The sequence below is a fragment of the Odontesthes bonariensis genome, chromosome 10 (genome assembly GCF_027942865.1).
Source record: "Odontesthes bonariensis isolate fOdoBon6 chromosome 10, fOdoBon6.hap1, whole genome shotgun sequence".
Taxonomy (NCBI): Eukaryota; Metazoa; Chordata; class Actinopteri; order Atheriniformes; family Atherinopsidae; genus Odontesthes; species Odontesthes bonariensis.
In genome coordinates, this window is record NC_134515.1 from 38143697 (window position 1) to 38215785 (window position 72089).

The 72089-nt window shown below is 45.0% G+C and overlaps 2 protein-coding genes across 4 annotated transcripts in view; one reads left to right on the forward strand and one right to left on the reverse strand.

The window, feature by feature from the left end:
* Positions 1-5701: 5701 nt before the first annotated feature.
* On the forward strand, positions 5702-32649 carry asxl1 (ASXL transcriptional regulator 1). Its single transcript, XM_075475413.1, has 13 exons — positions 5702-6036; positions 8261-8343; positions 8463-8465; positions 10283-10400; positions 10741-10942; positions 15398-15558; positions 16001-16085; positions 26121-26287; positions 26616-26712; positions 28039-28144; positions 28366-29323; positions 29414-29765; positions 29949-32649. Exons 1-13 carry the CDS (start codon positions 5980-5982, stop codon positions 32213-32215), a joined length of 4656 nt encoding a protein of 1551 aa, XP_075331528.1. The 5' UTR covers positions 5702-5979; the 3' UTR covers positions 32216-32649.
* A 24407-nt stretch (positions 32650-57056) lies between these two features.
* myt1a (myelin transcription factor 1a) overlaps positions 57057-72089 on the reverse strand; it is a 45940-nt gene continuing 30907 nt past the window's right edge. For all 3 annotated transcript variants that reach the window (XM_075475418.1, XM_075475414.1, XM_075475415.1), the window contains 6 exons: positions 68069-68152; positions 67506-67727; positions 64300-64391; positions 62187-62290; positions 59916-60059; positions 57057-58147 (listed from right to left, as the gene is read on the reverse strand). In XM_075475418.1, the coding sequence (XP_075331533.1) occupies positions 58004-58147; positions 59916-60059; positions 62187-62290; positions 64300-64391; positions 67506-67727; positions 68069-68152 (790 nt within the window). In that variant the 3' untranslated portion in view covers positions 57057-58003. The remainder of the gene's footprint in view (positions 58148-59915; positions 60060-62186; positions 62291-64299; positions 64392-67505; positions 67728-68068; positions 68153-72089) is intronic.

Sequence of the window (72089 nt, forward strand, 5' to 3'; positions counted from 1 at the left end):
GTGGCTGTTTACATTCCACCCTCAGCTGTTGCCGACACTGCATGTGATGTCATCAGTTCCGTTGTTGCTAAGATACAGACACAACACCCCAATTATTTTGTGGCAATATCTGGTGATTTTAATCATGCCTCACTCTCTGCTACACTGCCAACTTTTCAACAGTTTCTCAGCTGCTCTACCAGAGAAAACAAGACATTGGATTTGTTTTACACAAATGTCAAGGATTCATACATTTCCAAATCAAGACCTCCCCTGTGTAAATCAGATCACAACCTTGTTTTTCTCTGTTCAGCATATAAACCCCTTGTCCAGAGACTACCTGTCACAAAAAAGACTGTTAGAAAGTGGTCACAGGAAGCTGAAGAAGCCTTACAGGGTTGTTTTGATGCAACCGATTGGATTTCTCTTTGTAAGCCACATGGAGAGGACATTAATGCCATGACTGAGTGTGTGACTGACTATATAAACTTCTGTGTGGACAACACCATCCCCACCAGAACAGTGATGCTTCCCTAATAACAAACCCTGGATCACCAGTGAGCTAAAGGAACTATTGAACAAGAAAAAAAGAGCCTTTAGGGAGCGAGACAGGGAGTTACTGAGGAGTATACAGAAGCAGCTCAAAGTCAAGATCAGAGAGAGCAAGGAGGTGTATAGAAAGAAGCTTGAGAGTAAACTGCAGAGGAACAATATCAGAGATGTGTGGTCAGGAATGAAGAAGATCACAGGCCTCAAGCAGAGGGAGGATCGGATGGATGGAAGTCTGGACAGAGCAAATGAGCTGAACACATTCTTCAACAGGTTCAGTTCAGGAACAAGCTCACCATCCTCCCCTCCTGTTCCCAGCCAAAGAGACATCCCACCCTCCTCTGACTCACAGCTTTCCTGTAACATCTCCACCTCCACCTCAGTCATGGATTCTTCTACTTCCACTAGTTTGTCTTCAACCCAATCAGGAGATGCTGCTGTCCCCTTTGCCTCCCCCTCCCACTTTTCTGTTTCTAGAAAGTCAGGTGAAGAGGCAGTTGGAGAGACTGAACCGGAACAAGGCTGCAGGTCCAGATGGTGTCAGCCCCCGAGTCCTGAAGGCCTGTGCAGAGCAGCTCTGTGGGATTCTGCAACACCTTTTCAACCTTAGCTTGACCCAAGAGAAGGTACCACTGTTGTGGAAGACATCCTGTCTGGTTCCGGTACCAAAAAAAACTCATCCTTCAGACATCAATGACTACAGACCTGTTGCCCTGACATCCCACATCATGAAGGTCCTGGAGAGATTCCTGTTGACCCACCTGTGTAAGCAAACCAGCACATATCAGGACCCCCTGCAGTTTGCTTATCGCCATGGAGTTGGAGTTGAAGACGCTATCATACACCTGCTTCAAAAAACCCACTGTCATCTGGACAAAGCAGGCAGCACTGTGAGGATCATGTTCTTTGATTTCTCCAGTGCATTTAACACAATCCAGCCTGATCTGCTTCGTCTGAAACTCCAGAAGACTCAGGTGGAGGCCTCAACAATCACCTGGATTAATGACTACCTGACAAACAGACCACAGTTTGTCAGACTGAAGAATTGTGTGTCTAACCAGGTGATCAGCAGCACAGGAGCACCACAGGGGACTGTACTCTCACCATTCCTTTTCACTCTGTACACTTCAGACTTCCAGTACAAGTCAGACTCCTGTCATCTACAGAAATATTCAGATGACTCTGCAGTTGTCGGGTGTATCAGAGATGGACAAGAAGCTGAGTACAGAGAGCTGGTGGACCGCTTTGTGGCATGGTGTGGGAACAATCATCTCATCTTGAATGTTAACAAAACAAAGGAGATGATTGTAGATTTCAGGAGAAACAGGGTCAGATCAAACCCTGTTTCCATCATGGGAGAAGAAGTGGAGGTGGTTGAGGAATATAAATACCTTGGTGTTCATGTGGACAACAGACTGGACTGGAGACACAACAGTGAAGCCATCTACAAGAAAGGACAGAGCAGACTGTACTTCTTGAGAAAGCTAAGGTCCTTCAAGGTTTGCAACAAGATGTTGCAGATCTTCTACAAGTCTGTTGTTGAGAGCGTCATTTCCTCTTGCGTCATCTGTTGGGGCAGCAGCATCAGAACCAGGGACCTAAAAAGACTCAACAACCTGATAAGGAAGGCTGGTTCTGTTCTGGGGACGACTGTGGAACCTCTGGAGACAATAATGCAAAGAAGGATTTTGCATAAAATCAAGAGAATTATGGACAACCCTGAACATCCTCTCCATGAGACTGTTATCGGAAAACAGAGTCTCTTCAGTCAAAGGCTTCTTCAGTTTGGATGCAAAACGGTCCGCTACAGGAAATCATTCCTGCCCACAGCCATCAGCATCTATAATAACTCCTTGATTTAATTGAGCTACATCAACATTTAATTTCCCTCTGGGATAAATAAAGTATTTTTGAATTGAATTTTGAATTGAATTATAATGAATTGAACTCCAATTGGCTTGAATTGGACTATATTATTTAAGTGCCTTGAGATGACATTTGTTGTAATTTGGCGCTATATAAATAAAACTGAATTGAATTGAGTGAACTTAGAATTACTGAAACTAAAAAAATACTATGTTTTTGCTATTTTACTTGTTATAACTTAAGCATACTTGTAAGTTTGTTTAGCATATAGCTTGTAGGATACTATTTATGTTTATGCATTTGGCAGACGCTTTTATCCAAAGCACTTACACTGGTTGGTGGGTAGGTTAAGGGGTCTTGCCTCAGAACCCCTACTGGATTTGAACCCAGGTCACCCACTTGAAAGGCAATCTTACCACTGCACTATCCACTCCCATATTTATATACTTGAAATATACTCCTTAAAATATTCTTAAAGTTGACTCGTACTATACTGCCATATACTTGTAAAATATAAGATACCATACAGTGTATGTACAAATATCTGCTTAAATCATTAAAGATGTGCAATTCAAAAACAGAGAGCCTCTATGAAATCAAGTCCTTCTTTGCTGAGTCAACGTCTTGACCTTATTCTGTACTTGGATCAAGATAAACTAAGTACGGTATTAGTACTTTGTGGCAGAAAGAAGTAAACAGTATACGAAAGTACAAGCATAAGCTTTAGTATTAAAGTACAAGTGTAATCCTTAGTATTAATGTACTTAGCCTTAGACTTTTCTTTATACTTTTCAGGATAAGCCAAGTATACTTCACTATACTATTCTTAAGTCTATAAAATATAATATATAAAAAGTAAACTTCAAGTATACTGTCTCAGTTTTAATATAAAAGAAGTATACTCGTAATAAACTACTTTTTGCTAAGGGTAGCCATCTACCTCTCTGCTTGTTTGAGGCGGGATAACAGGAAGAAAGGAAAAGGAAAGATGGGGAAGAAAAGCAAAACAAGAAACACTTCAGAGCACTAACTGAAGGACAGAGACATGTAGCTCCAGAGGCAGATGTGAGAAACAGCCTGTCTTCTGAAAAATGCTCCTCCTCTTTCCTCCAGAAAGATTCACACAGGGTCTCAACCACTGACGCTACATTCCCTCCCTGAGAGAGCTAACTCCCAAGTTGAATTTTCAGAGTTCCAAGTATAAATAAATTAACTGGAACGCAATCTGAAATCCCGGACATTTCTAATTCGAATAGTGGGCGAGACCTCACATATCCTGACTGCAAAATCCAACAAGGCAGCTCTGTGCATCAACAGTAAGTGAGTACCATTCTGTTCATTACAACACCTACTTATTGGGTCTCTAAAATAGTCATACACACAGTGTTTTCCAACTTCTAATGATGACAGCATTGCAATAGTGTTTGCATGTGCAAAATAACATTAAATGCAGTGTTTTCCCTACCATGAAAAAGAAAAACCCTGGTTAATACTTCAAGACTATAACAGGCTAGATAGAAAAAAGTGTTTTTAATGTTTCGCATCTAAACCATTTCTTTTCATATGTTTCAGATGAACACAAGTACAATATATACGTTGTAACAGAGTATGTCCTCCAGAAGTTTCTTCTAAGGAACTTATTGTTGTGTAAAGTAGAGCCTAGAACTTGAAACTGTTTCCATGTAAATAGGTTAATAGATAAATAATCAACAAATAAAGAAAAAAAAAAGTTTTGTGCAATTGCCCTGCTTCGCTCCTCATTCCTTTCTATATTTCTTAGAAAAAAGAAATACTTGCACAATATATCAAAACACATGTCAAACATGAATATAATCCAGAATCTGAGGCAGAACCAGAGTTAGTTCAGTTCTGAGCAGCTTTAAAGTGAATATCTGCAGATGTTTCCATGGTAACAGCTGCAGAGATTCACTGAAACATGTTCCAACATGAACATAAACCCAGAATCTGAGGCAGAACCAGAGTTAGTTCAGTTCTGAGCAGCTTTAAAGTGAATATCTGCAGATGTTTCCATGGTAACAGCTGCAGAGATTCACTGAAACATGTTCCAACATGAATATAAACCCAGAATCTGAGTCAGAACCAGAGTTAGTTCAGTTCTGAGCAGCTTTAAAGTGAATATCTGCAGATGTTTCCATGGTAACAGCTGCAGAGATTCACTGAAACATGTTCCAACATGAACATAAACCCAGAATCTGAGGCAGAACCAGAGTTAGTTCAGTTCTGAGCAGCTTTAAAGTGAATATCTGCAGATGTTTCCATGGTAACAGCTGCAGAGATTCACTGAAACATGTTCCAACATGAACATAAACCCAGAATCTGAGGCAGAACCAGAGTTAGTTCAGTTCTGAGCAGCTTTAAAGTGAATATCTGCAGATGTTTCCATGGTAACAGCTGCAGAGATTCACTGAAACATGTTCCAACATGAACATAAACCCAGAATCTGAGGCAGAACCAGAGTTAGTTCAGTTCTGAGCAGCTTTAAAGTGAATATCTGCTCTGAGCTCCTTTCTCCTCCAGCACAGCCTGAACCCTCTCAGACGAACTTTCTGTCCTTTCTTTAAGGAGTCTTCAGGAATAGTTCTCCAGGCTTCTTGAAGGACATCCCAAAGCTCTTCTTTGGATGTGGGCTGCCTTTTGTTCCGTTCTCTGCCAACATGATCCCACACTGCTTCAGTAATGTTGAGGTCCGGAGAACACACTGCACACCATGCTGGGATATAACAGCTAATAGCTCCTTGTTTGAACAAAAATACTATTTTCTGTCTGTCAAACTGTGTTAGCTTTGGTGTTTCTTTGTATTTAGAAGAAAAACAACAAAGAAATAAGATCTTTCATGCAAGAAATAAATGTGAATTATCAAACTACTTACAATGTTATAGAGAAAAAAAAACATTCTAAATGTTGAGGCATTTAGATGTTTTTATTGTATTACTGTTATAATTTGTATGTATGTATTGAATTATTTGTTCTATTTTTTGTTATGGGAGCTTCAGATGTAGAAACAGATTCAGTATTTGAAAAAGAAACACGGTCAAACCGATGTGGTAGCAGTTGATTTTTCGGTTCTCACTAGAGTAAATCCCTCTGTTGTGTGATGAACACACTGTATCATTTCTGTACGGCGAAATGGGAACATCTCTATTAACTGATACGTTGTGTAATCATACATTATTTACACGCAACATCTGTTCAGAAGAACTATTTGCAGGCGGAAGGGTTGAGTGGCCTAGTTGCATTCCTGCGGAGGGTTTGACCTCTGACCTGGTTGTTGCATTCCAGAGTGGCTCGTCCTGCAGCAGCACCACAGCTAGCCCTGCTCCCAGAGAGACGATATGTGTGTACAGCTCCTTTAGTTTCTGCAGCACACACACCGGCGACAACTGTAAGGAACACAATAGCGTTATATAGCGTTATCCAGGGCTAAAAGGAACGCCTGGTTTTAGGTCTACATAGCTAACTTAAAACATAGTTAGCCATTTTGCTCGGCAGCTAAAGCGCCATCGTATTGGGCTTGCTTTGTAGACACACAGCAGCAGACTATCCGCAGACAGCAGCGCAGAGGAAATGAAGGACAAACAAAAGAGAAAGAAGGAGCGGACTTGGGCTGAGGCGGCTCGCATGGTAAGCATTTATTTCTGCTGTGAATTAGCTGCACGCAAATCTTGTATGACTTGATGTGAAGTGACTGGTCCAAATGTGTTAGTGTGTTTTGACATTCTCCTCACGACCACAAACTGGGTTCTGCTCTCATATTAGCTAGCTATCAGCAGCTCAACGATATGAAAAGGACGGCGAACCGAGCTAACGGACAGATTTAGTTGGATGTAAATTTAGCTGAGAGGGTACATTTTACAACTACAACATATCTTTTCCGCATAATACGCGTCGTAATGTAACACGCTGACGCTTGCTAGCGTGATAGCCACTGATGCTGTTTTGAGCTCTTTGTTTGCTAGGCAGCTAGCTGCTAGCTAGCTTAACGCCTATTACAATCAGATCGACCTGAGTAACCCAAACGATGCAACAGATTTGACCGGATGGTGTAAGAACCCATGAGTGTACATGAGCCTCGTAAACGTGGAACATGGATGTAACGCCTGTCTTGGTTGGAATGGTTGAAATGTAGAAGATTTGTGATGCACATTACCGTAAGCAACGCTAACAGCTAGGTTAACCTGTAACTGAGAAGGAGACGAGAGGTTAACGCCGTGTTTACCTTCATTAAACCCAACAACCGACCAGAAACAAGGTTTCACAAGACAGAAGCGGGATCGTACCATACCATACCAACTTTTTTTATAAAGCACTTTATACACCCACAGGACCAACGTGCTATACACAAATCATAAAATACAATACAATCGTAAAATAGAAGGGTCAAATATAAAAGCAGTACTAAAGTAATTAGTTAGGATCGTGAGAAAGTGCTGTCAACGGTACCAAGCTGCAGTTAGTTTGTGAAAAGTTTGTGATGCATCTGAGCTGCAGGCTGCAGGCAGACATGGACCTGATGGCGCTGAGCTGGCCTCAGGTTAGGACCATGGTGTCAAAGAGTGTTGGGCTCAGGAGCTACATGGTCGGACCTTTGAGTTGACACACATGGGGAAAGCACAGTGAAAGAAATGTGTTGCAGAAATGGAAAAGACAGCTGTGTTTTCTTTCTGATTTAAAAGGAGTCCCAGCTAATGAATAGGCCATAACATGTACTCATGATCTTCTCTGACTGATGAAATATTTCAGTCATTTTAAAATCCTGAAAGTTTAGCACGTCTTTTGCTCCAGTGCCTACCGTTACTTTCCATGTGCAATGCTTTGTGGTTACTGATGCCATTGGGCCACACCACACAGTTCACCTGTCAGACATCTTCCAGCTTTGACCCGGCAGAAGGAAAGACAGCAGTCTGGTACCATGTGTTCTGCTTTCAGGAAAACCAACAGCTGTGCTTTCATCACAGCTTCCCGGGTCCATACCTTTGTCAACTGGAAACTGTAATAATAGTTGTACTGAAATGTTGCCCCACTATTTCTAAGTAATGTTGACTGATTGATTGATTTAAGTGAAACAAGCAGGATGTCTTGGTAGTGTAATACAGTTATTATTCTAGTCTTTTTGGCTTGCAGTGTACAAAGAACCTGGTCTAATTCTCTGAATCCTATTGGACACAGCCGTATCCACTGCATCCTATAAAGATGACGTCCATGTTAACATTCCCAGAGGCACATCAGTGAGCACAGCGCTGTTGCTCAGTGGGGACTTCTGAGTTCTATTGGCGCACGTGAAGCAAGACCATTTAGCCTGTTTCAGACTCTCAGTAGAATCGGTGTCGGATCAACTTCAATCCTCCATCCTTTAATTTCAAACATGACTTGATGTATAAAGAAGTCGCAGCAAAAATTTGAGGGCGCTTCCACACCAGAGCTGCTTTTAACGGAGCAGAGTTGGTTGGGAAAGCTCATCCAAACTCTGGTGTTGACCAAACAAGCGAACTCTGCTCCGCCTGAAAACTGCGTGCAAGTGAACCCTGGTACGGCTCGCTTCCAGTGGGAAACGCAAAGGGGACTGCCCAGCAAACCAAAGGGAGGAAGTGACGTAGAGCGCAGTGCAGTAACCCAAGAAGCAAAGGCGGACAAAGAAAGGGTTGGAAAATGTGGAGGCCTTTATATATGGCAGTTGCTTGTGGCTGGGGTTATTGCCAAATGAAGGTGTGAAACTTTTCAGCGTTCCCCGCCAGAGTCCCTTGGACTATCCTGGTGGGAAAGAGCCCCAAGTCTACATAAAGAATCATTTGTTGTTCATTCAGGGGTTTTGTGTTTGACTTTATGCTTCAAACATGGTGTTTTTCAGGTTTTGGAGAACTTCTCTGATGCACCCATGACTCCCAAACAAATCCTCCATGTCATCCAGACCAAGGGGCTGAAGGAAATGCGGTGAGACACACGCCTGCAATCAGAACACTGATGCATCAGATAAAGCTGTCTGTCAATGCGTTCATGGCTAATGTCTTTTTTCTTCTCCATGAACGACTCGACTCGCTGCCGACTAACAGAAGGTAGGTGCACAGACTTCTTTTCTCCACATGAATCTATCAGGTTTGCTAGACAGTTCACCCAAATCCTTTGGAGTTCACTGTTGTCATAGTAACTGTAAATTGATAGTCAAACAAAATGCTAGATTAATTTTCAGTAAAAAATGATAGACTTGATGCCCTTTTGCCGTGGCTGGTTTGACTTAAAAGTGGCCCTTCATACAGAGATGTAACACAACTGGTCTTAATGCAGATATTGGTGCACATAGTAAAGCTTGAGTGAGGAGTCGTGAATTAGATTGGTTTTCTCAGACTGAACAGAGCACTTGTTAAGCTTGGCGGATGTAGAGGTGATCTCAAAGAAGATGGGCTGATTAACACTGACCATCAACACTGGTCAACAGCACAAAATAAGTGGAAGAAATAGTCAACAGTTCCTTAACTCAGGTCTTTTTTTCAGGAGGGAAAAGTGTCTTGAAGCTGCACAGTACAGTTGTCATGAAAATAAATGACAATTTCCATGGGACAGAGCAATGAAACCATCTCAAAGTTGGATCTAAATTAAATTCATGACAATTCTGGCCATTACGTGACGAAAATTAGGCTTATGATCCAAGGAATTGGCTAAATTCTTGACAGTTTGATGAACATGTTTTATTTTTGTGTCGTTTATTTGAAGTCAGCCTAGTGTGATAAATTACCTCCACGATGATCCATACAACTACTGAGGCTTCCTGGCTTCTTTTTCAGCTTCAGAGTCGAACAAACTGACAAACTGCTGGTTAAAAATTTCTCCCCTCACATTGTCTTAACTTGGGGAATGGTTTTGGATTTGTATTCCAGTGCTGGGCATTTCCACAATTCCCAAGTCTGTAATCAGGCATCATATGGTAAATGGCTGAGGATATTGTTGTTACTGTTACCAAAGTGCCCTCCATCCTCCTCAGTGTCTACCACTTTTCAAAAAAATAACTAAAGGTCCTTGCTGGATTACCTGTTAATGTAATTCTTCGTTTAAAAAAATCTAAATGTATTTTGTATGGATGAACATAGTTCTCTGTTGGTGCCTCACAAACGCATATCAGCATGTCCTAGCTTTTTGCTGCCACTTTGGCACGCTTTCAGATATATATGTAACAACCTTAGCCAGGGGCTCTTGGTCTGATGTCTTGCTGTTGTTGGTCCTTTAGCTCTACTCTGCTGTGTCAAAGACAGAAGTGAAAGACCTGCAGTATGCTGAAGTGAAGCTAAGGCTTAAATAATGAAGATTGTCATGTGCAGGTGTTGTCTGAGTCTTCTTACTTGTGCTGCTTTACTCTTTATGGTTTTTGCACTTTGACATTGTTGCTATGTAATTCTTAGTTGTCAGCCCCTCTTGGCTCAAGCTAACATTCTGCCAGTTAGCATTTGATCAAGACATATTGTAATTAAATGTTGCAGGACTGCACATCTGTGCATCTTTATCCAGCCAATTATCTCCACCATGAAAGAATAAAACAGCTCTCGGATTTATTGACCTGGTTTGTTCTCTCCAGACTGCTGAGATTCTCAGATTTTGCCCTGATAACTGTTTCCAGATCACAGTTTGTGACAAAAGGATATTGGGATTTCTGTTGGAGCTCCCATCTTTTGGAACTCTTTCTTTAAAATGACTCGCCTGATCCCTTCTTGTAACATTGTTCAGAAAAGTGCTATACTTTTACCATCATCATTATTATTGTCCTACCATTCCTCCACCAAATCAAGCTTGATAGATGGGTGTATGCCCTTTGGGCTTTGTTTCTCACCCCGTTGTTGGTTGCACGAGCTGTAATTCTGTGTGTTTGTGTGTGTTTGTACAGTGGTACAGCTCCTTTGGCCTGCCTGGTCACCATGCTTCACTCCCAAGTGAGGGGAGACCGAGTCAAGAACAGTATCTTCTTTAAGCTCCCTGGACGAATGAGCCTTTTCACTCTAAAGGTACTAAAGTCAGAAACGCTGACCAAATTACTGAGGTTGCATGGTGAATATTTTTTCAGAAAATCTTGGCTCCTGCCTGCATTTTTTAAGTAGCAGTGCATTGGTTTTCAGTACATTACGACCTTAGAGTTCAGTTATTCTGCAATGCTAAGCATGTCCACAGAGGCATATCTGTGGATGAAGACCAAAGATGACCAGCAAGTGGTGGCTGAAATTATATGTCCACCTAAGTGTAACAATGACTTTTCCATACAGATGTGCATCACATCTCCAAAGAATACTGTTTTTAGAGAAGGGCTATCTCAACTCTGTTCTTTTTTTCCAATTTTTCTTTTTGTAGAAGAATGCCCTCCAGTGGACAAAGGCAACCTCAGAGCCAGAGGCACCATCAGAGCCAGCCGGAAGTGGTGCACTTTCAACCTCAAGCAGCAGCACCCAAGCTGCTGAGTCAGCTGTGGCCCCAGTGGACTCCAATGAAACCAATGAGCAGGAGAGCTGCGACTCCACTGAGACCATCGTAGCTGCGATCATAGACAATGATGGTAACACTGCACCATGCATTAGTGATCTCTCACAACCAACAGTATAGGTCAGTCCAGCAGTGTTGAACCTAACCTCTGGGCACACACTGTCACATGTGAGTTAGAAAAAAGCAGGCCACACTTCTAGTAGGGGTTTGACCGTCACCATTGCCACCACTGGACCTTTAATTTAGCATCTGATAAAAAGTTTGCTAAGCCACATGCATTATAACCACTGTTTTTACTGTTACTGGTTCAAATATCCTACAGTAGTGTAAGGTGGGAGGTGATCTGTGCTGCGGTTTTACACCGTTCACCTCCAAAGTAAACTGGATTGGATAAACAGCTTGACCTGTGAGATGTTGTTTGTCCCTGCTGAGGAGACTGCGGTCCTTTGCTATGTGCAGGACGCTGGTACAAATTCTTTAGGACGCTGGTACAAATTCTTTAGGACACTGTGGTGGCACCGGCACTGTTCTACACAGAAGTCTGCGGGGGCTGCCAAACCTGGGATGGACAAAAAAAAGGGAAACAAGCTGCTTAAGAGGGCCAGCTCTCCTCAGAGTTAGAAGAGGATGTTTGCTTCTGCCAATCACGAAGCTCTCATCTCCTGAATCAGAGTGGTGGTGCTTTAGGTGTCTCCTTCAGCTGCAGAATGCTTCATCCTCAGCTGTCACTCTGAAACAAGAACATCCGTTCATGTAGTGCTGCTTTGATGATGATGTCCCTTATTATAACCATCAAGATAGATCAGCAAGACCTTGTGACTTGCCTGAGTTCTAGACCGCCTGAACTAAGACGAGGCACAGTTTTCTAGTTTGAGACCATTTTCATTGATGCAGACCATATTCTCAGATCATTTTGTCCATTTCAAGTCACAGATGGGCAAGGAGATGGGAAGCCAGGACCAGGTCCAGTGATATCCTTTCAATGTTATTCCCCTACAAGCAGATATGGCTGTTGGCAGAGACTTGTGCGTTGTGTTTTAAATCAAGGAAATGAGCCCATTTGCAGCTGCAGTGAGCCGGACTCAGCTTCGATAAGCCATGGCTCCTTTCACGCTGCTCTGCTTTCTATTATGCTATCGGTGAATGAATGAAGCAGCCCTCTGTTGGTGACATTACTTGGTTAAACCCAGGAACATATATAGGTTAACTTCCTGTATGCATCTTTAAGTTTGAATGGCTGCAGTGGCGTTATGGGGCACAGTTAGTTTGACAGCTTTTACCTCCAGTCATTAGCTGCAGCGCAGGCCCTTTTTTTCTTTTCTTAGCAGCTCTTTCTGAGCCGAATGAATGGGAGACGTGTTTGAGCTTCAGCCACTTTCAGCAGCTCTCATCCACCTTGATTCACTGCTCCGTGTTTGTTAGCTTGACATGAATTTTTAAAGTAAAATGAAAACTCTGGAGTCTAGTTGGTGGTGGAGAAGGTGTTGCAAAGCTCCCTTCTTTCTCCAGTCGATTCACTGTTACTGTAGGACAGTTGAACCCTCACAGTGGAACACTGACTATTCATTAAGCCTGATAATTCAGAGAAGGCAGACTGTCAGCTGCCTCCTTCCATCCATCTCTGTTTCACACAACCACTGCTCACAAATATAAGTTGTCATGGTTACAGGACAAGTTTTCAGTAAATTGTGACTCCATAAAAACTATTTTATTATTAGCCATTAATGTTACAGATCTCCTGTGGAAAGGTCTTTAGTCATGGTATGTATGAGGCAGTGCAGGCTCTCTCAGCTTGGTTTAATCAGCATTATCTGGTCATTGGTCATTTCTAACGTAGACCAGCTTCTAACGGCCGTGTTCCTCTGCACAAACAAATGTACCAACAGCCAATGGGTCTGACCATCATGTAGAAAATACACACTCATTTATTACAGGAAAGCTTGTTTGACCTAAACAATAGGTAAAAGTTGCTCTGTCCTCCCAAACATTTGAGACTTAAGGTATTATCAAATATCTCCCTCTATACACAGGTGTGCACTGAATAAGCTTATTGAGATACACTGTTGCTACCTTAATGTTTCTGTTGCAACATTTGAGCCTTTTGAATGAGATCTTAAAAGGGCACCGAGCAAAAGATCCAACAGCTTCAGGCTTCACATCCCTGCTGCAGGCAGAGACAAGGGAGAGCTCACTCCAAATATGGATATGGAGAAAAATGGAGCAAATTTGACCAAGTATAATGGGCTTAACTGCAGTCTCTGGAATGAATGCCGCAGCCTGGCAGCTGATTAGGATGTGAGTGAGACAGGAAGTATGAAGACATTGGGCCTCATGCAAGAACCGTTCATACCCACAGATTTGTTCTTAAGTCGTCCATACGAGTGATTTAAGAGAATTTGCGCATTCACCAATCTTTTCGTATTTTACGTTTTCTTTCAGGTACGACGTAGGAGTTTCCTAAAATAGTCCGCTGTTATTCCAATCAAGTGTGCTTGACTAATGGATTGTATATTTCATTACTTTGAAGCAGTCATAAATAGATATAAACAGACAATACTGACAATATTCTGTTTGACTTAAATTATGCACTAATTGAAGGTTCATTTGAATCTGTATATAACAAGGTCAAGGACTTGCTACTTTTGGATGCCTTAGCGCATCAGGCTCTTGGAAGAGAGCGTGTGTTCCGAGACGTGTAGATGTCCTAGAGACAGACGATTGGCTGACATCGCGATTAAGATTGCCAAGGACTGCTCTATAACCCAGAGAAGGCATGCCAGATTTGCACAATATTGCCATGAACGAGGGTCTCCACCTGAACCAGCCCAGGCAGACCAGAAGGTGTGGTGCCAGAAGACCCCCCCTCATGGACCACCCCATCAAAGTGCTATCATGATGAGGGAACAACTGATTGCACGGCTTTAGTTGCAGTCATCGAGCGCCTGGCCATGGCGAGACAGGTTTTTTTTTTAAAGCCATTTTCATATCAAACCATTTCTTTTTTTATTTCGGTGACATTACGAACCACAGGTTACATGGTATTAACAGCACTCGTAATAACTTCCCATTTCTTCGCTTTAGCAGGTCCCGTAATTCCACTGCTGACAGATTTTCCTTTCTGGATCTCTGAAAGCAGAACTTCAGTCTCAGAGCCCCTAAAGTTGTTCTTTTTGCTCCTTGATGCCATTCTCATGACTCAACACTTCCTGGCACAGGAGAGAGGAAGCACAGCTCCTAATATGGTATCATTTTGGGCGTGGAGTATGCAAATTTACTATCCTCGTGCACGTGCACTTAAATACGCACAGGTGGCATTCATCATTTACGCAGGTCGTTTACACACTTTTTCCGAAGTTAAGAGCGCTTGTTGAATCTGACGTGGCGTGTTCGTACGAGACCTTCGTACGAAAAAAGTGAGAGAAATTTAGAATAAAAATACGAAAATGTTCTTGCATGAGGCCCAGTGTGTTGCTCATGAAAGCATGTGTAATGTAAATATAAACTGTAAAACATATACCTAAAACATATCTGGTTACATATGCAAAGCATAAACAAATGCTATAACGTGATCAAGATGGATCAATAATGAAATCATATTGTCCAGCTGGGATCTCACCCAGGCTAGTAAAGCATGTCAAGCATATCATGTCTCTGTGGTTGTAGCTCACGTTGAATAACCATTTGCATTAATTGGCAAATAAAGATTGATAGACCACGCCCACATGCAGCAATCAATATGTTTCTTCAGATTTATTCCGGTGAGCTTGACAGAACTTGTAAGTAATTAGAAATGAGGGTTTCTTGATGTGATGGTGCAGCATCACCCATAAACAGAAATCTTCTTCGTTTGTGACGGGTGTGAATATCTTTGGGAAGAGAGCACTAATGACAGCGATACAGAGCTCAGCTCCCATTAGCAGAGAAACAAAGGTTAATAGAATAAATAAATATGCTCATGTATGCCTTAGTCACAAACACAGTATGTGATCCATGGACAAAAATGAAATGATATATCAGGTGATGAATATTGTAATAGTATGCTGGACTTTCAAGTTACTTTATGAAAGTGTGTCACTGTGTTTGCTGAAGAGATGTTGTTGGTGTCCACAAGGAATGATCTTCTCTGACCAATCAGAGCCTCGCAGTTCTTCAGCTTTATTTTACAAAATCGGTTTGGCCTGGTTGGAAACTAACACAGGTGTCAGTGGTACTACATTCAGTAGAAATTAAAAAAAAAAAAAAGCAAGCCGTACTGAACCGCAGCATGTCATAGAGAAGTTCCTTAACAGTGAGCAGAGGTGGCTGCAGAGGTAGCTGCAAAGTGTGGAAGTTCCCCCAGGAGAGTCCAACTGAGGTGGGGAGCATCTCAGACACAGAGGTGTCCTCTCACAGTGGAAATGTTTTATTTTGTCACTTAATGCTACTACCATCAGAAAGTGCTCACCACTGTTCACCTCCTTTGCAAATGTTGACATTTTTTCCGCCGTTTGAAACTTTGCATGACTATATTTTTTTCCTTGCCTAATAGCATCAGTGGATGAGAGTTCATCGAGTGCCTCCTGCTCTACGGAGCTGCAGCCCCCCAGCAGCCAGCCTCAGACCCGCCTAAGCAGGGCAGCAGGACAGCAGGGACGCACAGACACACAGCAGACCCAACACACCCAGACCAGACTGAGCCGCTCCAGACAGGTCAGCATCACCCATGGAGCTGAAATGATGTGTTCTAGAGTTAAGGGTTTTACAATAATTCAGCACAATTATTGTTTTGGGGTTAAATGTAAAATGTTTAACTCCTTGTGTTGTTTTGTCCCTTGTTTTTTGGAGTCACACCTGAATATTGTTGGGTACAGGAGAGAGGAGAAGAAAGTAGTATCAAATTAACATCTTAATGGACCTTGAATATGCCAAAATTCTATTTTGCCTTTGTACACAAGGTGATTTGGATTTTCTGGGGTTTCATAAAATGTTGCCTGGTATGTTTAAGGTTGTGTTACAGACAAACTGCAAATAACACAATAAAATGAAAATGAAGTGTATGAAAAGCTTTGAAACAGCTGCATGTACTGTTACATGTGTAGGAAGAGCAGTTTCTGTGTGCACCTACCCATACCTCTATTTTCTGTCTCCACAGTCAGGAAGACAGAGGAAGAAAGCTGTCATGATGCCTCGTGTTGTCCTCACTCCTCTCAAAGTAAATGGAGAGCATGTCCCTTCAGGTAAAAATGACCCACCAGATAACTCCACTTTCTCACCATCCTGTACGTGTGTAACCGAGTCTGGTTACAGTAAGGCTTTGGAACAGTCTCACTGGCAGATATCGATCTCTATAAAAACTAATGTTTTCCTCATAGAGCTGGGTGATATGGGAAAAAGTCACGATATATTTTTTTTATGTCAGTTGACATTGACATATATCACGATATAAAACAAATCACTATTTTGTGAATTTTAAATTACATTACATTACGGTCATTTCGCAGACGCTTTTATCCAAAGCGACTTACAATAAGTGGGTTCCACATCGGTAGGCAAAGGAACTTCAGGTCACAAGAAATCATAAGTGCATTTCCTTCCAAAACCAAACAGCTGAGAACATAACTAGTGCTAGAGTAAGTGCAGTAAGTTAGGTACCGAGACCAATGGGAAGACAATTTAGAAAACAAAGACAATTTAGGAAACAAATAAGTGCGTAAGGAGTTAGGACGAAGCAGGTGATGTCCTAAGAGGGCGGATCAGGGTAGTGTTTCCTGCAGAGATGGTTTTCAGCCTGCGGCGAAAGATGGGCAGCGACTCAGCTGTCCTGATATCAGTCGGGAGATCCTTCCACCATCGGGGTCCCAGAACAGAGAAAAGCCGTGACCGTGTGGATCGTGCGCAGGGACCCCTGAGTGACGGGGCAGCCAGGCGCCTGGTGGCCGCAGAGCGAAGTGGTCGGGCGGGGGTGTAGGGCTGGACCATAGTCTGGAGGTATGAAGGAGCTGTTCCTTCCACTGCCCTGTAGGCCAGCACCAGAGTCTGAAACTGGATGCTGCAGCTACAGGGAGCCAGTGTAGAGAGCGGAGAAGGGGAGTGGTGTGGGAGAACTTGGGGAGGTTGAACACCAGACGAGCAGCAGCTTTCTGAACCAGCTCCAGAGGTCTGATGGCAGAAGCCGGGGCGCCAGCAAGGAGCGAGTTGCAGTAGTCCAGGCGGGAGATGACCAGAGCCTGGATGAGCACCTGTGCTGCCTTGTCGGTGAAGAAGGGGCGAATCCTCCGGATGTTGTAGAGGAGGAATCGGTAGGAACGGGTCACTGATGCGATGTTTGGCGAGAACGACAGTTGGTCGTCCAGGGTCACACCCAGATTCCTCGCGGTCCGAGTTGGTGTCACCATGGAGTCATCCATGGTGATGGCCAGTTCTCAGAACGGGCAGCCCTTCCCCGGGAGAAACACCAGCTCAGTCTTGTCCAGGTTGAGCTTAAGGTGGTGCATCGACATCCACCCCGAGATGTCTGCCAGGCACGCAGCAATGCCTCAACTTGGGTTTCAGAAGGGGGAAAAGACAGAATCAGCTGGGTGTCGTCTGCATAGCAGTGGTAGGAAAAGTTATGGGAGTGGATGACAGAACCAAGAGATGTTGTGTAGAGGGAGAAAAGAAGAGGACCCAAGACCAAACCTTGGGGAACCCCAGTGGTGAGCCTACGTGGCTTCGACACAGACCCTCTCAGTGTTACCTGGTAGGAGCGGTCTGTCAGGTAGGATGAGAACACGGAGAGTGCAGAGCCAGACACCCCCATTCCCTCCCTGTTACTCTTAATTGAGATTTGAAGATATCAGAAGGTTAATTTTTAATAAGAAACCCACACGAAACATGTTCTGCTGCACTCGCTCGCTTCAGTGAGGAGGTGCCGCTCTCTTTATTAAACATTGACCGGGAACACAACTACAACGCATATGTGCGCGTAAAGATGGTCTATAGCAGAGGTCACTAACAGGTGGACCGTGTGATGAAAATGATCAATTTTCTCAGGGCATCCTTCCTATCAGCATCGCATGTTCAGGGAATTCCTGAGAGAAGTTGAGGCCAACGCTGATGATCTTTGGCTGCACAACAATGTGAGATGGCTCAGCAAAGGCAGGGTGTTGGAGCGCTTTTGGTCCATCAGAAGGAAATAGCAACTTTCTTATCAGAGCTGAGAAGTCAGAAGCAACACAGGACTCTCTTTTTAAAGGATGAGAAAAAGATGGACATCACATCACATCTGAATGAACTGAATCTGAAGCTACAGGGCAAGGACGATTCAGTTTGTGAAACGATGACGGCTGTCCGCTCCTTTCAGAGGAAACCTAAGGTGTTCAAGGAAGACCTGCAGGGAGACTGTGCAGGGACATTTCAGGGACAGAGAGAAGTGTCTCATTTTGTTGACTTTGTTGATAAGCTAATTGTAAATTGCAGCAAAAGTTTTGACAGCTTCAGCTCACCATGTTCATTCAGAGCCCATTTCTCATCACAGATGTCAGGGGGTTCTCAGGTGGGGAAATGCTGGGCCTCTCCAGCTGCAACTCATTGATCTGCCAGCAGATATGGCCTGAAAGAGCACTTTAGCAGAGCTCACCCTGCCACTTTCTGGCTCCAAATGATCAGGGAGACAGCGTTCCCAGGTTTGAGGAAAGTAGCCCTGTTCATCTTGACCATGTTTGGGTCCACATACAGCTGTGAGGCGGCTTTCTCCACAATAAACATAATTCAAACTAATTATCGTTCCAGGCTCATCAATGAGCACCTGCACATGTGTATGATAATGGCCCTGATACCACCCCAGCCCAGATTTAAAGTCCTGGCAAGAGAAGTTAGAGCTCAGTTCTCTCACTGAACAACAGAAAGTGGGAGCTGAAAGAAAGAGAAACTGTTTAACTGTTAAGATGTTTTTATATTAATTTATTGTAAAACTTTGTTGAGACAGTTAACAAAGAAAAAGGGAAACTCAAGCTGCTGGTACACTTTATTTTATTTTTCCAAAATGAATCACTTTATTTTAAGATGCACAATTTTTCAAATGCTATTTTATTTGTTTTTTCTATTTTATTTTTAATTTCAGTCCTTCTTTAACCTAATAAGAGAAAAACATTATCAACTAATCAAAAAAAGTTAGCATTCTCCGTGCTCAAACACGCTGCTTCAGGTGATGAAATAGATCGGTGGTATTCCCCGTCTTTCTTTAAAAATCTAAAATACCTCCACAGCACCGAACCTTTCGGGCCCTTGGATCACTTCTTTTTTCTTTTTTTCTTTTTTTTTACACGGCTGCCGCAGCACAAACAAACATCCAGGACTAGCTGCTGGCATTGGACAAATCTATTTAAAAGTATATCGACCATGTTTCGTATCTGTACCGCTATCGTTATATCACCCAGCCCTACTTCCTCTAGCCTGATTAATAATAATAATAATCAATTTAATTTGTACCGCACTTTTCATAGCAAAATCTCAAAGTGCTTACACAGTTGAACTAAAATCAAAAAATAAAATCAACATCATAAAATCATAAAATCATGTGGAGGCAGAGTAGGCTTGCTTAAATAAAAAAGTCTTCAAGCCTCTTTTAAAATCAGTCAGTGATTGTGGAGCTCTCAGGCAATCCGGGAGGGAGTTCCAAAGACGGGGGGCAGCCACAGCAAAAGCCCGGTCTCCCATGGTCCTTAATCTGGAGCGAGGAAGGTGGAGTAGGTTGCGTTCATGTGATCGTAGGGATCTGGAGGGTGAGTGTGGGGTGAGAAGGTCCTTCAGATAATCCGGAGAGGTTCCGTATAAACACTGATGGGTGATGAGAGCGATTTTGTATTGAATTCTGAAGGTGATAGGAAGCCAGTGGAGATCATGCAGAATAGGTGTAATATGGGCCGATTTACGGGCCCTCAGAAGGATCCTGGCTGCGCTGTTTTGGATATATTGGAGCTTCTGAAGATATTTTTTGTGTATTCCAACAAACAGAGAGTTGCAATAGTCAAGCCTGGAGGAGACAAAGGCATGGACGAGGGTCTCAGCATCAGAAAAGGAAAGAAACGGACGAATTTTGGAGATGTTGCGAAGATGAAAAAAACAGATTTTAAACAGATGCTTAATGTGGTTTTCAAGTGTAAGATGGGAATCCAATCTAACTCCAAGATTTGTAACTGTATTGGAAAGGGGGATGTTTTGTCCAGCAAAGAAAACAGTCGTCAAAGTTGAAGATTGAACCTGGTGAGGTGTTCCGAACAACATGGCCTCAGTTTTGGAGCAGTTTAACTGAAGAAAGTTCTGATTTAACCACGTCCTTATCTCCTCCAGGCACGTAGTGAAGGCATTGAGAGGAGGCGATGATGATGATGCTCCAGTTTTAATGTATAGTTGAATATCGTCGGCATAGCAGTGGAAGGAGATATTATGTCTATTGATGATTTGACCCAAAGGCAGCATATACAGGGAAAACAGCAGGGGCCCTAATACTGACCCTTGTGGGACGCCGCAGGAAACAGAGACAGCCTGGGACTTGGCCTTGCCAAGGCTAACACATTCCAGCCGATTGGAGAGAAAAGATCTAAACCAGTCCAGAACAGTGTCACAAAGACCAACCTCCACATGAAGACGGTGTAGTAGGATGTGATGATCCACCGAGTCAAACGCTGCAGTTAGGTCAAGGAGAACAAGGAGAGAGGTAGACCCAGTATCCGCTGTCATGAGTATGTCATTGGTAAAGGCTCTAGCATGGTTGCCGCGTCTGCTCGCGCGAGCGGTGTTGATGACGTCACGAGTTCGTGCCCGCCATAGGACCCTATATAGTGGCGCAAGTCGTTGCGCGCCAGTAGTTGCAATTTTCTCCGTCACAGAGGTGGCGCTGCTACGTGAATGTTACCTCTACTCTACAAGCACGAAAGTGGAGAAGAAAACAATGCCGCTGTCAAGAGCAAGAATACTGTAATTAATGATACTGCTGCAGTTTTCGGATCATTTTAATTTTTTAATTCAGTCAATAGAGGTAAAGGTTTGAAGCCCCCGGCATCAACAGAGTGTCTGCCGTCTTCTTTGCCTTCACGTATCTGTCCCGTAGCTTCTTCCACACATTCTTACAGAACTCTCCCTCTTTCCCCAAAGTTCTGCCCATCTCTGTGCACCAGTTTGGGGAGTTTACGTGCTCCCTGTGCTGTTTCACTGCAGTTTCGTACAGCTGCCTGTACAAACGCACCTCCTCACTGAGCCTGGTCTCACATCGGTCCATCCGGTTCGTTGTGCTTGGCGCCGCCAAGTTACAAAAATCGACTGGTGCACGACAACGCGCTGCGCCGTCTTTTCAAGGCAAGCGCCATGCCTGAAACATCATTTTGACGTCACGGTCCACCACCGCCGTGACAGACGCGGCAACCATGCTACCGCCTTAACTCTCAGCAGAGCGGTCTCAGTGCTGTGAGCAGAACGAAACCCGGACTGAAATTTCTCGTACAGAGAGTTTTGTTGTAGATGGAGCTGCAGCTGAGCGGCAACAGCTTTTTCCAGCACTTTAGACAGGAAAGGAAGATGAGAAATTGGACGGTAATTAGAGAGAATGTCTGGATCCAGGGAAGATTTCTTTAGATGAGGTTTAATGACAGCTGTTTTGAGAGGCAGTGGAACATGACCAGATTTCAGTGATTTGTTTACTATTTGTGTAATTAATGGGCTTATTGCAGGATGATTAGATTTTATAAGAGACGAGGGGAAGGGGTCCAGGGCACAAAATGAGGGCTTCATTATCTTGAGGATGTTCTCCACTTCGCTCTGTGAAACCTCATCAAAGCAGCTCAGGGACCCATGATGTAGGAGGGTAGGTGCCAGCCGAAGATCAGGAAGGCTATGGAACTGAGATCTGATAGAGTTAACTTTGTTTTTGAAGAATGAGAGAAACAGGTTGCATTTACGAGTCGAGTCCTCATCCTCAGTTTGTTGATTGGGTTTAAGGAGATGGTTTATTGTCGAGAAAAGCTGTTTAGAATTTCCCGGACAGCTGTTGATGATGTTGGAATAGTACTTTGATCGTGCTTCCTTAAGAGAGAAGGCATAGGTTTTCTGATGTTCCTTAAATGCCAGCTTGTGGACAGAGAGACCCGATTTTTGTGCACGTCTCTCAATAGCACGTCCAGCAGCTTTCATGTTCCGCAGTTCTTCGGTGTACCAAGGGGCTGAGCGGGAGAAAGACACCAGCCTCGACTTCAGAGGGGCAAGGAGCTCCAGAAGCTCCTGGAGAGATTGATTGTAGTAATCCACAGAGTCATTTACGGATAAATGACTGACAGCAGACAGAGAGTGAAGAGCCGAAGACAGAGTCTCAGGGGAAATATTCTTTAGGTCACGGAACTGAATAAGACGTTTAGATTTTGGAGCAGACAAAATTGAAGGCACTTCCAGGGAAATGAGACTATGGTCCGAGACGCCCAAGTCATATACAGATAAGTTATTGATAGCTACAGTGTCTGTGATCACTAGGTCCAGAGTGTGCCCCCTGTTGTGTGTAGGGGCGTCAACAAACTGAGTAAGATTAAGTGAGTCCAGCAGGGACTTAAAATCTGCTGCCATAGGGGAGGAAGGATGATCTAAATGGATATTTAAATCTCCAAGAATGATATTTTTCACAGAGCGGGCACAGAAAGAAGGTAGGAGGTCATATATTTCTGAATTAAATGAGGCATGATATTTTGGAGGCCGATAAAGCAATACTAAGTTCATCTGGAGAGGGGCTTTAAGATTGAGAGCCAAACATTCAAAAGAAGAAAAGCTCTGAAGAGCCAGGTGGGACAATTTAAAATTACTGCGTTAAATTATGGCCAGACCACCACCTCGACCCGTGTGGCGAGCTCTCTGCAGATAGCTATATCCAGGGGGACAAGCTTCATTCAGCGAACTGTACACATCCGGTGGGTGCCATGTTTCAGTAAGGCACATAAGGTCCACATTTTTCTCCAGAATATGGTCATGAATAAGACAGGATTTGTTGGTCAGTGATTGAACATTGAAAAGTTCTATCTTAATACTGCCTGGAGAAGAAGCCTTTTGAAGAGGCTTCAGCAGACTGAAATCCACTCCACGCTTTCCTTGCCGCTTCATGCATTGTGTTCTTCCAGCCATATCAGGGAGCACAGACGCTGCATTCTGATGACGTAATCGATGTGCGGTGCGTCCAGTAGACCAGCAGGAAACCACGGGGCCCGATCCCGCCTGTCGATAGTAAACAGTTCTTCTCCGGGAGCCTCTATGGACATAGCGAGGTCTACGCAGAAGACCCAGTCGCTTTAAGATTGAAACACACGGTGGAGTGGAGCAGTTGTTAAGTCCAATCAGCTGGGAGGCGGAGTAGCTCAACATCGACGAGCCGGCCGAGCCGGGTGAGGCTAGCATAGAGCTAACCGCTGACAGCAGACCCACGGCTCCAAAACAGATATTCCGGGATCAGAGCAAAGTAATCCACAGCATCACCTGAAGAATAGCGCAGGGGAAGTCCAGTAGAAAATGACGGCAGTAGGCAACGGCAGAGAGGATTGTTTTCCGTGGAGAAGCGTTTTTTTTCCGCGGAGAAGCGGCGAACATTCAGCGCCAGCGTCCTCTCCCTCCCTTGTATTATGAAATGAGTGTTCCAATCCAATGATTAACATAGACTTTCAAATCTCTTCGAGATTCTGGTCTGACCAAGACCATAACGAATACGATTCGAAATGGCCTGGTCAACCCGCCTGCCTCGGGTTGCTACTGGTTGTGGCCAGAAAAGGCTGTGCCTAAGCTTAAGCCAATCACACCACTCTTTCCTCTGACGTATGATTTAGCTACCAGCGGGGCTAACTGGTAGATTAAACTCTTACCAAAGCCAGTAGGGAGCAAGGCGAAAACGTCTTTCCTGTCAAGAAATGATTCAAGGGCTGTTCTTTGCTCGATTTTTAACGAGAATCTCCCGTCGAACACTTTCATTACAGCATCTACAGCAGTGTCAAAAGCTTGATGCTGCTCCATGTTGATATTGAATGAAGCGCTTCCGTGTACAATCCATGGGTTGAGTGGCAGTTCAACCACGTCACTACCTTGAACACGCCTCTACCCTGGGCCGTTGGCGCTGCTCAAAGTTGATTGCTTCCCGACAAAGTGGGTGGAGTTCCCATTTTTTCGGGAACTCGAATCCACCTGAATGAGCAGTTTGCCTGAGTAAGTGTAGCAGAGCCGAAGGTGTTGCGTCACTGCGAGGGCGGAGCCTGGGTATACTTCCTCAGCTGTTCAGTTCTTCCTTCAGCTTTTCTGAATGTTTACATTACATGAGAAAAATTAATTGTTAGTGACCAAAATCTGACTTTTAACATGCATTTAAATATGTTTATCTGACTGAGATTGTATTAAATCAAGCTTCTCAAAACAGGACCAACATACCAGATAATACAGGTGACGATCAAATCCCTCCTGCATGAAAACACTCAGCTTTACCTCAACACAGTAAAGTGTTGATTAATCCAGCTGAATTCCCCATAAAGCTGCTCTCATTCACAGATTTCCCAGTTCATTCACAGTTTCTTTTGTCAGGAACTGGGACTGAAAATCAGCCCGTTAAGACTACGTATCAACTGGTGGTCACTAAAGCATTTCCAGACTGTCGCTCTGCTCTAATAAAATCCTGATTTTAGAACCACAGCCTCATCTGACAGAATCACCATTAAAGTAGCTTAAAGACGGCGTCTGTTTCTCACAGGTGCCATGATCTCCCACAGAGGACGTTAGAGGCAGCAGAACGTCTTGAATCTTTTCTCTCACAGTCCACAGCATCAAATTGTCATACATACGTATTTCAGTCAATAACTGGATTCCTCTCCCGTGCATGTCTACTGGGACAAGGATGGTGGCCCATCTAAATGGCCCTTTTGAGCTGTAGCTCTACTGAACTGTGCCCTAACCATATCGCCTGAAGATCTATCAGTATGCTCAGTGGCTCCACCCATATCTCCCTCCCTCTTGTAGCTGACACTTGCCTTCCTTGTTTGGTCTGACTCTGTTAAGGTAATATATACATGTTCTATGAATTTCAACTTTTATCAGACAGGCGCTGCTTACCTGCCAATATTTGTGGAAGGTGATCTTGGCTCAAAAAGAAGGCAGACCTACATATCTCCCTACTCTCAGCCATTTAGCTCACAAATTGTTGGCTTGGCTACCTCTGGGCTCCCATGGCTCTTTACTTCCCGACTTTAAAGCTCGCTAAAGAGCCTGGATCTCCAGAGCTTGTTTAGACCAAGAGCTGGCTTATCTAGCTTTGCAAGCTCTCAGCTCTGAAGGTCCCTGTTGATTTCCCATGTTCACGGCCGAGCGCTCTGGCTCATCTCGGTTGTTCGCATTCCTCCCATTATTTTCTAAGCAGATCGTATTTTTTTTTAAAAAGATGAATAACTAAATAATTATAAAGTATAGACAGAAGACCGACTAAGTACCTATTCATACCTGATTTACATGTGTTCGCTTTTGTAAATTTGACACGAGCAACAATGTGGACCGAAGGCGCATCAGACCTTCCTCAGTCCAGGTTTGAAAGGACCTATGTGAAAGAGGCTTTAGTTTGCTCAAACCAGGTGATTGATGAGGCATTTCACATCAGCTTGAGGCTTTAGGTTGCCTTCTTGTGTGCACACATCCCAAAGTAAGTCCCAGCCAGATGTTCATGGACTGGACATGGGGAGCATAGAAAAAGCACAATAAACAACCTGGAATAATCCTGGAACAACAAAAAAACTACTTTATAATGTCACAATATATAGCATTAACAGAGCCATATGCTTAAGTAAACTAATTTAGCAAGATAACGTTTCGAAAGAGGAAGAGGTTTACGTAAAGGCCAAAACACGACTTACTGCCTGTACCCTGTGAACCAGACTCAGCAAAGCTATTCGGTTTCAATTCATTTCTTATTAACAGAATGCCAATTCAAAATGACTGCCACAATTACTACATTATCAAATACCTACAATGATTTGAGTTGCATCATTATGTTCATTGACTTGTTTAGAAATGGTTGGTTGAAACTAACAGAAAGGCATTTAAATGTTGTTTGTTTCAATTTTTTCTGCCATAGATGTTATTTATATATATATTTGCCTTCTTTTTTTCTTAAGAAAGTATAAAAGAAAAATAATGTTATATATACATAGATCTATATATGATATGAGAGATGGATGGATGGATGCGTGTTTGCTCTAACATCATGCTGAGTAAAACATCTGTGGTTGTTGTGGCAGGGCCTATGAAGAGGAGTCGAGGAGGGGTAGACGTAGACTTTGAAACCCCTGGTTCCATTCTTGTCAACACCAACATCAGAGCCCTCATCAATGTGCGGACCTTCTCAGCCTTCCCCTCGCACTCACAGCAGCAACTGCTGCAGCTTCTGCCAGAGGTCGACCGGCAGGTACGCTGTTTTAGCTGTTCCATTTCATCTCAGTTGTAGATTTCCATTATTTTGGACATTTAGTGCAGCAGAGTTCTATTGCTCTTCATTATTTTGAAATGTTAATCTAAAGTTCTAAATAGTAGTTTGAAGTAGGATACAGCACTGCCCATTGTAAGTCATTTTGTGTAATTCTGTGATGCTCTGCTTAATCACACACACTGAAAAGCTGACATGGTGTGCTTTGACCTTTTTTAAGGTCAGTCAGTATTAGGTACAGACTGCTCTTTCCATCACGTGTATTTATTGTTGTGCTTTTATTTGAACTCTGTGCCCTCTCTCCTTGTAGATTGGACCTGATGGTATGGCTAGGCTGAGTAGTTCAGCTCTCAATAATGAATTCTTCACCCATGCCTCTCAGAGCTGGAAAGAAAGGCTAGCTGAAGGTAATGTTATTAGTCAATCATGGGCAAACTGCTGGATTTTACTGAGACTTTTGCCAGGTATTATCAAATGAGACCTGACGTATTTGTGTTGTTAACTATCGGAGATGAGCCAGTGACAGCAACACAAAAAGAAACCTTAAAAACTCGTTATCAGCCAATTAGTTTAGAGGCTAAAGCTGGATTTGTAGAAGCATGGGTTACAGTTGGCTGACCAATAAAAATAATTTTAGACACAGGGTGAAAAGAGGCAACAAAGCACAATGTGAAAAAAGTTTAGGTTTTTTATACTTAACAGCAAGTAAGCCTATTTTAGTCAACCTTAAAGGGATAGTTTGCCTCTTTTGACATGAAGCTGTATGACATCCCATAGCAACATAATTTCTGAACATCTTCTTACCCCCTGCTGCGTCCTGTGAGCAGAGTTCCAGCCTCGTTTTGGCGTTGACGAAGGTAGTCCGGCTAGTTGGCTGGGGTTTAAAAAATAAAGCGTTGTGCTTCTCAAAACAATATGTGTTCAAAAGAGTAAAACATTTGCATCATAAAATCGTCCCTCCAGAAAAAGTCAGACCTCACAATCGTTTGGCGTTATTTCTCTCTACCTTCATATCACTACCTGCTGTGTAAACTGTGCAGACCGAAGTGCAGACCGAGCAGTCCCCTGCTTCCGAGCAGCAAACACCGTAACAGGTGCGGCTATCGTTAGGTGGCTGAACGCATTGATATGAAGGTAGAGAGAAAATAGCACCAAGCGATGTGAGGTCTGACTTTTTGGAGGAACGATTTTGTGATGCAAATGTATTACTCTTTTGAACGCATATTGTTTTGAGAAGCAAGACGCTTTATTTTCGGGACCCTAGCAAACTAGCCGGACTACCTTCGTCAACGCCAAAACTCAGCTGGAACTCTGCTCACAGGACGCAGCAGGGGGTAAGTCAAATTTAATAAATGATATTGCTAATATGGGATGTCATGCAGCTTCATGTCAAAAGAGGCAAACTATCCCTTTAAGTAAAAGATTCACCAGCTGTGAATAACCATAATCTGGTATTATTTACATGAGCTTATTGCAGCAGGGAAACATGTAAACAGACAACGTAACAATCCTATAACACTATTTACATGGCATAAATAAATAAAACGTAAATCTGTTTAGCGCTTCTGCATGATAATGTCCTACGCTGGACAGATGGCGCCGTCCTGTAATATTTCTACAATTTAACAGCAGACTGTCATTTAGCAAACGGAGTGCAGCTAATTCAAGTTCGTATAGAAAAAAAGAGTTGGAACTACTTTCATTAAGCCGTATGATGTTTTTAACCTTTATAGGTGAGTTCACCCATGAGATGCAGGTGCGTTTCCGACAGGAAATGGAGAAAGAGAAGAAAATAGAGGCATGGAAGGAGAAGTTTTTTGAGGAGTACCATGGTCAGAAGTAAGAGCCAGTTGGTTTCATTTGAACGTTTTATTTGTAGTGGTGGTGGGATATTTTATTATGTGTATTATATACATAATAGTAGACTTTAACCCTAAAGACACAAGTTAACTTGTATTATTTTGAAGATACATTGTGTTGTACATTATGTGAACAAATGTCTTGCATAATGCGTATCCACGTGACAACAATGTGCTAAAACTTACCGTGTCTATCTGCAGGTCTGGCCTGACACGGGAGGAGTCGCTAAAGCTTACCATGAGCGAAGCCAGTGAAGTAGCAGGCAGCGTGCTTGAAAGTGATGTTGCTGTGGTGGCAAGTGGTGCCCCAAAAAGACGCAGCGTGGGTCGCAGGAGAGATGGCAGGATGAGAAGACGCACAAGGGCTGACCTGCGTCGGAGAGCCCGTCGGACCCTCTGTAAGACCGCACCAGCCCTGCAGTCCACAGAAGCAGCTGAGGTCGCTGCTGTTCAGGAAGTAGCAGCGGTCCCTGTTGAGTCCCCCATATGCAACAACACAGTGGTTCAAGGAGAGGTAGTGCTTCAGGCTGACTGTGGTGTGGAGCTCCCAGTTGAGAGTGCCTCTAGTGAGCCTAAGCCCTGTCCCACTCCGGAGGCAGTCGCATTGCCGGACCCCACTCCTGTTCCAAGTCCCAGCCCCAGCCCAGCCTCCACTAGTGCAAATGAAGAGCCGGAAGTTGCTGCCCATTTACTCCCTAAGGAAGCTGCACCTGTACTGGCTTCCACTACCTCTCCATCCTCTTCCTCCTCTGCTTCCTCTTCGTCTGCCTCCTCACCTGCTTCCTCACCCTCTTCACCTGATAGACAAGGACCTTTTGCAGCAGGTCTGGATTCTTCTTCATCCTCTTCGGCGTCATCCAGTGCTACAATTCCTGCGGATCCTCTGGATGACACTGCCTCTGTGGTCACCTCCATCACCGGTGGGACTGCCACCAGCAGCCGTGAGAGCAGCCCATCTGCCAGCCCAGCCACCACCTCTGTGCTCAACACCCAGCTTAAGGAGCAGAAGCGGAGGCAAGATGAGACAGGGGCTCTTTCTAGCTTCCCCGAAAAACGGCCGCGACTCGACGACCGTCAGTCCTTTCGTACCACAATTGACGGTGTCTGTGCAGAAAAGCCGCAGCCGACAATCGAAGAACCCAAGGTGCCACCTATCCGGGTAAGACTTTGTTGCATAAACTAAAACCCCTTAAGTTGATACCTTAAAAATGATCCATTCAAATATTGATGTGCTGCCCTTTTTTCTTAGATTCAACTATCCAGAATCAAACCTCCCTGGGTCAAAGGGCACCCCACCTACCAGATCTGTCCACGGATTGTGCCCCCCGGCGAGGGCTCGCGGCGGACGGGGACGGGGGGGGCGCGGACCCTGGCAGACATCAAAGCCCGTGCCCAGCAAGCCCGTGCCCAGCGCGAGGCCGCTGCTGCTGTTGCAGCCTCTTGCGACGGGACATCGCCGGCCAGTATCAGGCTGCGGCCTGCTACTGGGTTATCGGATAGCAGCAATGGACGACGAGCGCGAGAGCATCCAGGACCTATCGAGCCCGGAGGAGGAGGAGGAGGAGGAGGGGGAGGAGGGGGAGGAGGGGGAGGAGGAGGAGGAGGAGGAGGAGGAGGAGGAGGAGGAAGGGGAGGAGGGGGAGGAGGGGGAGGAGGGGGAGGAGGAGGAAGGGGAGGAGGGGGAGGAGGGGGAGGAGGAGGAGACGGAGGAGGGGGAGGAGACGGAGGAGGAGGAGGAGGAGGAGGAGGAGGAGGAGGAGCAGATGGAAGAAGGGGAAGTAGTAGAATGGAGGAGAAGGGATCGTCTTCAGACACTAATTCGTCTGGAGCACAATTACAGCTTCTCAATGTAGAACCCACATCCCACTCTTCACCTTCATTGTCCAGTACTTCAACTTCAGTATCTTTGGAGTCCCCACAGACCCTAAGTCCTCCTCAAGAGGGGCCAGCCAGGGTGCCAAAGGTGGAAGGGGAAATGGAGGATACATCAGCCACTGTACAGAGCTCATCCAGTGGTACCACCGACAGGGCTTGCTCGATCTCTCCAGAGCATGACACTTTATCTGTGTCATCTGTCATCCAGTCAGTCAGGGAAAATCAGCTGACTGAGTCTTCTGCTGCTTCCTCAGAGATGGCAGACCAAGATTGTGAAAAGCCTTCATTGACCCAAACTTCAATACCAGATTCCCTTCCCAGGTTTGGGGCTAAAGGTGTGGATGTTATTCAAACGCTAGCTAGTTCTTGTCAGGCTAAAGAGCAGGAAAAAGGTAAGGAAGTTGGACTGGGTGGTGTTATCCAGCATGGTTCTCATCATGTGGACCTCCAGGAGGCTTTCTCTAACTCGGCAATACGGCAGAAAGGTGTGTCCTCTCCCCAACATCAGGATATGAGAGACAAAGATAACGAGGCTGGCACACACAGTGACTCAACAGAAACAGCTTCAGACTGTGAGAATGAGAGTCAGGAGGATGAGCAGCGGCAGTATCCTGACCGGGACTGGTGCTCCCAACGGAACACCCAGCGTGGTGGCCAGTTGGTCATCTGTAGTCCTCCATCTCAGAACCAGCAGCCAGTCATCCAGGCCCACGTGTCTAGCCGCCAAGGTCAGACAGTCATTCAGCCTTGCTTTCCGAATGGTTTGCCTCAGCCGCAACACCCCCATTCCCAGGACCACAATTCTCATCAGACTACTCTTCCACAAGGCCTAAGAGACAAGAATGTTATGCTCAAAATGGAGCTTGGAGATGACTGTAGAACCTCCAGACTAAGCTCTGCTGAGGAGGAGTGTGGTGGAGCTTTAAAGCCCTCTGTCACTCACCCACATGCTTCAGCAGCCTCTAAAAAACCGTCCAGCTCAGCAAGACCTGTGTCCAGTGTGGAGGCCAACAACCCTTTAGTCACTCAGCTCCTACAGGGCAGCCTGCCCCTTGAGAAAGTTCTACCGTCACACTCTGCCAGTAGGCTTGAGATTAGCCGATTGCCAGGACCTCAACCTAGACCGCCAACAACAAAGAACCTAGGGATGCGCAATAGGCCTGAGGTCTCAGTCCAGTCTCCTAGCCCAGACTTGACTTCAGTCTCACAAATCCTTAACAAGTTACCAACAGGCCACCCTGTTTCCTGTCTGATGGAGGCCTCGGCTAAATCCCAGTCCCAGCAGGCCCCTGGGGCTGTCCCAGTCATTACCTCTGTGCCACCCTCCTCATCCACTTCTCTGTCATCCAAAAGTAAATCGGAATGCTCTCCAAATACTGTGGAATCTGTAGTTATTAAAGAGTCTCGTGGTCATCAGCCTACACAGGAAGACACTCCAGACAGGTTCCAGTCAGACCACCGGACCATACCGAATGGCCCCTCTCCTACTCATGCAGACCCCTGTCCCCCAGAGGGGGTGACAACTATAAAGATTAACCTGCGGCCCCCACAGTCTCTGCTCCCCTACTCTCACCAACAGCAGCTGTCTCCCTCACACACAGTAAAGAATGAAGTTGGTGCACGACCCTCTTGTCAGGCTCTGGCCAAATCTGCCCTCACTTTACCTATTAGTGTTACCAAAAAGGAACCTGGGAACTCCATGGATGGATACCTGAGCGGAGGGGCAATGGAGGGACTCCTCAACATGGAGATGACTTTAGCAAGGATAGCAAAAAAAGAGCACAGCAAAGCTCCCTATTCATCCAGCTCTCCCTCCTCCTGTTCTCCTTCACCCTCCTCCTCTGCTTCCTCGCTTCCCTTCCAGCTGTACGGAAAGCTTCCAAAACAAGGAGCAAGTGTTGGAGGAGTAAGCTACACAGCTAACGTTTCAATGATGGACAACAGCGGTTTCTCCCGGGGGATGACTGATGGTGTACTCCAGTTGCGCCCCCGCTTGGCTTCCAGCCATACGACCCTCAGCATTCAGGCATTCACTGATAGTACAGCTGAGGAGGTGGCACTCAAGTGCTCATGCCGCCTCAAAGCCATGATCATGTGCCAAGGCTGTGGTGCCTTTTGCCATGATGATTGCATTGGACCCTCAAAACTCTGTGTGTCATGTCTGGTAGTCAGATAGTGTGTTCAAGTCCCCGTGCACCGTAGAACTGCTGTGTGTAAAGCATTGGCATCATGACTGGGCAGCTTCAGAGTGTACAGAGGCCGGATTGAGGTAGAGCACACCGGTCAAGCCCGATGGGCAAGATATGCCTTGTATGATAGGTCTGTATCTTTTCTTGTTGCATATTTTCAGATTTGATTTTTTTTTTTCTAGCTGTATTGATTATTATTACTGTCATTATTATTATTATTATTATTATTATTATTATTGTTGTTGTGAATTTGGGGCATGATTAATTGTACATTTTGCAGTTTACCTCATTTTGTCTTGCTCCATCTGTCATTTGGAGGTCACCATTGTTTTGGTTCCTTGTTTGCTCAGCAAACAGGGACTTACTTTTTTCTCTTTGCGCAAAGAAGTATTTTTTTAACCATTAAAAAGAGTAAATGTTGCATTGTTTTGTGTTTGGACTCATTTTATGGTTCTCTGAAACTGTGCTTAGAGTAAAGTGCAATGGACAAATAAAGTGATCATTGTGTGGTTATAGGGTCCTTGAATCCTTGGTGTTGTGTAAACAGCCACAAACTGCAGAAAGAGGCCATCAAATTCCAGCTAAATGTGACAAATGGCGCTTTTCCACCAGCTCGCTTCGGCTCGGCTCGGCACGCTATTGCGTGTTTCCACTAGCACGCCGTACCTGCAACCGGAACGATTTTCCGTACCACCTCAGCCCTGGTTCCAAGTGGGCCGAAGCGTTACTAAAACGTGACGTCAGCCGACTGCCTTCCACTGATTGGCCGATGAGTGTCGTCACTGGAAGCGTCATAACGCGGATAATAAAAGCTAGCGTTAGCAACCGTTAGCTTACCTCCAAACGTCGTCTTTTTGAAGCTCGTAACAAAACTCTCCGGTACTTTTCAATACTGTTTTGTCTGGCGGCCAGGAGTCTTCTCTGGCTCTCTTCTCTTGCCTTCTGTGCGACAAAAAGCCACAGGGTGAGCAGCAACACGCGCAGCCGTGTTACGACGACCCCGCCCACGTCCAGGAGGCACCAAGTGCAATGGAAACACAACCAAACCGAGCTGTGGCGAGCCGTGCCGAGCTAGTGGAAAAGCGTCATAAGACTGAGTGGAGAGGGTTTTATCTCTTTTTTTCTTTTCTTTGCTTTCAGAATTAATTTGCTGGTGATGCATTTAGTATTGTGTACATAAATGTGATATGAAGCCCCCAAAGTTCGTAGAGGACCTGCTAAAAGTCAAATAACTAGTCAAAACATATGATAACTAGTCATATAACTAGACCACTGTCATTATTTAAATGTTTGTGATCAGTGATTTCAATCATTTTGTATAAATGATTTTAGATGATGTTGCAATCATTAGATCATTTACAGTTCCCCATAGACTATAGCCGCTTTCGGACTGAGTAGTTATAAGAACGCAGTTATCAGAACTGTCCTACTCGAATTTCGTTCTGATAACTGTCCTTTTGTTTCAGTCTGCATTCGCACATGAGTCGGGACCAGGTCGGGACTGATGCGCCGCGCGCAGCCGTCTGCTTCAGTGACGTGTTATGTTAGCCGTTTAGCGCTACATTCAACAACAAAACAAAACAAAACCCGGTAAAAGTAAGGAGAGTAGAAAAAACACCACCAAGAAGCGAACATGGAGAGTGGGGAGGCCACTGTGTTCATGGTCTGCATGATGGTGATATTAATCATGGACGATCACATCAGGCGTCTAATATCGAGGCTGGAAAAGCTCACAGAGAGTCAGGAGATACTTTTTTTATTTCATGAAGGAAGAAAGGAGAGCAGAGCGCTGCAGACAAAGGAGACAAAGTGTAAGTTTAACTTATTAAACACCCGCCGGTTGTGTCCGTAGCATGACATGGGGCGTAGCTACCGACCACCACACACCTCCGTTAGATTCGTTCTATAGAACTATGAAAAGACCCGACCTCGGAGAAGGAGCTAAATAGTTATAGGAACTGAGGGAGAAAGCCCCGAGTTCCTGTATGTCCGAACACGGGAGAAAACGGCCCTGCGGATTAAAAGGTTATTAGAACTGCCAAAGGTTCCTACAGTCCGAAAGCGGCTTATAAGGCTATATATAACGGAATATTAGGGCCACAGGGAAAAAAAAAATTACCAATAATACTTTGTCGTATAAAATACACATCCCATATAAATAAAAATACACATCAAAGTGTAACATTCTGTTCTTTTATTGAATAAGGATAAATCAAAACCATTAGCTCCTTTCAAAACTGAAGTCACACAGATCCTCAAGATAGAAAGCCCAGAATCAAAGCATATTATACAACACAAAGATAAATACTCATTCAAAGGTCTGTATATGATACACCCAGTGGTGTAGTCTACCTTTTTGAGGTGGGTATACTGTATAGTTGGCCAGTCATAGGCCCGTGGTACCAAACTAGGGGTCGGGACTCGGGACCCCTCGGAACCAATAGTAGCCCCTTAATGCACGCCGTACCTCCAGTGGCGCGCTGTAATAGTCATTGAAAAGTAATAAGTACCATAGTACTACAATACTATGACATAACACAGTTCAGATGAAAAGCCTGAGATTTCCCTCTGTGTACGGTCAGAAAATAAAGAAAAAAGAATGAATAAGACGGGAAAAAATGAGAACTTTACGAGATGTAGGTGCTACTTTCTGAAGTGAAGGCCCGCAAAAATGTGTTCTTTGGCACGCTGTCCTCCGGCATAAGCAGCAAACTAAGAGGAGTGGGTGGGAGAGCCTGAGGCTGTTAATGGTGGGGGGTCTGAGAAGCCTCACAAGCAGAGGTGAAGAAGAAGTGGTCCCACATTTAGGTTCAGATGAAAAGCCCTCTAAAAGCTATGACAAAAAATAGGCCAATGTAAAGTTTCATTTTTAAGCATTTTCATCAATGACAATCAAAAATGTTTCTATCAAGTAGGCCTACAGCAAGTCAAGCCCAAACAAAATGAAATGAACTGATTTTTAAATGTAGGCCTATAGAAATATAGCCTGTATTGTAAACTCATCACATGCACTAAAGGTTTTTGCATCTGACATTATATCGCAGTAACAGTGTAGTAGATAATGTAATTACCATTGCCTAAGTACAGATACATCTCCCCATCCATGCATACCATGGAGATAGCATGGTTCTGGCTAGTAAATAAAGTTTAGTTTATGATAGATAAATTACTTAATCCAGACAGCCACTGTACATATCATCATGTAGACCATATACAGACAGGTATGGCGATTAGGAGTTATTCCCAAAGAAGAATCCCAGATAAACAAACGTCTAGAATTTTAAACTAAGTAAGCAAACGTGGATCAGAGTAGCTAGCTTGCTAGTATTGAGAGAAGAACGAAAGCTAGACTACAGCATGACTAGCCTGTGTTATTGCCGTGTTATGTCCACAAATTAAACAACCTAGAAGGGTAACTTGGTAGCAATACTAGTCTCATAAAAAGCGTTAATTATGTTTTTGACTCAACTTAACTTACTTTCGGAAACGTCAGGTCGGGCAACCTTATTAAAAAAGTTCCTAAGGTCTTGCTGTCCCTTGCGCCTGGCCATGATCCTCGTCGTCCCCAACTAAAAACCTGGAACGCTGCTGCTTTGTTTAACCTGGCAGCTCGCGGTCGGCTACCTAGCGAAATTCACTGGCATGTTTTCATCACGCATTGAGGCTTTTCAAATAATAATGATCATCATCATAATAATAATATATTGTAACGACCCAGAATGAGGGTAAAAGCACACGGACTGGCTTGTTTCCTCCTCTCCCTGTCAATCACTGGACCGCAGGTCATGTCACTCAGGTGTGGGCTGGTGATTGGGGGAGAGGAGTGGGCGTGGGCCAGTCTGTGTGCAGGTTTGGTGTTCTCCTGGGGCTGGTTGCGGAGCAGGACTGAGAGTCACCCGTGTTCTGCGATTGTACTGCTTGTAATAACTTAATAAAGAGCCGTTCGGCAACCGCCGGTCTCAGAGCCTCCGTGAAGTCATTACAATATGTTCACGAAAGTTAGACAACGTGTTAATAAATCACTACCATACCTGTCAACAGCCATGGAAAAGTGTGCCCTGGAAATGCAAACTCTCGGGTTGAGATGATGAGATGATAATTCCATAATCCCATCAGAATGGTGAGAACATGGAGAACATATCGTATCAGCCCATTCCAGATGTACAATGACTTTTCGTAGAAGCTTCGACTTTACAAAGTCCTTTCCTTAGCCACTAAGCACCTACGTACGCACCCCATGATAGATTTTTGTTTTGGCTGACAGCGAGACACAAAAAACGCGTCTGATTGGTTGGAGATTGACTGACTGCCGCAATTTCCGAATGAATGCAATTCTGAAGTGTTGTCGTTGTATTGTTAAATTATAACAAGGCTTCCATGAAAAGTGGTAGTTGATGTGCTATTCTAAATATTGAAAAACGAATTTTAGGTGGGTATACTGAGCATTTTAGGTGGGTATACGGAAATCCCCCCAAAAAAGAGGTGGGTATACGCCGTATACCTGCGTTCACCCCACATGTCTGCACACTGAAATAAATGCAGGACACATCCATACACGAATGAATGGATGCAGTAGCCTCCCTGCAAGCATGTATACGCACAGTGTACAGCACACATTCATTTAAATTAATAAAAAATGTAAAAAAAAAAACTAATTCCTCTGCTACTGCAGGAAATATTCAACTGGAATTTAAAGCATGCATATTAGCTAAAATAATTGAACACATATTGGTCCCTGACTAGCCGACCACTGACCACCACAGCTGTTGGTGACCCACCACCCGTGTCATTTCTGTGGGTTTTCTTTTTCACTGCTAAAACAGTGCACACACTGTGTGAGCTGCACCTTCTATACGCTTGTGCATTGTTAAGTATTAGTCAGATTTTGGCCTGGTCATGTTTAATCTACATTATATAACACACACACACACACACACACACACACACACACACACACACACACACACACACACACACACACACACAGAGCAAATATACGAAAAGAGAAACTTTATTTATCCCAAAATGAAATTCAATGTCGCCTCACAGCAGAGGGTTCCAGGTTCAACTTCTGGCTGGTTCTTTCTGTGTGGAGTCTGCATGTTCTCCCCCTGTATGCGTGGGTTCTCTCCGGGTACTCCGGCTTCCTCCCACTGTCCAAAAACATGCCTGTTGGGTTAACTGGTGTCTCTAAAATTGTCCCTCGGAGTGTAAGTGTGTGTTGTTCTTTGTCTGGTTTGTCTCTGTGTGGCCCTGTGATGGACTGTCGGCCTGTCCAGGGTGTCCCCCGCCTCTCGCCCGATGACCGCAGGGATAGGCTCCAGCCCCCCTGCGACCCGACCGACGGATTCAGCGGGTATAGAAGATGGAGGCATGGAAATTCAATGAAGTCAGAGAGCAAGCGACCTTGAGCCCTTTGAAAGGCGCAATATAAAGTTGTTATTATTATTATTATTATTATTATTATTATTATTATTAGCTTTATACTTTTATTATTAGAGTTATACAGTCTGATTGAGTTACATTTACACAATTTCACTCATATCTGCAGTCCATTTCAATTAAAAATTCAACTGATTCATCATCAGAGTACAACTGCGTTCTTGGAGATCTGAATGAACTGTTTGGATTGTAATTGTGATTTTTAAGCGGAGCGGTGAGTGTGTGATTGTGCACTACTTAAGCATTCAGGCACTCAGCAATACTTTTCTTTTCCTTTTTCTCTTTGCTTTATCACGGTGTTGCCTTTCTTTTTAATTTAGTCTTTTACCTCCTCGTATGTCTACATGAGGATTTTTGCCTCCGCCGGGGAAAAGTAAGCCGCTCTACTTGCCATAGTGAATCAGTGAATCTGATCGGTGGCGGGGTCTATTTGAGGGAGCCGCGAGCGCACACTTCATCCAGGATTGGTGTCACCAGGCTCCATGAATCCGTGTCTGCTCACCCTGACTTGGTCTTTGTGGAACCAGTTCAGCCTGGACGCTCTTGTTTTGGATTCATTGAGCGCAGCTCAGTCACTTATCCTGGATGTCTTAATCCTACTTTTGTCCAACGGGCCCCAGGTCTTAAAATGAAGTATGGAAAAAGTCCACAGCTTGGGAGGAAGCCGGAGTACCCGCAGAGAACCCACGCATACATGGGGAGGACCAGCCGGGTTTCAAACCAGGAACCCTCTGCTGTGAGGCGCCGGTGCTAACCCGCACACCACCTTGTAGCCCCAATACTCAACAGTAAATCCATTTCCATATCATTATTTTAAGATTTTGCAGCCGTGCTGGTCGGTGATCCCTCGTGTGGAGCTGATGACAAACTGGATTCTTTATTCGGTTTTGTTCTCTTTGTTCTTGGCTGTTAAAGCAGATTGTGTGTAATTGCATTTGTAGTTTTCCAATTATCATGCAAAACAATCACATTCTCTGTTTTACAAATAACCACAGAAAAACAATCCCAACGACAGAGACAGATCAAACCCAAAATCAACGTGACAAAACTCACCATAGACAACGGACAGGAAAAAACAAGAGGAGAAGGACAAAAACGAAAAAAACAACAAAACTGAACAACAACAACAAGTTCACCTAATGTTACAGGACTGTTCAAGGGCAGGTGTAATCATTCAATGTTCCAGACCAGGTAAAGTGTTCATGGAAGTTATTAGAGGGTCCCAGGTTTTGTGGAATCTGCTGATGGAACCGTTGAAGGTACATCAGGGGCCTCATGTACAAAGACTTGCGTGGATTTCCTACTGAAACATGGCGTACGCTCAAACCCAAATGCCCTCCAACGTCGGATGTACGAATCTGTGCGCACGCATTAATCCAAGCACATTTCGTTTGTACATCCCAATCAACGTGGAATTGAGCGCACATGTCGGAGCACCCGACTCCTCCCTGTCCACGCCCCTACTTTAATTTGCAAATCATATTTAAATGAGCCCTGCACCTGAGATTTCCCTCTGTGTACGGTCAGAAAATAAAGAAAAAAGAATGAATAAGACGGGAAAAAATGAGAACTTTACGAGATGTAGGTGCTACTTTCTGAAGTGAAGGCCCGCAAAAATGTGTTCTTTGGCACGCTGTCCTCCGGCATAAGCAGCAAACTAAGAGGAGTGGGTGGGAGAGCCTGAGGCTGTTAATGGTGGGGGGTCTGAGAAGCCTCACAAGCAGAGGTGAAGAAGAAGTGGTCCGACTTTAAGGTGGATGTGAAGAAGAAGTGGTCCCACATTAAGGTGGAGGTGAAGAAGAAGTGGTCCCACATTAAGGTGGAGGTGAAGCGGAGACTGGCTGCCCACCACTGCAGTGTGGCCAAAACAGGCGGGTGGGGGGGTGACCGACTCTGTTTGAACAGAGAGTCGGGGCAACTATGGGTGGCACTGCTCTTTGCCCACAGAGACGATCAGGGGCTTGTTAGAAAGATCTTAAGCTGTAGTTTAACCAGCAAAAAACAGCAAGACACTAACTTTAACCACCGACTATGATGCTGTGAAGACGGGATAGAAATTGGGGGCGCACATGCTCAATGCACGTCACGGGAATAATATTAGGACCATTACACAATAAAGTTACTCACCAAGAAGCCACCCATCGCACACAGTGCCAGCTTGTAGTCTGTTCCCAACATGCTGTTACTCAGAATGTATGAATCGTGCGTTGAACCAGGCCACGCCACAATGTTGGTTAATTGCATTTACGCATCACATATGATCTGTACATCGATCGAATGAAAATGTTTCCTGTTAACATACAAATTCATCATGTGATGGCGCTTTTATAGCAATGTGTGTACAGTCGATAGCCCCGATTACAAAACCGGCTCTCGCTTCAAATTGAGCTTTAATGTTGGCCTGTTCAACTGCATTGTGGGAATTTGATATACGTGGCTGAGATGCGGATAATTCTGTCCCACACGGCTGGCATGGCTCGGCTCAGGGTAGACTGGCACAGTCCCAATCGGTTGGCCACCTGCCCCTGGAATGCCCCGGTTGGAACCCCAGTGTGCACATCACCTGTGGGCACAGGCAGCGCATGGCTCCTCGCTGTGTTGCGCTCCAACGCCGGCCGCAGCTCTGCGCACAGTTCAGGAGGATTTCCCTCAAAACGGCTAATGAGTAGTCAGTCGCCATCATGTGCCAGCAAATCCTCTCTGTCTCTGAACACACGCTCTCTTCGAATTGCACCATTTGCAAAGTCTTCTAATACTGCTAAAGCAGACATTGTTTTTAATGGTATGCATTGCACCACTTTGCGCTGCTTTTATATCCACTCATGTAAATGGAGACACATGGGTGTATTAATTGTTTATCAGTATTAATTGTTCATGTGTCTCAGATGTGCACATCACTGTCTGAGGACAAATTGTTTTCACATTTATTTATTATAACAGTTTCCCAACATCACCTTAGGTGTTGCCAAAGAATCAACAGCTGCAGAAACGTGCGTATGTCAGCCCTGAAGCTGGCGTGAGGCACCACACATTTCCACGGTCTTTTCGTTCTTGATACATCTGATCGTTGACGTGAAAAGGTGCGTACGCCATTTTTTTGTGCGTAGGCACGCTTTGTACATGAGGCCCCTGATCTTTTCCATTTTAAGATTCTGCATTCAGTCTCTAATCCAGTGATGATATGATGGAGGAGTAGCAGCCTTCCACTTGAATAAAGTGAAGCGTCTAGCTAATAAGGAGGATAAGGCAATGACTCTCTGTAAATGAACAGGGGGAACAGATCCCGTTGGATCAGAAAACCAAAAACAGCAACCAAAGGAGACAGTGAGATGTTATAAGCATAAGGATTAGAGATCACTTCAAAAAAGGATGATCGAAAAGGAACAAGTTTCGGACAGGACCAGAACATATGATAAGAAGTAGCCGGGGTCTGTTTACATTGTCGCATAATGGGTCTACATTTGGAAATATTCTTGCTAATTTAGCTTTTGTGAAGTGTAATATATGCAACATTTTAAACTGTATTAAAGCATGTCTAGAACATATGAAAGAAGAGTGGATCCTAGTAGGAGCCATATCCCATTCGTCATCGGACAGCTGGACCCCAGTCATTTTCCCACTGGTCTCGAATATGTGAAATAGAGTGGTTGCAGCTATTCATAATATGGGAATAAATAAATGATATTCTACTTCTATTCAGCATATACAAGTAATTTCTCTAATCTGCAAGTATCGCAAAAAATGATTATTGGTCAGACCGAATTTTCTGTTTTTCTGTTCAAAGCTAGCAAAAGTATTATTGACATACAGGTCCTCAATACTATGAATACCCCTATCATACCAAGTTTTGAAGCCATTATCCAATAAAGATGGTTGAAATAAGTGATTACGTATTATTGGTGAGTGAATAGAAATACTCTGAATACCCAGACATCTTTTGAACTGGTTCACGATACGTAAGGATTGAGTTACAATTATATTGTCTTTAATATTCTTAACTAGTGGTGGTAGAGGAGCACAAAGTAAGGCAAAGAGTGAGTGTGGGTTGCTTGTAACCTTTTCAATCTGGAGCCATGAAGGGATCCTATCATTCCAATCTTTTAACCACATGAAATTAACTTTATAAAGTCTGAATCTGCCAGCAAAAGTGTATCAAGCTGCCATTTCCGTTTTGTCCTCTTAACACTTTAACACTCTAGTCGACACTCTAACACTTAGCAAATAGGGGTCAAGCAAAAAAAAAAATCTATCCTGGAGAATGACTTGTGTACATTAGAGTATTATGAATACTCCCTCTTGGTGGGGTGCTTAAATCTCCATAGGTCTAAGTGTATGTGTGTCCATGAACGATTGGATTGTTTGCACGGATTTAGATGGTCTCGGTACAGACTGGGAAGAGCGATCCCAGGTAGAATCCATTACTAGGTTATAATCCCCAGACACAATCAAGTGATGACTATCTAGATTAGGGATGGGGTTTAGCATCTTTTAAAAAAAAAAATCATCAAAGTTGGGGCCATAGATATTAACCAGTACTAAGCGAAGTTGAAACAACTCTCCCACAACCATCACATATCTGCCATTTGGGTCCAAAATAGTGTCTGATACAATTAAAGGATAAGACCGGTTTTTTGACATTGGGCCCTTGATTTCACATTATAACATGATGTTCTACTCACCCCTGCGTGTTGTTGAACATTTGGAGCTATTCCGAAGATATTCGCGAGGCGTCTGGCTGCTCTCTTGAGATATTCGGCCATGAAACGGTTTCCTATGGGCAAGCTTATACAGGCACAAACTATGCTGTTTATAATTTATTAATTACTCTACACTAGTACTGATAACGTGGAGGTGCGTCGCTTACTTAAAAAAATCCGGGTTACTAATTTTGAATTTTAGCCGAATGAATAAATAGGCAGCAGGTCTGTGGGCTGTCTGTGGTAGTAGCACGACAAGGACGTCAGTAACACCCACTTTACGACAAAAAAATCAAAATTACAATAACCCGGATTTTTTTAAGTAAGCGACGCACCTCCACGTTATCAGTGCTAGTGTAGAGTAATTAATAAATTATAAACAGCATAGTTTGTGCCTGTATAACGTTGCCCATAGAAAACCGTTTCATGGCCGAATATCTCAAGAGAGCAGCCAGACGCCTCGCGAATATCTTCGGAACAGCTCCAAATGTTCAACAACAAGCAGGGGTGAGTAGAACATCATGTTATAATGTGAAATCAAGGGCCCAATGTCAAAAAACCGATCTTATCCTTTAAGGGAATCTTTTTGTGAATGAGTATAGCTACTCCCCTCTCCCTGTCTTCATTCCAGCTTATAATTTTCATGTCATCTTCACCGGGGACAAGATTTGAATTACCCTGTGTCAAGCCAAATAAGCGCACAAACTGTATACAAAACAAATGACACATCAAAACTACTACATATAAAACATAAACGAGCCTTAAAAAGGCTAAAATCGGGGCCGATCACGTGGTTTCAGACTCGATCGAAACGTTACATCCCGATTAGGAATTGGATATGTAGCCTATCTATACATGTATATTATTTATTCTCATTATTTATTTTTATCAGAACTAAAATATTTCAAAAGAAATGGGAAAGAATAACAGCTTAGTATTTCCTGTAATGTGGTGGTATAGAGTCAGACCGTCTCAACCATAGACATAATATACGCAGACGCCCAGTGGTGTAGTCTACCTTTTTGAGGTGGGTATACTGTATAGTTGGCCAGTCATAGGCCCGTGGTACCAAACTAGAGGTCGGGACTCGGGACCTCTCGGGACCAATAGTAGCCCCTTAATGCACGCCGTACCTCCAGTGGCGCGCTGTAATAGTCATTGAAAAGTTAAGTACCATAGTACTACAATACTATGACATAACACAGGGCTTTTAGTAATGCACTACGACTTGGTCATTACCATTCTGGTAACAGCACATTTATAATGCTGTCTTAACGTGTTAAGGGACAAACATGTTTGTGGGGTCGCAGCTTTGCACTTACCTGCCCCTTGCATGCACGAGGGACAGCATAAACTCACTTTGATTGTGTGGACTGTGTGCTGTGTATCTCAGTGGCAATGGGACTCCCTGTGGCACTTAATCTTTGTACTCATCCCTCATAGAGCGCGGCCTAACAGAGTGATTGTTTTAAAGCAGCAGAACACCATCACATCTTGAGACAGGTTGTTTTATATATTAATATATACACAAGGGCTGTCAGAATTAATTAATTGTAATATATATATATATATATATGTGTGTATTACATTCGTTTATATATGTAATATACATAAAAAAAAAATATATATATACACACACATCCATTTTAGTTTTTCATCTTCCACTCCTATAGGGGGCGCTGTTGTGCGTTAGAGAATCACCGCTTTCACACTAATACAAAGAAGAAGAGTTTCTATGGGAAGTTATTGTCAAAACACTGATAGTGAATCCCTGGGAGATTGACTGACTGCCGCAATTTCCGAATGAATGCTATTCTGAAGTGTTGTCGTTGTATTGTTAAATTATAACAAGGCTTCCATGAGAAGTGGTAGTTGATGAAACGTGGCTGTGCTATTCTAAATATTGAAAAATGAATTTTAAGTGGGTATACGGAGCATTTTAGGTAGGTATACGGAAATCCCCCCAAAAAAGAGGTGGGTATACGCCGTATACCTGCGTTCAACGTAGACTACACCACTGCAGACGCCTCATAGACTGACGCTGCCTGTTGGAGCTGGCGTATCAGCGCGGCCGCCATCTTGGATGGGTCTCCAATGCCCCCACATTGCATTTATTTACACTGAGGAAGGTGTTTATCCCCAACTACAATAATCATAACTCCCCGAATTTTTATGTCTATGGTCTCAGCTCCACACAGAAACATGCGGCATGACGTCACTTTGCTGCAGTAAAGCGAAGCAGAGGGCCGAATGTCTGCGGGGTGGAAGTCTTTTAAAGTGGATGATAAAAATGTTGTGATTACAAACAGGGACAGGCTCAAACTTGACAAGGTAGAGATGTTGGTTTTCATCAGTAAAAACATACATTTCCTTCTGTGAAGCCAGAGGAGGAGAGGAAGAATTAGGAATGCAGTTAAAGCACATTACTGGCCTTACTTTAGAACACTGTGGCACTTTAATTTGCTTATTTGTTTCCATACCTGCAGGTATTTCAGGCTGAGCTGCTGCTGGTTTTTATATCAGACATTGTTGCACTAAACTACAATGTGAATAATTTGTTTATTACTTGATTACTTTTTTTGTTCAGGCTACCTCACAGAAGTGCTCTGTTTATAAGTGTTAAATGATAAAATAAGGTGAATAAAATAAAGAATCAGGGACATCCTGGATCTGTTTCTTCGCCGTTCTTCATTTTTTTAATGTACTGTAGAAGTATCGGATCGGGACTCGGTATCGGCAGATACTCGAAATGACTCGGACTCGGACTTGAGGGCAAAAAAACCTGATCGGGACATCCCTAGTTACAAGGTCCAAAATGTAGAAATGTAACAGATTTCTGCAGGAGCTGTGGAAGAAACGTCTACTCACTGCTCATTAGGGATGGGAATTGATAAGATTTTTACGATTCCAATTCCATTTTCGCTTCTGCTTCGGTTCTTTATCGGTTCCCTTATCGATTCTCATTTGGAAAAAAAGGACAACAAACCGGTCGATTAGCATCAACTTTGTTTAGTTTAGAAGTAACACGAGTCATGACCTCCCCCTTGAGCTGTCACCTTATCGTGGTGGGGGGGTTTGCGTGCCCCAATGAGTCTGGGAGCTATGTTGTCTGGGGCTTTAAGCCCCTGGTAGGGTCACCCATGGCAAACAGATCCTAGATGAGGGACCAGACAAAGAACAGCTCACAAGACCCCTATGATGAATAATATTTATGGACATCGTGTTACCTTGCCCGGACGCGGGTCACCGGGGCCTCCCCCTGGAGCCAGGCCCAGGGGTGGGGCCCGCCGGCGAGCGCCTGGTGGCCGGGTCTGTGCCCGTGGGGCTCGGTCGGGCACTGCCCGAAGAAACGACACGGGTCCCCCTTCCTACGGGCTCACCACCCGTGGGAGGGGCCATGGGGGTCGGGTGCAATGTGAGCTGGGCGGCAGCCGAAGGCGGGGACCTTGGCGGTCTGATCCTCGGCTACTGAAGCTGGCTCTTGGGACGTGGAACGTCACCTCTCTGCTGGGGAAGGAGCCTGAGCTGGTGCGCGAGGCTGAGCGGTTCCGGCTAGATATAGTCGGACTCACCTCGACGCATGGCTTGGGCTCCGGAACCAGCCTCCTCGAGAGGGGGTGGACTCTCTTCCACTCTGGAGTTGCCTGCGGTGAGAGGCGTAGAGCAGGTGTGGGCATACTTATTGCCCCCCAGCTGTGCGCCTGTAGATTGGGGTTTACCCCGGTAGACGAGAGGGTAGCCTCCCTCCGCCTTAGGGTGGGGGGACGGGTCCTGACTGTTGTTTGTGCTTATGCACCGAACGGCAGTTCAGAGTACCCACCCTTTTTGGAGTCCCTGGAGGAGGCACTAGAGAGTGCTCCTCCGGGAGACTCCCTCGTCCTGCTGGGGGACTTCAATGCTCACGTGGGCAATGACAGTGAGACCTGGAGGGGCGTGATTGGGAGGAACGGCCCCCCCGATCTGAATCAGAGTGGTGTTTTGTTGTGCTCGTCACGGATTGTCCATAACGAACACCATGTTCAGGCATAAGGGTGTCCATATGTGCACTTGGCACCAGGACACCCTAGGCCGCAGCTCGATGATCGACTTTGTAGTCGTATCATCGGACTTGCGGCCGTATGTCCTGGACACTCGGGTGAAGAGAGGGGCGGAGCTGTCAACTGATCACCACCTGGTGGTGAGTTGGCTCCGCTGGTGGGGGAGGAAGCCGGTCAGACCTGGCAGGCCCAAACGTATTGTGAGGGTCTGCTGGGAACGGCTGGCGGAATCCCCTGTAAGGAGGAGTTTCAACTCCCACCTCCGGCAGAGCTTCAACCATGTCCCGGGGGAGGTGGGGGACATTGAGCCCGAATGGGCCATGTTCCGTGCCTCCATTGTTGAGGCGGCCGACCGGAGCTGTGGCCACAAGGTGGTCGGTGCCTGTCGTGGCGGCAATCCCCGAACCCGCTGGTGGACCCCAGTGGTGAGGGAGGCCGTCAAGCTGAAGAAGGAGTCCTATCGGGCCTTTTTGGCCAGTGGGACTCTGGAAGCAGCTGATGGGTACCGACAGGCCAAGCGGAACGCAGCCTCGGCGGTTGCTGAGGCAAAAACTCGGGCTTGGGAGGAGTTCGGGGAGGCCATGGAGAACGATTTCCGGACGGCCTCGAGGAGATTCTGGTCCACCATCCGGCGGCTCAGGGTGGGGAAGCGGTGCATCGTCAACACCGTGTATGGTGAGGGCGGGGCTCTGCTGACTTCAACTAGGGACGTCGTGAGTCGGTGGGGGGAGTACTTCGAGGGCCTCCTCAATCCTACCGACACACCTTCCGATGAGGAAGCAGAGTTGGGGAGCTCGGACGTGGGACCTCCCATTTCTGGGGCTGAGGTTGCCGAGGTGGTCAAAAAACTCCTCGGTGGCAAGGCCCCGGGGGTGGATGAGGTCCGTCCTGAGTTCCTCAAGGCTCTGGATGTTGTGGGGCTGTCTTGGTTGACACGCCTCTGCAGCATCGCGTGGACATCGGGGGCAGTGCCTCTGGACTGGCAGATCGGGGTGGTGGTCCCCCTCTTTAAAAAGGGGGACCGGAGGGTGTGTTCCAACTATAGGGGGATCACACTCCTCAGCCTCCCTGGTAAGGTCTTTTCGGGGGTACTGGAGAGGAGGATCCGCCGGATAGTCGAATCTCGGATTCAGGAGGTGCAGTGTGGTTTTCGTCCTGGCCGTGGAACAGTGGACCAGCTCTATACCCTCCGCAGGATCCTGGAGGGTGCATGGGAGTTCGCCCAACCGGTCTACATGTGTTTTGTGGACTTGGAGAAGGCGTTCGACCGTGTCCCTCGGGGACTCTTGTGGGGGGTGCTCCGGGAGTATGGAGTGCCGGACTCCTTGATATGGGCTGTTCGGTCTCTGTATGACCGGTGTCAGAGTTTGGTCCGCATTGCCGGCAGTAAGTCGGACATGTTTCCTGTGAGGGTTGGACTCCGTCAGGGCTGCCCTTTGTCACCGATTCTGTTCATAATTTTTATGGACAGAATTTCTAGGCGCAGCCAGGGCGTTGAGGGGGTCCGGTTTGGCGACCTCAGAATCGGGTCTCTGCTTTTTGCGGACGATTTGGTTCTGTTGGCGTCGTCAGGCCGTGACCTTCAGCTCTCACTGGAGCGGTTCGCAGCCGAGTGTGAAGCGGCTGGGATGACCATCAGCACCTCCAAATCTGAGACCATGGTCTTCAGCCGGAAAAGGGTGGAATGCTCTCTTCGGGTCGGGAATGAGATCCTTCCCCAAGTGGAGGAGTTCAAGTATCTCGGGGTCTTGTTCACGAGTGAGGGACGAATGGAACAGGAGATTGACAGACGGATTGGTGCGGCGTCTGCAGTGATGCGGGCTCTGCACCGGCCCGTCGTGGTGAAGAAGGAGCTGAGCCAGAAGGCGAAGCTCTCGATTTACCGGTCAATCTATGTTCCTACCCTCACCTATGGTCACGAGCTGTGGGTAGTGACCGAAAGAACGAGATCGCGAATACAAGCGGCCGAAATGAGTTTCCTCCGCAGGGTGTCTGGGCTCTCCCTTAGAGATAGGGTGAGAAGCTCGGTCATCCGGGAGGGGCTCGGAGTAGAACCGCTGCTCCTCCGCATCGAGAGGAGTCAGATGAGGTGGCTCGGGCATCTGGTGAGAATGCCTCCTGGACGCCTCCCCGGTGAGGTGTTCCGGGCCCGTCCCACTGGGAGGAGGCCCCGGGGAAGACCCAGGACACGTTGGAGAGACTATGTCTCTCGGCTGGCCTGGGAACGCCTCGGGGTCCCCCCAGAAGAGCTGGAGGAAGTGGCCGGGGACAGGGACGTCTGGGTCTCTCTGCTCAAGCTGCTGCCCCCGCGACCCGATCCCCGGACCAGCGGAAGATAATGGATGGATGGATGGATGGACGAGTCATGACCTTACAAACCCAACAGCGGTGAGGTCCACATTGGTCTATCCTGGCCTGGGTAATTTAACTCTTCCCTGCTCTGGTGAAAGGAGAAGCTGGAGGTAGAGGTGAACTGGGGGTAGTACCACCAGCCTCTGGCTCTGAGCCAGTCAGGCTCTGTCTCTCATGATTTCATCTAAATGTAATGCCTGAGAAGGCATTCATTTAACCTTAACCGTTACTAACAGCAGGTTTTACAATGAGGCAAATGGCGCTAACATGATAAGCAGTGTTTGTTAGTTAGTTAGTTACCTGGAGTGTTAGCCGAGGACATGCTAACGTTGCTAACGTTGCTGGGTTCAGATTCACCGACGTTAATCATTCATTCATAGTTATTGCATGTTGGTAGTATTTCCTCCCTTTGGTGAAATATTCACTTTGCAAGTTGCCCTGTTGTCGTCTTTTTTAGGGATGTGTAATCAAACTTTTGAGCGTTTGTACCGCTTGGGCGCCATGTTTACTGTTGGCTGCTGGCTGCGCTGGACTCGCCACGCAACGTTGCGTGGTGACGTCATTCGCGCCCACTGGAATCGATAAGGGAATCGTTTGCAAAATCGCCAAACGATTCCAAGGAACTGAAACACTGGGAACCGGTTCTCAACAAGAAACGGTTCTCGATTCCCATCCCTACTGCTCATGCTCAAGCGTGCCCCCCGTTTTTTTTTAATAGCGCTGTGCACACATGCACAATAGGAACATTCTATCAAAGCATTATTTTGTAAAAGTCCTTTTTGTGGTAGTTAAAAAATGCTTGAAGTACTGTTTGTAACCAAAAAGAGTTTTTCTTTTTTTTTTTTGGCATCCTGGATGTTGCCAGCCTCAGTGGTGAAATTGATCACCTGTTTCAATCAGTACTGTTATTGTCCTCAGACTCTGTTTGGGACAGTGCTACAACTTTTGGATGACATGCTCCTGTTTGCTGTGTGCATTTGTGCCCAAAATGAGGCAGATCTGAGTTCGGTCTCTAGAGGGAAGTGGCCCAAGGAGACTTGTACATGTGGGGTTTTGAGTTACAGACACTTTTATCCTCAGTTGAAACACTTATCAGGTCATCAGTCACCAAAACAGATTGTTCAGTCACTTTCACCTCTCAGTTCTACTTCTGTCAGCTGACGGTTAAATTTGGCTTAATACTTTTTTATTACTGACATCGCATCTTTTTTGCCACAGTGAACCATGCTTGGCAAAGTCTTCTCAGTCTATTAAAAAATAAAGTATATATATAGGCTACTGTGTATATATATATATATATATATATATATATATATATATATATATATATATATATATATATGTAACAGAGTAGATTTGTGCCTATTAAATGATGGCAAAAGAGGTGCAACACCGCAGCATCTATTGGCGTAGTGGTTGGTTTGGGTACTGCACAGTGGAAAGAGGACTTTACTGTGGTGTTATTGATTGTCCCGAGACGCTAACTTTCCCACACCACTGCGGTGCTATATGCTGTGTTACAGGAAAAGAGCTGTAATAAACACCCCATAATCCACCTGGTTGTCGTCTGTGATATGTAGAAGCAACGGTAGTGTGGAGCTGCATCTCACAGATGGCTGTGATCCGTAACATATATATATATATATATATATATATATATATATATATATATATATATATATATATATATATATATATATATATATATATACTTTACAGTAAACAAAAAAGGAACAAAACCCCTTGTAATTTGTATTTCTAAAACAAATCCCTGTACAAGTTTTAATATAGAAATTAGTCTGCAGGCAAGAGTGTAAGTCCTTAACTCTTTTATGAGCTGTTGACTGACAGGAAACGTGGAACCAATAGAAAGCGTTCTAAAACTCCTTGATCAACAGAATTCACTGGTGTAGGGTAGCTCATCTGCTTGAGTGTGCGGACCTTTTACAGGCACTGATGGTCCCAGGTGGTAGCCATTTGCTGCATGTCATCCTTAGGTCTTTCTCTGCCTGCTTTACTGTCCAGCCACTTCCAAATAAAGACCACCAATACCCCAAAAATATTTCTAAAAGGAAGGTGATTCAACTCAGTGGCAGAAGATGTTGGTTATTCTCAGTCAGCTGTGTCCAAACAAAATGGGAAGGTTGTAAAAGGGAAACATACAGGTTGACCAAGAAAGATGTTGTCACGGCGAGGTGCCTAGCCGACTCACAAATAGGACCCAAGACCAGACGCAGACACTGAGAGTTAGTGTATGACAGACTATAGGATCTTGGGTGGCAGCAATCGCTTTGGGGTGTCAGGTCAGGACACTGTTGTAATGTTCAGGTGAGTGTATTAAGAAGAGGCAGAGTCCATTAATACAGTTCAAGCTGTTTATCTACTTTTTTGCACGAGTGTGTGCGTGTGGTTGCTGCAATACAAGCACAACAATAGAAACTGATTAGAAATGAAGTACAACTTAAACAAGAATACACCTGAACTACATATATCTCTAACCAAATAACAACTGAAATACAGCTCAAGATTAGTTATGAATGTAAAGTCAGCATTAATCAATTAGACTTGAATGAGCATCAAGCTATGCTTAGATGCAACAAAAGAGGGACATGCACTGCCACTGATCAATTAACATTCAGTATGCAATGTATAAACAAAAGAGATTAGCAACACAGATTAGCAATACAGCTACATAAACGTCTCAGACTATTGCTAGTTAGCGGCTAGCCCCATGTTACTCATTAGTGGCTAATTGTTCATCACATTATACAAACCGATGGCAAAACTAATGCTAAGTCATCAAAATAGACTCATGGATAAACACAAGCATCAACAGAGTGTAACACTCTGGGTGAGTATAGGTCTGTGTTTGTAAGCTGGGCAGGAAGTGCAGTATGAAGTGCCGCCAGAAATGGTCAGCCAGGACTTGAGTGTGTCTCCACCTCTTGCGACTGAGCAGTTCTTATTCTGGGTAGATCACTTGTGGCAGAGAGCAATCTGGCCGCCCCATCAACATGGAGTTGGGTGTGACAGGATCCGGGTCTGCAATGTCCGTGGAGACATAACCCAAAGGCCTGGAGTTGAGGATGCTTTCTACCTCAATTAAGACGGTCCTCAACACCTCCTCTGACACAGTTTGAGCTCCCAATGTGGTGCGCAGGACTGACTTTACTGATCTCACCTCTCTTTCCCAAGACCCACCTAAGTGGGGAGCATTAGGGGGATTGAAACCAAACCGGATCTGTTCTACCGCCAGTTGTTCTCGGAGGGCTGGCTCCATGGCTTTGAACGCTTCATACAGTTCTCTACTTCCACCCTTAAAGTTGTTGCCTTGATTTGAAAAGCAGATCAAAAAGGCTTTCCTCTGTGAGCTATAAACCGTCGGAGCAATATCAAGAAGGAATCAGCATCCATGTTCCCCACCAGATCTAGGTGGACTGCCCGAGTGGTGAGACACTTGAAGAGGATGCCCCACCTTTTCTCATTGCGTCGCCCTACTTTCATGAGCATATGGCCAAAACAGTCCATCCCTGTTGAATAGAAGGCATGTCGGAAGAGCCTCAGACTTGAGGGGGGCAGATCTGCCATTCTTGGGACCTCTGGTCGGCCTCTCCACTTCTTACACTCAAGACAGTGGTATTGATATCTCCACACTGCTTCTCTACCTCTCAGTATCCAGTACCTCCTGCGGAGCTCTTTGAGGACTAGTTCAGCTCCAGGATGATGCAACTGCGCGTCACAGTGCTGTATTAGGAGCTTCGTGACTGGGTGAGATGGGTCTAGAAGTATTGGATGCAGAATTTTGGGACCCAGGCTATCGCACCTGCAGAGTCTACCTCCTACTCTAATCAGGTCAGAAGACTCGTCATACTCAGGAGTGAGGGTAAGTAGTCTGGTACTTGATGGTATGGCCTTTCGTGCTTTCAGTAGTGCAAACTTTCCTGGAAAGCTCTCAGTCTGAGCCTGTCTCAGCAGGGCCAGCTCTGCCTTTTGGAAGTCATCAGCCACAGGATGATCCGTGACAGTGACTGCCCCGTGCAGCGACTGCATGGTGGCTTTCAGGAGTTTCTGGTAAGTGCTGAACTGTTGGATGTCCGGTATTGCTGGACTGGTTGACCCCACCAACAGGCTGCAGAACACTGTCTTCCTAAGATCCTCTACTTTCTCTGCAGGTTGCACAGGTGTGACGTAGCCAGCATCAAGGAGTTTGTGGATCTCCTTGGAGTAAACCACCGCCCTTTGTGGTTCTCTGGCTAAATGCTTCTCTGTCCCACGTAGCAGAGCCATGACTGCTTCCTGTGTAGCATGGAGCGGAGGATGTTTCTCCTTCCCTAGTAACAGGGTGATATAGCGTCTCACTCCATCTAATGTAACCCTGACAGTCTTCTCCTCAAGCCTTCGGATGGCCTCAGCATCTTGTCTGGACCTGGTGATGAGCCACTCACTTCGATATGGTAAGGTATCCATTTGCCACAGTCTCTCGACATGGCTGAATAGCTCGGTTTCTGGTGAGGCACAGGAGGTGAAAAGGCACTGCTGTGGAGTTAACCGGTGACGCAGGAATCATGAGGGACCTTGTAGAGTCCACCCGAGTCTGGTGTGCACAGCTGCAGGTCCACCAGGGGGACCCAGGCGTACTGGCTCCACTGGAGTGATAAGATGAGGGTTGTCCGACCTAATGAGCAGCAGGGGCTGTGCCTCCCTTAAGTCTGGCAGTAGCAGGTCTTTGAGATGACGGTACCTCTCCTGTAGGGCTTTTACTGGGTAAGTATGACGGGCGAGGCCGAGTTTCTTTGCGGTGAAGGCTCTGTGGATCTGGAAGGACTTGCCTGGCAGTGATGCAGGAGCTACAGAGAATGAAACAGTGGTGCCATGGATAGTGCAAACGTCTTGTCGGACAGTGCGGAGTGCTAGGTCCTCAGGTTCCCCGTGAAGTCCCAAGCGATCAGCCGCATCACGTAATAGTATGGTACACTCCGACCCATCGTCCAATATAGCATAGGTGTCAAGCATCTTGGTACCACTCTTAAGGATGACACGACTCAACTTGAGTAGAACCTGGCTGCTGCCGGTTGGTCGATCCACATAAAGAATCTCTGAGATGGAACTTACCAGGCAGGTGCTTTGTTCAGTCGTGCTGGGCTTACTAGGGGCTGCTGCGTTTTGACTGGTATTGACTTCATGAAGAACCTCAAGGTGCCGTCCTTCACACTGTTTGCACTTGGCTTTAAGGTTACATTTAACCGCTTGATGTTCACGGCCGCATCTCCAACATCTCTTGTATGCCTTGATCCACTCTCTTCTGTTCCCCAGACAAGAGTTTGAAGTTACTGCACTGATTCAAGTAGTGCTGCACAGTATCACAAAACGGGCAGTACTTCTTCGGTTTTTCCTGTGTGACAGTCGTGTCATTCTTCGACTTTCCCTTCTGTTCACTGCTGTGGAGAATTGTTGTAGTCTTTTGAGACTTGTACTCAGAACGCCAGAAGCCAGAGCTAGCGCCCATAGAGGCCAGAGCCAGAGCTAGCGCCAGAGCCCAGGGAGCTAAAGCTAGAGCCCACAGAGCTAGAGCCCATAGAACCACAGCCCGAGGACCCACAGCTTCGAGCCCCTCCCTCCAGTGGTGTAGTCTACGTTGAACGCAGGTATACGGCGTATACCCACCTCTTTTTTGGGGGGATTTCCGTATACCCACCTAAAATGCTCAGTATACCCACCTAAAATTCGTTTTTCAATATTTAGAATAGCACATCAACTACCACTTTTCATGGAAGCCTTGTTATAATTTAACAATACAACGACAACACTTCAGAATTGCATTCATTCGGAAATTGCGGCAGTCAGTCAATCTCCAACCAATCAGACGCGTTTTTTGTGTCTCGCTGTCAGCCAAAACAAAAATCTATCATGGGGTGCGTACGTAGGTGCTTAGTGGCTAAGGAAAGGACTTTGTAAAGTCGAAGCTTCTACGAAAAGTCATTGTACATCTGGAATGGGCTGATACGATATGTTCTCCATGTTCTCACCATTCTGATGGGATTATGGAATTATCATCTCATCATCTCAACCCGAGAGTTTGCATTTCCAGGGCACACTTTTCCATGGCTGTTGACAGGTATGGTAGTGATTTATTAACACGTTGTCTAACTTTCGTGAACATATTGTAATGACTTCACGGAGGCTCTGAGACCGGCGGTTGCCGAACGGCTCTTTATTAAGTTATTACAAGCAGTACAATCGCAGAACACGGGTGACTCTCAGTCCTGCTCCGCAACCAGCCCCAGGAGAACACCAAACCTGCACACAGACTGGCCCACGCCCACTCCTCTCCCCCAATCACCAGCCCACACCTGAGTGACATGACCTGCGGTCCAGTGATTGACAGGGAGAGGAGGAAACAAGCCAGTCCGTGTGCTTTTACCCTCATTCTGGGTCGTTACAATATATTATTATTATGATGATGATCATTATTATTTGAAAAGCCTCAATGCGTGATGAAAACATGCCAGTGAATTTCGCTAGGTAGCCGACCGCGAGCTGCCAGGTTAAACAAAGCAGCAGCGTTCCAGGTTTTTAGTTGGGGACGACGAGGATCATGGCCAGGCGCAAGGGACAGCAAGACCTTAGGAACTTTTTTAATAAGGTTGCCCGACCTGACGTTTCCGAAAGTAAGTTAAGTTGAGTCAAAAACATAATTAACGCTTTTTATGAGACTAGTATTGCTACCAAGTTACCCTTCTAGGTTGTTTAATTTGTGGACATAACACGGCAATAACACAGGCTAGTCATGCTGTAGTCTAGCTTTCGTTCTTCTCTCAATACTAGCAAGCTAGCTACTCTGATCCACGTTTGCTTACTTAGTTTAAAATTCTAGACGTTTGTTTATCTGGGATTCTTCTTTGAGAATAACTCCTAATCACCATACCTGTCTGTATATGGTCTACATGATGATATGTACAGTGGCTGTCTGGATTAAGTAATTCATCTATCATAAACTAAACTTTATTTACTAGCCAGAACCATGCTATCTCCATGGTATGCATGGATGGGGAGATGTATCTGTACTTAGGCAATGGTAATTACATTATCTACTACACTGTTACTGCGATATAATGTCAGATGCAAAAACCTTTAGTGCATGTGATGAGTTTACAATACAGGCTATATTTCTATAGGCCTACATTTAAAAATCAGTTCATTTCATTTTGTTTGGGCTTGACTTGCTGTAGGCCTACTTGATAGAAACATTTTTGATTGTCATAGATGAAAATGCTTAAAAATGAAACTTTACATTGGCCTATTTTTTGTCATAGCTTTTAGAGGGCTTTTCATCTGAACTGTGTTATGTCATAGTATTGTAGTACTATGGTACTTATTACTTTTCAATGACTATTACAGCGCGCCACTGGAGGTACGGCGTGCATTAAGGGGCTACTATTGGTTCCGAGGGGTCCCGAGTCCCGACCCCTAGTTTGGTACCACGGGCCAATGACTGGCCAACTATACAGTATACCCACCTCAAAAAGGTAGACTACACCACTGCCTCCCTCCCACCCACTTTTCGGGATGTCTGGGATCCATCCCTTGAAGGGGTGGCTCCCCCGTCGCCAGATGTCTGGCCGCCCGCTGAACAGTCCCCGGCTGCTCCTGCCACGTCGCCGGATGTCTTATTTAAAACTAGGAATTTAGAGGAAAGAAATCTTGTATTTCGAAGTCCGAATTTAAGTGTCTTCAGTTTGGACTGTAAGTAAATATTTGATTAAATATCTAAATCATAGAGATTATAAAAACATGCAGAGCTGTCCACTTGAATGCTTCATAGTCTGTCAAGGAGAGATTACAGCAAGAATACAGAATGTTTGACTGGTAGGATGACAGAAGGAAAAGTTCTTGGGTGTTAAGGTGTTCTGTTCATTATAGTTTTATTCATTTTTCATTCAAAACATTGGCCTCGCTACAGAAACCAACAGATTCAAACATTGGAGGTGTTTGAGGGATACAGATATCCAAAAACAGCTTAGGTGTGTCTATTTTGATCTCCTGAGCCCTCTTTTTTAATTTCTTTTCTTTTTAAAAAAAGAAATCATACCCATGAGGATTGGATGGTCACCAAAGGTTTGGTTTCTGTCTTTACATAGCACTACTGTTGTGATGTGGGTTACTGGCATTCAACCTCATTGTTGTGGGTCTGTCTGAATGAAGCTGTGAGGAACATTTATGCAAAAATGACCTACGTCAGAGGACAAAAGTGTCCTGCCACTGTGAACATTATCATATGATTGAATTACTCCACTCCACTATCACCTTGGGTTAACGTTTATTTCAAGAGCAACTTAAAGACTAATCAATTTACAACCATCATTAACACATAGACGATACAAAATAAATATTCACCATCACTTTGTTTCTCATCACCAAATAAATAACAAATATGTGCAGCTCAATTTCCTTGCGTATAGCAATGTACTCAAAATAGTTTGGGGAAATAAAAAGCAAAATGATATAAACAGAAGCACACGAAAAATCTTTACAAAATTATTTAGAAACTTTTAGTTACAAAATATTTGCACATAAAAAGATCCCATTACTTTAAATAAACAATAAGATATATAAAAGAATTCATAGTTGATATCTTAAAATATTTGCTCTTTGTTCAACTATGCAGAGAAAATGATCCCATTCTCTTGATTATTGTTTAAAATTTTCTCAAGTAAGATTTTGAAATAATAACTTAAAAAACAGATAATGAATAATAAATAATTAACTTAAAATAATCCAACTGACATGAGTAAGTTAGTGATTAAACCAACATTTGCACAGGACTTAAATAGTTACACATCAATAGTAAAAATGAACCTACAAACTAGTCGTGGAGATGCAACAACACTATGTTCATGTGGAATACTATCAACATTATTGGGTGAAGATGGGATGTGTTCGCTAACTAAGATCAGGCTGTATACTGCACTTCTGACTTTGTTCTGCACTCACTTTATCTGTCTGCTCATATCTTTAGAGCCCCCCCCCCCTCCCCCACTTACAGAAACAGTTAGATTCCAGGGTGCCGTCACACAATTAACATTCACACTTCTGTTCACGCTCATACTGTCATAAAGTAACATGCAAACAAGAAACTAATGCAGATAACAGAGGACAAAGATCCAAATGAGAGGATTTAATCACACAGTATCAAAAGGGTTTGGAAAGAAAGAGTGGTGCTGCTTCTGTGATGTCCTCCTCCAGTCCGTCACACCTCGATGCCCTTTACAGCCTGGTTAATGGACTCCAGCAGAGCCCGGTTCTCAGGGTTCTGGTAGCAGTCTTTATCAGTAAACATGTGGGTGAGCGTCTCCACATAGCTATCAAAGTTCTGTTCTGATAGTGGCTCCTGCTGAACACACAAAAGTTCAGAAGTCAAACATATTAGTTAATAAAGTATTAGAGGTAATAATGTGAACAGCTTGATCAGCCAGCCTTCCTGCCTTAACCCATTGACGCCGGATGTTGCGTAGCGCAACATTGTTCATTTATCATTATTTTCAAGACGTATGCAGCATGTAATGCACAATAATTGGTTCAAATACACATGAGGTGGGTGTTTTCGATTAGCCTGTTCTGCAATAGTGCGTTTGTAGCTAATTTGACAGCTCGGCTACAATGGCTGCGGTTAACGAGACATACTGTGACAGCGATGGAAGTGATGTGGAGTTGGAAGGGAATGACCAACAGAATTTATTAGAGGAAGAGAGGCAGTCCGCTGGATTTCGCACCCGACATCAACAAAAGTTTACTCGTACACCGGGGCTGAAGGTGCCAATATCTGAAGATGCAAGTCCTTTAGTGTTCTCGCATATTTTCACTGATGAAGTTTGGGATATGTTGGTGACACAGACAAACTTATATGCGGATCAGGCACGCGGCCACACACCATCCAACTCGAAGTGGAGCCCCGTGTCAAAGCAGGAGATGAAATCTTTCATCGGTCTCTGCCTAACTTTTGGAATAATCAAACTACCAACTCGCCGGGATTACTGGAGGCAGAGCAAGTGGCTGTATCAGACAAATGTAGCCCGAGTGATGGCACGAGATCGTTTCGACATGATCTGGAGGTAATTATTTATTCTTGCGCTGCATTCTGACGACTTCTCATTCTTATTTGAGTGACGTTGGCCTTATGTCAAAAAAAAGAGAGCCCGGTGCGAATTACTGCAGTATGACAACTATGATGTTTTAGAAGTCGTGTCACTGAAGTATACAGTATAACTGCACAATGCAAGATATATTGCAGGTTTTTTATCATTCATTATTATTGCTGATATTATGATTATGATTTAGTTATAGTATAGTAACAGTATAGTTATAGTAGTATAATAAATAGCAGCATTGGGTATTATCCTGAATCATAAAGCAAAACTAAATGAACCAAATGTCCAACATTGATAAAAAAAAAAGTAATACAATCCAGCCAGCGAAAAAAAGTTGAATTTTTCTTAGGTGTTTTCAATAAATTGTTTTTAGTTCAAAAAACCCTCAGGCATTGGGGACCTTTTCTAAAAACTGGCTTAGGCATTGAGCAGCCTTTTTTGCAGGTGGTTTAGGCGCCAATGGGTTAAGATCGGCACAGTGTAGTTTCCAATGATTGAATGGCATGTCACCGTTAAACACCGTTAAAAAAATATAGGTAAAGAACTTTGGATCATTGATCTTTTATCTTTTATCTTTTTCTTGTCAGGATCCTCTGTTCATTCCTAAACCTGAATAGAAGCATATCTGTGTTTATAGCCCATGTCAACAGGGGATCCCACACACAGGCATTGCTGAACCTCTGCCTATCTTTACTTCTGAGAGACTCTGCCCCTCTAAGGTGCTCTTTTTAACCCTGTTGCCACTTGACCTTACTAGTTGCAACATGCTCTACCAGCTGTTTTGTCTTTGTCTTCAGATTTAAGATGAGCTGACATTTCTAATATCAATTGAAATAATCAAATGTCTCACTTAACATTTGTTGTGTTTTGTTATGTTGTAAATACAATAAAGGTTACTTTTTGTACATTTGTAAATTGGTAAACGGTTGCACTTGATTTACATTTTACACAGCATCCCAACTTTTTGGCGTTCGGGGTTGTAAAACTGCCTCAAAGCATCTTGTGTATACTCACCATGGTGGGGAGGCGAATGTTAGCTAAGCTGCGGATCAAAGCCTGACTCAGGCCAGATAACTCCAGGAACAAGGCCTCATTCCTCTCCTCTATCTGTTTATTCTCCTCCTCCATGCTTTTCAGGTTCTTCTCCATAGAAGAAATCTAACAGACAGACATGTTAAAAGTAGCAGTCAGTGTGGAAAATGTTCTTTCTGCTGCAGCTCATCAACCTGGAGGGATAAAACCTCATGAGTTCATTATTAGGGTTACCTGAATGGTAGAGTTTTAATAATGCAATTCAATTCAATTTAGTAAACCTTTATTGGAATGAACTGATATGATTAACTGATGACACAATCATTTAAGTAGTTAATTATTTATAATTATTAGTCATTTAAAATTCCACAACCTCTCGCCTAAAAGCTAACCTGTAGCTCTGTGTAACATGGTGGAGTGGCTCTGCTCCCACACTCTACACTGCGTGGGTAACGTAAGTGAAGTTAGCTGGTCCTCCTTGTGATTTTCATCACTGTGAACATTTGGTCTGTTCAGGCTGCAGAAACTCTGTTAGTTACTAGTTCTGACCTAACAGTATTACTGGTGTTAGCTTTCCTTCTTGGATGCACTTTGTGCAGTTGAAGAAACTGGACTTCCCAGATCCTTCTGAGCAGCTCCATCGACATCAGGCTGCCATGACAACGGTGTATGAGACTGAGGGACAAGTGAAGATGGAATGATGATAGAAAAGCCCGACACAGCCTGGAACAACAGTGGGCTGCAAGTCTGGTTTTTTTATCTGATATTTTTTCTTCCATGACTTTCTTGGGCTGCATTGCTCACATTAAGAGGGTTCCTGGTTCAAATCCCATCTGGGGCCTTTCTGTGTGGAGTTCTCACCGTTCTCTCTGGGTATTCGAGCTTCTCTTCACAGTCCAGAAACATGCATGTTAGGTAATTAGAGATTCTACTTTGCCCCAGGTGTAAGTGTGCATGGTTGTTTGTCTCCTTTGTAGAAAATATTTGATAGAAAATGGATGGATGACTGTTTTGCCCTCTCTCTACAGCTCCAACATCTCTGGCATCAAAAATTCCTGGCTCAGTTCTCCACTAGTTCTTCTGAACCAGTCTATCGGGCTCATAAGTATGATCCTGAGTGGATCCATATCTTATTGTTAAACTTGTTCTACCTCGACTGCTTGCCCCTACACTATATCACTGCTGCTTCCAAAAACCTAGTTTTTGCTGCATATTCCTACATGTTAAGCTCCAGTTTGCACTTTAAATCAACAGAAGTCTCATCCCTTTTGTCACGCCCATGGGATTTTCCCCATGTTTTAAATTATGTTTGATCATGTTTTAGGTTTATGTTTTGGTTTTTGAGTTCATGTTTTGCCATTGCTTTTCCCCTCACTTCACATCACCAGTTCATTTACATACATTTACATACATCAACATTTAATTTCCCTCTGGGATAAATAAAGTATTTTTGAATTGAATTGAATTAATTGAATTGTCCCCAGCGCACTCATTCACAATCACTCAGTTCCCTATTTAGTTTCCAGGCTCCCCTGTCCTTTTGTCAGATCTTTACCTGATTTTCACCCCTTATGCCACGACGCCACGTATTCAAGTAATGTTCCTTGTTTTGTTTTTCCTTAGTCATGTTTTTTGTCCCACAGTTTAAGTTTTTGTCATCTGGCTCAGCCGCGCCTTCTTCACACATTCTGCTGTAGATCTGCTGCTGTGTTTGGGATCACTGTCCTGTTGGTGAGCCAGTTTCAGCCCAGCTTTAGCTGTCAGACAGACGCCCTCACATCGGACTCTACAACACTTTGGTATCCAGAGGAGTTGATGGTGGACTCAATGACCTAACCCTAACCCTGCAGAACAGACCCAGATCATCAGCCCTCCACCACCGTGCTTGACAGCTGGTGTGAGGTGTTTGTGCTGATATGCTGTGTTTGGTTTCCTCCAAACGTGCTGCTGTGCTGATTAGTGAGTTAATAAGATGTGTGATAAATGAACAGGAACTGTCAGGCCTGAAATCCACTTCCTACATCTCACTTTTCAGCAAACAGTTGAGTTGCTTCTACAGTATTTGTTGAATAACATAGAGCTTGGAACCCACAGAATACAAGTTGCTCCAATAGTTAAGTTTTTCATACCACCATTAATCATGGGAAAAACTAGCAGCACAATTCACCTTTACTCCATATTTAGTTCTGTTTTGGATATATCTAAGATTGTAAACAGTGTATTGCCCTCTGTGAGCTGAGGAGCTAGGCTCACCTGAGTGTGCAGATTCATCATGTCAGTCTCCATCTCTGAGTTGGACTCATTCAAATCATTTATTTCCTTGTTGAGCTGCTTGATATCTTCATCATTGTCCAAAACTGGGTGAAAATTATAACATACAGTGAGAAAACATATTAGAAAAAAAAACTGTCTCTGCTGATATACTGTTACACATTTCTATAAAGATAACACTTACTTAACCATACCCAAGAAAAGAGCACATTACCCACATTTCAGCCTCCTTACAGTGGCACAAAGTATTTTTAGAAGTGATTTTAAGATCTTACTATTGACTTTTAAAGCTTTTTTTTATTGATTGATTAGTAAACCGTCCTATTTTATTTTGTTGTATTGATTTGTTCCAAGATGTTTTTATATGATTTTAGTTTTATCTGTAGCTATGTGAAGCACATGCAACAACCGTTCGTACGCACAGATTTGTTCTAAAATCGTGCGGACGAGTGATTTAAGAGAATTTGCGCATTCACCAATCTTTTCGTATTTTACGTTTTCTTTCAGATACAAACAGAATTTACGAGTGATCCAGAGCTGTCGTAGGAGTCACGTAAAATAGTCCGCTGTTATTCCAATCAAGTTTGCTTGACTAATGGATTGTATATTTAACTACTTTGAAGTAAACATAAATAAATATATACATTATACCCCAATAATTATGCTGACATTATTCTGTTTGACTTAAATTATGCACTAATTGAAGGTTAATTTGACTCTGTATATAACAAGGTCAATGGGAAGTGTAACCAGCAGCTGACTTGCTACTTTTGGATGCTTTAGCGCGTCAGGCTCTTGGAAGAAAGCGTGTGTTCCGAGACGTGTAGATATCCTGCGGAGACAGACGAATGGCTGACATCGCGATTAAGACTGCCAAGGACTGTGCTGCTACAAATATGCAGCTTGTTAGAGCCACAACTCCAGAGAGAAACACGCCGATCAAACCCAGTTCCCCCACACGTCCAGGTCCTCACCACCCTTGGATTTTTGGCCACTGGAACCTTTCAGAGGGAGATTGGAGACAGATCGGGGGTGTCCCAGTCCTCTGTGAGTCATGCGCTCCCCTTGGTCATCAAAGCTCTCATCAGTTTATCACCCATGGTACATCAGATTCCCATACACCGCTGTCCAACAAGTACAGATTAAGAGGGACTTTCATGCCGTGGCTGGACTGCCAATCATAATCGGAGCAATAGACTGCACACATATACGCATCAAAGCACCCGTGCTGTTGTGGAGCGCACTGAGCTGAAGGCCAGGTGGGTGTGTCTCCATACAGCGGGGGGGCAAACTGCTCTATAGCCCAGAGAAGGCATGCCAGATTTGCACAATATTGCCATGAACAAGGGTCTCCCACTACCTGAACCAGCCCAGGCAGATCAGAAGGTGTGGTGCCAGAAGACCCCCCTCATGGACCACCCCATCAAAGAGCCATCATGATGAGGCAACAACTGATTGCACGGCTTTAGTTGCAGTCATCAACCGCCTGCTCATGGCGAGACGTTTTTGTTTAAGCCATTTTTATATCAACCCTCTGGTAGACTTCAGTTTACAATCAAAGGTCTGGACCCAGGACACCATTGCACCATGATCTAAGTAGAGTCTTTTGACCATGAAATGTTTTGTGCTGGTGTGTGCAAAAGCTCATGGGAATATAGATTTTTCATTCAAGTCATTAGTTCAGTCGTTTTGTAATCATTTCTTGCTTTTCTGGGCTCTTAAAGTGAGGAGAAAAAAGTTATTTGATCAGACTTGGAAAATGGATGACTAGACTTTTTTCTTCTTTGCTTGCCTCTTAGTGCTCCTGTAGTTGAGTGTGCCAAGGTGTGGTGGTGCATATTTGTGCTTTAGAATATGATCACTTTGATTTATTTTATTTTTGCTGTGTTGTACAACTGGAGAAACATTCCAGCCAGTTTCAGCACCACTGCTGCTCCATCTTGCTTGCTCAGTGAGCAGAGGAGCAGGAGGCAAATTAGAATATTGAGTTTTAATAATTTTTAATAATAATAAGCATGCCTTTAAAATTGTGAATGATAAATGTTTTGCAGACATATAATACAGTATTAGAGTGGAAACAATATGGTCCTATTACCGTCACTTGCTCTGAACTTTGCTGTTATGTACTCGTCTCCAGGGAGCTTTGCTCTCTTCTTGTTGGCTGATGCTCTGGGACAACCTGACAGACTGAAAGAAGTAACTGGTTAGCATCAAAAAGCACCTACAAGTTGCATTCTGACAAAACTGAACATATCCTGCCATTTACCTTGAGTTTGTTGGGTTTCTTTATATATATAGTCATGCCTCCACCAACCTTGATACTAATATGAGGCGAGAGACATAGAACCGAAGCCATGCTGGCTCAGACATCGCCGGGTTAACAAGGTCTGCATCAGGTATTAGAGCTTCAGAAAGGTGTAATGAAGAGGGAACTCCCTAAAAAAATACGACAAATTCTCCATACTTGAGGCACTGGAGACTGTCAAACATGACTCACAGCTCTGGCTACCCACCTGAGAAGGTACACTGGACATGCTGAATCCAGAAGAATAAAAGGATGTTTTCCACTGAAACATCCAAAGTGTACACTCAGTGACAGGGTAATAAGATGAGAATGGACCCACTCAGGGCTGAGACAGGGCTATATTGGAGACGGAAGCATCACATAACACCAATGCTCCATGGCTAGTGGATTTGAGAGCTGACCACAGCAACGTCCCAGAACAGGAACCAGTAACCATCACGGTGGCAGACATCCAAGAAAGAGTCTCAAGTATGAAGAGCTGGACTGAACTACGCTCTGACATGATACACACCCACTGGCGAAAGGAACTAAAAGGACTCCATGAACCTCTAGCAGCACAAGTGAACCAGCTGGGACCCACCCAGACTGATTAACCCACGGTCAGACAATCCTGATCATGAAAGATCCCCTGAAGGGGATTGTTCCATCCAACTACCGGCCAATAACCTGCCTCTGCACAACATGGAGGCTCCTGTCAGGCATCGTAGCAGATAAGATGAGTAGGCACATGGCTCAATACACGAGTGGGGCCCAGAGGGGGATTGGAAGTAACACCTGGGGAGGCATACAAATCTGTGTACAGCTTGGATTAACTACAAGAAAGCCAAGAAATGCCACACACATGGAAGCTAATTCCAAATGCCAAATGCACAAGTAACATCATATTTACCAAGCAGATGCTCTGTCCCCTTTGCTGTTCTGCATTGGCCTGAACCCCCCCAGCCACATCATCACAAAGAGTGGCTATGGATACTGGTTCCAAAGTGGAGCAACCATAGTCACCCACACTACATGGACGACATGAAGCTGTATGCCAGGACTGAGCGAGACATCGACTCATTAATACATCTCACTAGGATATATAGCAAGGAAATCAGATGTAATTTGGACTAGATAAATGCAGCCAAATATTATCAAAGAGAGACAAGGTGATCATGAATGAAGGGGCTGAAGTAGCAGAAGGCGCCGTAGCAAATATTGAGGGCAGTTTCAAATACCTTGGATCCCACAGGCAAAGGTTTTCTAAATTGTCTTTTTCCCATTTGACTCGGTACCTAACTTACTGCACTTACTCTAGCACTAGTTATGCTCATAGCTGTTTGGTTTTGGAAGAAAATGCACTTATGATTTCTTGTGACCTGAAGTTCTTTTGCCTACCGATGTGGAACACACTTATTGTGAGTCGCTTTGGATAAAAGCGTCTGCAAAATGACCGTAATGGAATGGAATGTAACATGGCAACCATGAGGCAGGTCCTGAAGAGTGAGCAGAATGATAAGAACAAAGTCTGAGCCATCAACACCTATGCTCTGCCAGTCATCAGGTACCCTGCTGGTATAATAACCGGGCCAAAGGCGAAGAGGAAAGCCATTGATATCAAGACAAGTAAGCTCCTCACAATGCATGAAGGGTTTAATCTCAAGGCCAGCACCCTGAGATTGTACACCAAGTGAAAGTCGGGCCGAGGACTACTGAGTGTCAGAGCCACTATCCAGGATGAAACAACATAGATCCAAGAATGCATCTGGAAGATGGCCCCCAGGGATGAACTGCTCCTCTGCAAGGCATGTAGCACCGACAGACTGAAGAAGTGGCTGATAGAGAGAAGTCCCACCAGTGGCTAGAAAAGGCTGGTCTGAGAGACAGTACTAATCATGGCAGCTCAAGAACAGGCCTTAAGCACAAGAGCAAGAGAGGTTGTAGTCTACCACACCAGACAGGACTTTAAGATTAAGATCAGATTTATTGTCATGCATACATGCATACACACAAAAATTTGTCCTCTGCTTTTCACCCATCCAGGTTGGCACCTGTTGACACACTCATGCAGGGTCACACACTCATAGATACGGATGCCACACACTGGAGCGGTGGGCAGCAGTGGTATCAGTGGTAATTGGAGTACTTGGGGCTGTGACCCCCCTTGGTTCTGAAAGAACCTAAGAACAACATCAGAAATGTAAAAAGAGCACAGCTCTAGGAACAGCTCAGATACTGCTTAGAAAGCTCAAGCTCCCAGGACCTGAGCTTGAAGGATGGGGTACCACCTACAAAGATGGGCAAGTGTTCTACATATATATATGTGTGTGTATATATGTAGAACATGAATGATTTGTAAGCCACTGCCAATGCCATTCATCCTAACTAACATTATTTTCCACCTTAGATTGTGATCATGGCTTCTATAATGTCCTGCAGACAAAACTGGGTACTAAGTTGCATGATCATGAAAGGTTTCATTTGAAATATCTTTTAAGTATGGTCCTTGTAAGCATCAGTTGTAACAGATGCCCTTTTTTAGTGAGCATTCCCCACCTTAGAACCCTTCTCATTTCTGATGACGCTGTTGTTCAGTGAGGCTGTATTTTAACACAGCATGTCAAATGTTGCAGTAACCAATAGGATCAGGGTGCCTCACTGTGCCAGACACACTGAATAATAAACCACTAAATGTTTACCACTGGAGTTTTTTTCATCCTAAGGGCCACACACAGGTTGCTGGTTTGATTCCCAGCTTCTTCACATGTCAAAGTGTTCCAGGGCAAGTTACTGAATCCCACCTTTTCCCCAATATAATGGTCAGTGAGCAACTATAGAGAAAGAAAATTGCTGCACACTAATATATAGAGTGCATAATGCTGAATTAGTTTTTGACCAGTATTTACTACTGAGCAATAGTTTGCATGTGGTCCTTTTTCTTGTTTTCACATTTTCAGCACTTAAGATGAAACTATACACAAAGCTTGAGAGAACATTGTTTATTATGTTCAGGATACCTGCGGTGTGTCAGGAAACTGCCGTTAGCATGACCAGAGCCATCACAGCCTGGTGTTGGGCATGTTGGGCCTTCGGTTTTGAAGGCCTTCCAGGAGAAAGGAGTGCCATTAAGAAGACCCTCCCTCTGCCGGCGTGCTGCCAGTGGACAGCCGTATGCACTGCGGTGGGTGGCGTACTTCCCACTGATATGGCCGAGGCTGTCACAGCCAGGAACAGGACACCTGTAGAAAAGCAGAAAACAGTCTGACTGGTTGGATTAAAGTCGAACTGGGGATAGAGAAGACAAGAGGCAAACACAAGATGGGCACAAAGAGGACCAAGTGTCCTCAGGGAGGTGTCTTGTTTCAGACCCTCTGATCTGGAATTTGTACAGAAAATGTAGGCTTACAACAACTAAATCAGATTTAGTTTCCACAGGTGGTGTAAAACAATGTCAGGAAGACACCAAAAACAACATGATTCCTTCTCTGCTGATTATCAACATCCACTTTAAGAAAACGGATTTCATCTCCCATCTAACATTACACATGGATTCTTGTCTGATAGAGTGACAGTTGCTCACTTCAGCAGCTCAGAGTCTTCCTTGTCATCCTTGGTAGGTGTTGACTTGACTCCACCCTTCTTGGCTCGCGGGCATCCAGACAAACTGGCAGAGGAACACAGATGAGAAGTCAACAAATCTTTAGAGAAAGCTGTGAAATAGTATTCATACAGTGTTCTTTCATTGTGTGACTCAAAATAAAAGTACTTCTGGATGCATTCAGTTATTGGCTTCACAGTACATCTTAAAGCTGGTAGTGTTTGTCTGATCTGTTTCGACCTCACTCTGACCGTCACTACGGTCTTAAAAAGGAATGATCACCTTCGTTCTGCCTATCACCGAAACCATATGTCAAAAAAGTCACGCCCGTGACCTCCGGAAGCAGAACGACCTGCGTTAATAAATGGCAGGATTGCTCCCGGTTCAGTCTCTCACCTTGATCGCCTCAAAACCGGACCAGGTAAGAAGCAGATATTTTTTGCATACGCTACACAGTCACAGAATTCACTACCCGAGGGTAACAGGTGCCTTGTGTCCCTGTGAATTGGACTGTGCAGTTAAGCTAATATCACGTTGCCGTGAGCCTGCTTTAATTGCGTTCGCGCTCTGTTGCATATCACCGTAGCACTTCACTTGTTTTGTTATTTATTGTTGTTGTACGTGGCGTGCCCTATACCGCTGTTCGCAGCCGTGGGGTTAGTGTGCGCCTGCTAGGTGCGTTCGCGCACTGTTGCAGGCCGCCAGAGGAAGACAATTAAGTTAATTTTTTGTTGCTGTTGGTTACCACTGAGTGAGCCTTCTTAACGCATTTGCATACGTTACAGGCCACCCTAGCACTACACTTGCATATATTTTATTGCTGGTAGCATATTGTTTTCTAAGTGTAGTGTGTTGTTTAAGTTTAACATTACTCTACCGCTGTTGTAACTGGTGAGTTTGTGTAAGCCAGTAGATGCATGCGTGCACTGTTGTGGGTAAGCAAGTGCATTTGGGCATTTTTTGTTGTTTTAAAAAACACTCAGTTCTGCACCTGTATATTTGTTTTTTCTGTGTGTTACTTTGGCCACTGGAATTTTTCAGGTAAGTAGCCAGATAAAGTAAGGATTATTGTTACAAATAAATGAGTGTTGTTCAGGTAAGTACAGAATTGGTGCTTACTGATTATTGTTTACTGTTTTCAGTAGTGAAATAAATAAATAAATAAATTAATTAATTAAGTGGTTAATCAAACAGCACCCTATAGCCGCTGTTCGCAGCCGTTGGGTTAAGTGTGTGCCGGTTAGGTGCGTTCGCGCGCTGTTGCCGGACACCAGTTAAACTTTTTTTCCTGCAACTCGCCATAATGGCCTCGCACCACTGCAGAGTCTGCATGGTTGCGATGAGCACCGCAGACGGGCACAGGGAGTGCCCTACTTGCCTTGGGGCCGCCCACGTGTTGGAGGACGTGGACAACCCCTGCAGTGCAGGAGTTGACCTGCTTAGGGGGGAACGACTTCGCCGTGCCAACCAGGTGTCTGGTCACGTGCATAAAGGCAGGGCGGAAAGGCGACGCTCACCCCATCGGTCGGCCCGTAAACATGGGCGTAAGCGTACGCGCAAATGCTCAAGAGACCAGCAGCGTGAGTCCCCCCATAGGTCTGACCAGGAAGAGGCCTCCAGAGCTGCGAAGCGCCCTGTTCCAGCTGAGGCAGCAGAGGGCGGTAGTGCGGGGTTAGCCCAAATCCTCTCAGCTCTCCAGGGGCTATCAAGGAGGATGGACAGGCTAGAAGGCCATCAAGGCCCGCCATCCCTACCGCCATCCCTACCGCCGGGCCAGGAGGGTCCCCCCTTACGCAGGCCTGAGAGCCATGGTGAGGAGGAGGACCGGGCCGATACAGACGTGCTATCCCTCCATGCGTCACAGACCACTGACGCAACAGGTGGAGGCAGCCGTGGTGGTGAACTACACACTGGCTCTAGAGGTGAGTCCACAGTCGTGGGGGAGATACCTGTAAGCCATCTGCTGTCAAGGGTATTGTGTGCCTCTAAAATTCTAGGCCTTCAGCCCCCCACAGCAGACCCAGCTCCTTATGGGGGTGTTTGGGAGGGTGTATCTCACGCTAGCCCCCCACCTTCTATTCCCGTGGCGGAGGACTACACCAAAATGCTGAGGACCGCTTGGGGTAAGACCTTGCAGCGGCCCCAGTTTAACCCAGGCTGCCGTCAGTTGGCAATGGCTGTATACCCTGCTGAAACAGGGCTGGGAGACATGCCACCAGTGGAGGCGTCAGTTGCCTCTTGGACATCCCTTGGGCCTGCGCGGGCATCCCCTAATCCACGTTGCCCTCGTAAGGAGTGTGCAAAGACAGACCGCCTGGTCACTAGGTCTTTTAACGCTTCGGCACGAGCAGCCCGTATGGGCAATGCCCTTGCTATGACGCTGGCGGCTCTGCGTAAGACGCTAGACCCGGCAGACGGAGATGCCATGGCCCTGGTGGAGGCTGCTCTATCTGCTCACTCCCAGCTCACACGGGATGTAGAAGACTCGATGGCCTCGGCAGTGTTGTGCCGTCGTCAGGTGTGGCTTGCGCAAACCTCTCTGCCAGAGGCTATTAAAACAGAGCTGATTAACCTCCCTGTGGCACCTGGGCGTGTTTTTCAACCAGGATCCCAGGAGGTGCTGGACCGTGCCGAACGTGCTGCAGCATCAAGGGAGGCTGTCCAACGTGTAGGCGTTAGAACAGCTCCCGGCATCTACCGAGCATCAGTGGGTAGGTTCAGGCAACGGCAGCCTGGCCGGCCTCCTCAGGCTAGTATCGTTCAGGGCCAGCGCTTTCAGGCAGTTAACCAGGGGCAAGCCCCACATCCCCAGTTCAGGGGGAGGCGGGGATCAAAAACAAACAGGGGCAGAAACGCAGGCCGGGGTGGTGGTCCGGCGTAGCAGTCAGGGGCTGCCCGTCGGATGCCCTTCTCAGCTATCTCGGATCTCCTGGGAGGGGATTGTGCCAGACCCTTGGGTCGTGACAATGGTAGCCCACGGGTGCCGGCTACAATTTTGACGGCGGCCCCCAGTTTTTTCAGGGGTCAGAATAACAGCTGTAAGAGACCCAATTTTAAAGTCCGTGCTCGACAACGAGGTTCGAGAACTACTTTTAAAAGGGGCTATCTCAGAGGTACCACCCAGCGCACAGCGAGCTGGGTTTTATTCCAAATATTTTATTGTGCCCAAAAAGGACGGCGGTCATCGGCCTGTCCTCGACCTCAGGCCCCTAAATCAATACCTCAAGGTGCTGCCATTCAAAATGGTTCACACCGCAGTGGTGATACGATCAATCCAGCAGGGGGAGTGGTTTACGTCTCTGGACCTGAAGGACGCATATTTTCATGTCCCAATCTGCCCAGAACACAGGCCATACCTCCGTTTTGCCTTTCAAGGCAGGGCGTTCCAGTTTCAGGTCCTTCCCTTCGGCCTCTCCCTGGCCCCAAGAGTTTTCAGTCGTGTGGTGTCCGCTGCACTAGCCCCCCTCCAGGCACAGGGTTTGAAGATACTACCGTACTTGGACGATTGGCTCGTTTGCGCCCTTTCTCAAGAGCAAGTAGTGCGCGACACGGAGACACTGCTGGCCCACATCCAGTTCCTGGGCTTCGTGGTAAATTGGAAGAAATCCAATTTACGGCCCCGCCAACATGCAGAATTCCTGGGTATCCTCCTAGATTCAGCCCACATGAAAGCGTCTCTCACTGGCCGGAGAGCAGACAGCTTAATAGAGACCCTGAAGTGCTTTCGGCTCGGCGGACTAGTTACCGCCCACAGAGTCCAAAGGTTGCTGGGCTTGATGGCTGCGGCAGCCGTAGTGGTTCCTCTTGGCCTGCTGAGGTCACGTCCCTTCCAATGCTGGTTCAATGCGTTCCAACTCCACCTGAGAGACGACAGGCAGGTCAGGCTGCGTGTTTCTCGGGCTTGCATCCGAGCCCTGCGTCCTTGGGGGAACAGGGAGTTCCTGCTCAGTGGCGTCCCCCTGGGGGGTCATTCTCACAGACAGGTCATCTCGACGGATGCATC

Excerpts from the sequence above, each read along its gene's own strand:
- asxl1 (XM_075475413.1), top strand. The coding sequence starts at position 5,980 with ATGAAGGACAAACAAAAGAGAAAGAAGGAGCGGACTTGGGCTGAGGCG. Across the intron at positions 10,401-10,740 it reads TGAGCCTTTTCACTCTAAAG|AAGAATGCCCTCCAGTGGAC; the intron begins GTACTAAAGTCA and ends TTCTTTTTGTAG. Across the intron at positions 16,086-26,120 it reads TGGAGAGCATGTCCCTTCAG|GGCCTATGAAGAGGAGTCGA; the intron begins GTAAAAATGACC and ends TTGTTGTGGCAG.